This window comes from Emys orbicularis, chromosome 2, assembly GCF_028017835.1.
Source record: "Emys orbicularis isolate rEmyOrb1 chromosome 2, rEmyOrb1.hap1, whole genome shotgun sequence".
In the NCBI taxonomy this organism is placed as follows: Eukaryota; Metazoa; Chordata; order Testudines; family Emydidae; genus Emys; species Emys orbicularis.
Window position 1 is genome coordinate 203,826,846 of NC_088684.1, and position 72,089 is coordinate 203,898,934.

The 72,089-nt window shown below is 44.9% G+C and overlaps 1 protein-coding gene and 1 pseudogene across 1 annotated transcript; both read right to left on the minus strand.

The window, feature by feature from the left end:
- Window positions 1-11,312: 11,312 nt before the first annotated feature.
- NME8 (NME/NM23 family member 8) lies at window positions 11,313-36,995 on the minus strand. Its single transcript, XM_065399740.1, has 15 exons — window positions 36,963-36,995; window positions 36,811-36,868; window positions 35,303-35,409; window positions 33,060-33,131; window positions 30,341-30,457; window positions 29,078-29,144; window positions 25,342-25,418; window positions 23,911-24,003; window positions 21,899-22,059; window positions 20,724-20,902; window positions 16,045-16,189; window positions 14,945-15,052; window positions 13,389-13,540; window positions 12,427-12,571; window positions 11,313-11,550 (listed from the first exon to the last, which is right to left on the minus strand). The coding sequence occupies exons 1-15, from the start codon at window positions 36,993-36,995 to the stop codon at window positions 11,313-11,315; spliced, it is 1,752 nt and encodes a 583-aa protein (XP_065255812.1).
- A 20,674-nt stretch (window positions 36,996-57,669) lies between these two features.
- Window positions 57,670-64,444, minus strand: LOC135873645 (zinc finger MYM-type protein 6-like; annotated as a pseudogene).
- Between the last annotated feature and the right edge of the window lie 7,645 nt (window positions 64,445-72,089).

Here is a 72,089-nt window from a genome sequence, read left to right on the forward strand (position 1 = left end):
CTCTGAGAAGGTAGCAGGCCAAACTGAATGACCCAAGCTATCTTTTGTGGCAATGGTTGCCTGCCTACTATAGGGTCTGTTTTTGAGGGCGTGGGGGTAGTAAATTGGGAGTTGAGGACAGGGAAACTTACAGTTCTCACAGTCAAACCAGGGAGTTTTAAATGTAATTGAGATAGAACTTTTTTTTATTATTTGTAGTTTCACAAGGAAGCCCTGACAAGACTATTTGGTGTGCATTGCTAGTCCCATCTCCTTGTGTAGCTTTTCTTCCAGTAAAGTTATAGCACCACCTTGCCCATACCGCTAAAATGGGTATCCATTGGGTATAATCCTTTTTAAATACGTAACTTTGACAAATTGAGAGGAGAGCATTTGGCTGCATCACTAATGTAGTTAATGTGCCCAGATCCTAGGTGCTTTAGCTCCGACTCTTTTGTCACAACACAAACAAGTATCCAGTTTACTAAGAGACAGAAACTTATGGATCACAACTTTCTTATTAAGCACATAAAATATTTCAGTGCAGTCCCCTATAAAATAAACTAAATGCCCCAGTCACTATATTAACTCAATTCTTTGTTGTACTTCATTTGCTTATTTTTGTTATTCTGATCAAATCATTGCATTTAACTAAAAAGCATTCACTAAACAAAGAAAAATTTAAATCTAAAATAACCCAAAATTGCTATTAAATTATTTCACCCAACATTCTAACCCAAATTCAAATAATGAGACCTGAAAAAATATTTACTCTAAGTACAATAATTTACACTAAATCTGCTATGGTTGTGCTTAGCAGTTGAGTGTGTAATTGCAAATAAATCCTAAAATGTTTCCTCTACCAGATTTTCAGGAAAGTTATCTCATCTTCAGTTAATTTTCATGGCTGAATACGAATAAGAGCATAAGAACGGCCATACTGGGTCAGACCAAAGGTTCATCTAGCCCAGTATCCTGTCTTCCGATAGGGGCTAATGCCAGGTGCCCCAGAGGGAATGAACAGAACAAGTAATCATCAAGTGATCCATCCCGTTACCCATTCCCAGCTTCTGGACAACAGGGGCTAGGGACACCATCCCTGCCCATCCTGGCTAATAGCCATTGATGGACCTATCCTCCATGTATCTAGTTCTTTTTTGAACCCTGTTATAGTCTTGGCTTTCACATCCTCTGGCAAGGAGTTCCACAGGTTGACTGTGCATTTTGTGAAAAAATATTTCCTTTTGTTTGTTTTAAACCTGCTGCCTATTAATTTCATTTAGTGACCCCTAGTTCTTGTATTATGAGAAGGAGTAAATAACACTTCCTTATTTACTTTCTCCACACCAGTCATGATTTTATAGACCTCTATCATATCCCCCCTTAGTCGTCTTTTTTCCAAGCTGAAAAGTCCCAGTCTTACTAATCACCTCATATGGCAGACGCTCCATACCCCTAATCATTTTTGTTGCCCTTTTCTGAACCTTTTCCAATTCCAAATTTCGAGATGGAGATTTATATAGAGGTAATATGATATTTTCTGTCTTTTAATCTATCCCTTTCTTAATGATTCACAACATTCTGTTTGCTTTTTTGACTGCCACTGCACATTGAGTGGATGTTTTCAGAGGACTATCCACAATGGCTCAAAGATCTCTTTCTTGAGTGGTAACAGCAAATTTAGACCCCATCATTTTATATGAATAGATGGGATTATGTTTTCCAATGTGCATTACTTTGCATTTATCAACATTGAATTTCATCTACCATTTTGTTGCCCAGTCACCCAGTTTTGAAAGATCCTTTTTGTAGCTCTTCGCAGTCTGCCTGGGACTTAACTATCTTGAGTAGTTTTCTATCATCTGCAAATTTTGCCACTTCACTGTTTACCCCTTTTTCCAGATCATTTATGAATATGGGGTTGAATAGGATTGGGCCCAGTACAGACCCAGTACAGTCTCCAGGGGACCGGGGGGGGGGAGGGGGAAACACCACTATTTACCTCTCTCCATTCTGAAAACTGGCCATTTATTCCTACCCTTTGTTTCCTATTTTTTAACCAGTTACCAATCCATGAGAGGACTTTCCCTCTTATCCCATGACAGCTTACTTTGCTTAAGAGCCTTTGGTGAGGGACCTTGTCGAAGGCTTTCTGAAAATCTAAATACACTATATCTACTGGATCCCCTTTGTCCACATGCTTGTTAACCCCCTCAAAGAACTCTAGTAGATTAGTGAGGAATGATTTCCCTTTACAAAAAATATGTTGACTATTCCCCAACAAGTTATGTTCATCTATGTGTCTGACAATTTTGTTCTTTACTATAGTTTCACCAGTTTGCCTGGTACTGAAGTCAGGCTTAACGACCTGTAATTGCCGGGTGTCACCTCTGGAGCCCTTTTTAAAAATTGGCATCACATTAGCTATCCTCCAGTCATTTGGTACAGAAGCTGATTTAAATGATAGGTTACAGACTACAGTTAGTAGTCCTGTAATTTCACATTTGAGTTCCTTCAGAACTCTTGGGTGAATACCATTTGGTCCTGGTGACTTATTACTGTTTAGTTTATCAATTTGTTCCAAAACCTCCTCTAATGGCACCTCAATCTGGGACAGTTCTTCAGATTTGTCACCTAAAAAGAATGGCTCAGGCTTGGGAATCTCCCTCACATCCTCAACCATGAAGACCAATGCAAAGAATTCATTTAATTTCTCCACAATGACCTTATCATCCTTGAGTGCTCCTTTAGCATCTCAATTGTCCAGTGGTCCCACTGGTTGTTTAGCAGGCTTCCTGCTTCTGATGTACTTAAAAAATATTTGCTATTACTTTTTGAGTCTTTGGCTAGCTGTTCTTCAAATTCTTTTTTGGCCTTCGTAATTATATTTTTACACTTCATTTGCCAGAGTTTATGCTCCTTTCTATTTTCCCCACTAGGATTTAACTTCCACTTTGTAAAGGATGCCTTTTTGCCTCTCATTGCTTCTTTTACTTTGTTGTTTAGCCCCAATGGCAATTTTTTGGTTCTCTTACTCTGTTTTTTAATTTGGGGTATACATTTAAGTTGAGCCTCTATTATGGTGTCTATAAAAAGTTTCCATGCAGCTTGCAGGGATTTGACTTTTGGTGCTGTACCTTTTAATTTCTGTTTAACTAACCTCCTCATTTTTGTGTAGTTCCCCTTTCTGAAATTAAGTGCTACAGTCTTGGGCCACTGTGGTGTTTTCCCAGGGATGTTAAATTTAATTATATTATTGTCACTATTACCAAGTGGTCCAGCTATATTCACCTCTTGGACCTGATCCTGTCCACTTAGGACTAAATCAAGAATTGCCTCTCCTCTTGTGGGTTCCAGGACTAGCTTCTCCAAGAAGCAGTCATTTAAGGTGTAAAGAAACTTTATCTCTGCATCCTGTCCTGAGGTGATATGTACCCAGTCAATATGGGGATAGTTGAAATCCCCCATTATTATTGAGTTTTTTATTTTAATAGCCTCTCTAATCTTCCTGAGCATTTCATGGTCACTATCACTATCCTGGTCAGGTGGTTGGTAATATAGCCCTACTGCTATATTCTCATTATTAGAGCATGGAATTACTATCCATAGAGATTCTATGGTGCAGTTTGGTTCATTTAAGATTTTTACTTCATTTAATTCTATGCTTTCTTTCAGATATAGTGCCACTCCCCCACCAGCATGACCTGTTCTGTCCTTCCGATATATTTTGTACCCTGGTATTACTGTGTCCCATTTATTATCCTCATTCCACCAAGTTTCTGTGATGCCTATTATATCAATATCCTCATAATACGAGGAACTCTAGTTCACCCATCTTATTATTTAGACTTCTAACATTGGTATATAAGCCCTTTAAAAACTTGTCACTTTTTAGTTGTCTCCCATTACATGATGTAATTGAATGAGAGTTTTTTTCATTTGACTGTTTCTCATCAGATCCTACCTGTATTTTATCATCTTCCATATTCTCCTCCTTACTAGGACATAGTCAATCTCCATTAATAGATCCTCCCCTAAGGGATGTCTCTGTCCGAACCACATGCTCCTCCGCACCTGTCAGCTTTCCCCCAGCCCTTAGATTAAAAACTGCTCTACGACCTTTTTAATTTTAAGTGCCAGCAATCTGGTTCCATTTTGGTTTAGGTGGAGCCCATCCTTTCTGTATAGGCTCCTCCTTTCCCAAAAGTTTCCCAAGATCCTAATAAATTTTAACCTCTCTTCCCTACACATTCGTCTCATCCATGCATTGAGACTCTGCAGTTCTGCCTGTCTAACTGGTCCTGCGTGTGGAACTGGAAACATTTCAGAGAATGCTACCATGGAGGTCCTGGACTTCAATCTCTTACCTAGCAGCCTAAATTTGGCCTCAAGGACCTCTCTCCTATCCTTCCCTATGTCATTGGTACCTACATGTACCATGACCACTGGCTCCTCCCCAGTACTACACATAGGTCTATCTAGATGTCTTGAGAGATCTGCAACCTTCTCACCAGGCAGGCAAGTCACCATATAGTTCTCCCGGTCATCACAAACCCAGCTATCTATGTTTCTTATGATCAAATTGCCCATTACTAATACCTGTCTCTTCCTAATAACTGGAGTTCCCTCCCCCGGAGAGGTATCTTCAGTGCGAGAGGATACCACAACATCATCTGGAAGGAGGGTCCCAACTATGGGATCATTTCTCTCTGCTCCAGTTGGATGTTCTCCTTCCCTGAGACTTTCATCCTCTTCAACAACACAGAGGCTGTCAGACCGGGGGGGGGGCGGGGGGGACCGTTCTACTATGTCCCGGAAAGTCTCATCTATGTACCTCTCTATCTCCCTTAGCTCCTCTGGTTCAGCCACTCTGGTCTCCAAAGCCCGTACATGGTCTCTGAGGGCCAGGAGCTCCTTGAACCGAATGCACACATACGCCACCTGCCCATAGGGCAGGTAATCATACATGCTGCATTGGGTGCAATAAACTGGATAGTCCCCACTCTGTTGCTGGACTTCTGCCTGCATTCTGTTTTTACTCCTGAAGTTAGTTCCTTTGCTGAGGTTTCTTTTTTATCAGGAGGTGTTTTTGGCTTAAGTTTAAAGAAATTTAAGGAATGTTATGTGTATTTAGCCCCCAATCCCACTTCCCCTGTAAACTCCCTCGCAAAACTCCCATTAGCCACTCCTGTTTGCTAGTTCCTCTGGTCGCTTAGGAGTGGTCTTTTTAAAGCCCTGACCTTCCTGAGTAGCCCCGCTCCTTGGTTAAGGGTTGATGGGTGCTAAAGGGCTCAGGGATCAAAGCCTCGTTAAGAAGCTCTCAGCCTTGCCTAGCAGGTTGCTAGGCTCAGCACCCACACGGTCAGCACACAGTCCCCCAAACAAACAGACCACACGGTATATTTCAGTCCAGCAGTAAGCACACCACAACAAACACAATCACACAGACAACAGACAACAAACTTACCCCACGGGTCATGTAATCGCTCCTCCTTCACCTGGAGAAGTCCCTCGCAAAACTCCCATTAGCCACTCCTGTTCGCTAGCTAGAATCAAATCTAACTCAACACAAAACAGAAATTGCCTTTTCATGTATCTTAAAATCTATATTGCACAAGGACCCACAGCCTAGGATTTTCATAAAAAACACCCAAAAACAAACAAACACAACAAAAGAGCAGGATACATTGTAGAGGCTGTTGAAAAAAAGCAAATGCAATTTTGGGTCACATTAACAGAGGCATAGCATACAGGTCACGGGAGGTGATAGTACTGCTCTCCGTGGTGCTGATTAGGCCTCAGCTGGAGTAGTGTGTCTAATTTTGGTCACCAATGTATAAAAAGGATGTGGAGAAATTGGAAAAGGTCGAGGCGAATGACAAGGATAATCAGAGGAATGGAATGCAAGCCATATGAGCAAAGGCTGAAGGAACTGGGTATGTTTAGTTTGGAAAAGAAAAGATTGAGGGGGGACACGATAGCTGTCTTTAAATACTTGAAAGGCTGCCATAAAAAAGATGGAGAAAAGTTGTTCTCTCTTGACACAGAAGGCAGGACAAGAGGCAATGGGTTCAAATTGCAGCATAGCAGATTTAGATTAAATCTCAGGAAAAACTTCCTAACGGTAAGAACAGTAGGAAAATGGAACAAACTGTCTAGGGAGTTGTGAAAGCTCCTTCACTGGAGGCTTTCAAAAGGAGGCTGGATAGCCATCTGTCTTGGATGGTTTAGACACAACAAATCCTAGACTAGATGACCCTTGAGGTCCCTTCTAACCTATAACTGTATGATTCTAGATGTGCATCATAAATGTACATCACACCTGAATGTTTAACTGTGCTCTGAAAATGACAGAACAATGTGAATGCTAAAAGGTAGACAGTGTTTGGGTTGCAATCCTTAGAATATATTTTGATGTTTTCACGTAGGTTAGTATCTATAGAATATAGAATATAGAATGTATGAATAACATTCTGCCAGCAGGTTAAAGAGTATCTTTATGGCTTTGAATACAATTTTTCACCAAATCTCCTTCAGACTGTTCAAGTATCCACTGCTAAAAGAAGGTAAGTTCAAGAAGATAATTAAAAAGGGTAATTAAGCAGTAATAGATCACATGTTCTCATATTTTGCTTGCATGATATATGGGCAATATGCATAAATAAGTGTCACAGATCTAACTATAACATTTCAACATCAAGAGCAGTATAATCTGTTCCATGGAGCATGGTAAAATAAAACTGATCATTTTAATGAAGCTCACATGATGCTGTTCAAAAGAGATAAGGGACATTAACCAAAAAGTGCAATCCATCTACGGCTAAAGTTTAAAATCTCCTAACATACAAGAGTAACCATATTTTTGTTCAGAGCTGATTGGGTATATCTGAATTATGAGGCCTGGGGTGATGTAATGGTCTATAAAAAAAATCAAGGTTAAGCAAATAATAGCACAGTAAATAAAATTACATCACACTTAACCAGGCAGATCTATAATACAGCTAGAGCTAAATGAAACTTCTAAAATAGGTGCAATAAATATACTACAGCATTCAAAGCCTTTGTGTGGTACCTATCAAACATTCATTATTTTGTTGGCAGTCTTCCAATAGCTATTTTCTCACACATACTTGATAAGACATGTATCTAGTTCACAGCATCAAAAATTTTTACATTGTCATAAAATAATGCTGTCTGAAGTCATAACCACTTCATACTTTATTAGAGTGTAATCAAGGCAAACTACATTTGTTGAAAAACATAATGAGCTCCATTCACCCATGGTGGTGGTGAAGTGTTTGTGCATGTGTGTGTGTGTAAGCAAATTGCACCCCCTGCATCCCAAAAGGGAGGGCAGACAATGTATGTACCAACACATTCTCTCAGTGTTCTGTAGAGCACCTGTGACATGATCAGGGGTCTAGAAAAGGCCTTAAACAATCGCACTCCATCGATGCATCCCTCGCTGCCCTGATCATGCCGCTTTCTCAGAATTGTCTTCCTTCCACTTTAGTATGATGTAATATGCTCTGCATCCATCCAGCTCCACAGGTCCCAGATAATGTATGGTTTTAAAGAACATAACTAACAACTTGAATTGCATCCAAAAGCAAAAGAAAACCCAGACGAGAATATACAACAGCTGTGTATTGTGCTCTTGGGTACCCAATTCACTACACAGGATGACATTTAAATTTGCACAAACTAAAGCTTCCAAGTGGTCTTCCAAGGTTCCTGGCCAATGGGAGCTGCGAAGCCAGCGCTTTGGGAGGAGGCAGCATGCACAGCTGCCTGGCCACACCTCCACCTAGCAGCTGAGCGAGGGGGATGTCGCTACTTCTGGGGAGCCCCCCAGGTAAGTGCCGCCCAGAGCCCGCCTCACCCCGTCCCATGCCCCAACCCCCTGCCCCCTCCCACACCCAAACTCTGTTGCTGAGGGGGAGCACGGGGGGCGCAAGACTGCCCCAGCTGCTGCAGAAGTCACAGAGGTCATGGAAAATCACGGAATCCATGACTTCCGTGACCAACTTGCATCCCTAGCAATGAGATATGAAATTCAGCTTCTCATATATGTCTTACCTCTTCCAGGTCTGACAAAGCCTTAAAGAATTTTCATACATTTATTTGCAAGATGTCCTATACTACTAAACTTCTTAATAAAATCTTCTAATGGAGACAATTATTTTATTTTTCTTATATTGTTGTTGAATGCAAGTTCTGACTAAAGATATTAGATACTAGACTTAATGGCCTTTTCTCATAGAGATCAAATGAGGCTCACAAAAAGGAGACTTACACTAAACTACACTAGAAACATTGTTTATGTCATTCATCAAGCTCAAATGACAGATCACAATCGCAGTATAACTGCTCTATCAATGGGCACAAAACATGCATTCAGTGAAAGAAATCACCTTTGGTAAATATCAAATTGAAATTTTCAGACTCAAAGGGTACATTTCAGAAAGTTACAAGCTGACTGTGATCAGCTGTTGTCCATATCCACTGAAGGCAGTTATGAGGGATGTACCTATCCTCAGCATCTCCCTACAGGAGGTCCCATAATCCTACTATATCCTGCCCCAGGAAACAGTGAAGTAACAGGAAAGGAGCAGTGAAAGTGTGTCCTTCTGGCCTGCCTACAGAGATCTCATGGAACCAACCCATCAGAGCCAAGCAGAATGAGATAAAAGAAGCTGCAGGGCCTTAGCAGGTCAATTCCTGGCTGGGACAAAGGGCAAGGAAGGGTGGTCCTCTCTGGCCATAGGGGCTTGAGGGGTAGCCAGAGTTTATTTTTCTGTCTCCATTTGCTTAAGCTGGGTTTTCAGGGACAGAGGATCTAAGAGCCTTAACCCTTATCTAGGGGTGAAGTTAAAAGGAGCCAGGTAGGAAGAGACTCAGGGAAGAAACAGTAACAAACTGAAATTGAGCCGTGCATACTATTTGCAGAACTGGGACAGGCAGGTCTAGGCCCACCCAAGACTAAAGGCCTCCCCCCTCAACCACTAAGCCCAGGCTGCAGTTAAGTACTAGGGACAACAAAGGAAAAAACAGGAACAGGAATGAGGTCAAAGGTTGAAAACCAGGAAACCAGAAGGGGACGCTGAGCAGAGAAACCCAGACTGCACCCACCATTCCTCAATGGTGTCTTAAGGACTCAGTGGACACTGTCCAGAGGAACTCTGCCCGGAAATGTGATTGAACAAGGGAACGGAAATAGGCCCCACAGTTGCAGAGTACCTCCCCTACCCGTCCAGCTTCCTCCTCCTGGAGTGATGGATGGCCATCTTGGCCAGTACCAGGAGGTGGACAAGGAGGTCCCAGAACTTTGTGGGGCCATACATGGGGGGAGTAAGAATTAGGAGGTTGGGGAAAATTGCAGCCAGAACCTCAGTAAAAATTTCTGGATGAGCCAGAAGAGGGGCTGCAGCCTGATGCATTTTCTGTAGATGTGCGCTAGGGTCTCCCTCTTGCTGCAAAAGGGACAGTTTTCAGGGAGTTCATGAACCGCACCAACTACATGCCCTTGCTCATGGCTCCAAGGAGGAGCTATCAACTAATAACCCCAGCAGGCGGTGGAATCAGAATAGAATACATATTGGCCCACCAGGGTTCCTCAGCCTATGCAGGTTGCAACAAGTCCCACCACTTGGTGTTGGGATGGGACAAAACCATGAAGAAATGGATTGTATGAAGCATGAGCATGTACAGATGTTTTCAGGGCATGGTGTGGAGGCACACCAACTGGATGTCATTCAGCCAGCTCAGGTGGCATGTGCGAACTTGGCCAGGGAGGCTCACAGGGCAGAAGCCTGATGTTGAGTTCCAGAGGGCCAGAGATGAGAGGTGGGAAGTGAGCACCCTCCTGCAGGACCTTCACAAGGAAAATGAGAGAAGTAGGAGGCAAGGAGCACACGACAGGGGATGTGCACGGTGGCAGCCCCATGAACTGACCAAGCACTGTGGGGCCAAGAGGTCTCTGAGTCTGGTGATAACAGCCAGTGTCATCACTGAGTGCACCAACGGGGATTCACTACCTTCACACGAAGATGGGGGTTGTGTAGCTGGGGTTCTTGAGGAGGTTCTCCCCCTCAGACGCCACTGAAATGAGCTTCCAGGTCCTGAGGAGGTCCTGGTAAAGATTGCATGGAGAAAAAAGAGCTGCCTGTTGTATCGGAGCCCTTAGAGGCAGTGGAGGAAGGCGAACAACAGCATGCTCCATGCTGGACTACATGTACTGTAATGGAGTTTCTGCAGGGCCTGAAGGTGGAAGGTGTGGACCTGGCTGCAGATGCAGATCAGGCCTTGTCCACCCTCCCCCATGGGAAGGATCAGTACACCTGCAGAGACCCAGTGCAGCCCCAGCCAGAAAAATTCCAGGATCTTCTTCTGGAGGCTGGCCAGGTTCCTGGGGGTGAGGTCAAGGTGTTGAACTGGTGCCAGAGCATGGATGGGACAAGCTGGTTGATCATCAGCACCCTTCCCTGAAGGGAAATCAAGCAGTGCATAGCTGCTGTTTATAATGGGCCCAGGTTCCCCTACCGTCCACAGGTAAACTGGTGTAAAACCCAAGATGGGGACAGACCTTATTTTGGAGCCCAAACAAAGAGCCAAATTGAAAGGACCCAGAGCTGAGGCTGAAGACCCTAGCAAGGGCAAACAGAATGTTAGTTACTGGACTCTTTAATACCCCTTAATGCCAAGCCACTGAAGATCCACCAAGGTTTACAGGCAGCCTGCCGTGGGCACTTGGGGCAAGAAAAGAACTGCAGTACCACAGCCAGTCACTAGCAGGTGTTCTAGAGGTGAGTGACCCCCATTACAGTAGGACAAGAAGTAATGGGCTTAATCTGCAGAAAAGGAGATTTAGGTTAGATATTAGGAAAAACTTTCTCACTATAAAAGTAGTTAAGCTCTGGAAGAGGTTTCCAAGGGAGGTGCATTTTTGCAGGTTTTTAAGAACAGGTTGGACAACCATCTGTCAGAGATGGTCTAGGTTTACTTTGTCCTGCTTCAGCATAGGGGGCTAGACTTGATGACTTCTCAAGGTCCCTTCCAGCCCTATATGAGTCTGTGTTAATTAAGGGATCAGCTATAATGAAGACTACTTTGCGAATATAACTATAGTGGTCATTACCAGCACAAATGGTCTACTACACGTTAGTAAATTAATTGGTACATTCTACAGTAGTGTTACTAATTGGTAACAAAATATTTCATTAGGGAGAAAAAGTTTATTTTATTACTGCTTTTTATATATAGCATAAAACACAGATGGACAGATAGATGAATAACCATCTAATGACTTACATTTTAAATGTTATTGATAGATCTCAGTTGTGGCTTAGACTGTTCAGATCAATCTCTCCAAATACATATTCAATGCTCTTCAGTGCATGTTCCTTATTAGATGAGCCATGAACTGCATTACGCAAAATATCTTGTGCAAATTGAGCTCTAAGAGAATCAGGAGAAGATTTTTTTGCCACGTCTGGATCTGTTGGACCCATTAATTGCCTCCACTCCTCCACAGCATTTTCTTTAGTTAGGATCATTATCACTGATGGACCCCTGTAACATCAAGATATATAAATATCATATGTATTACTAGAGCTTTGCAACTATAGAACATACATTAACACTAAACTCTTTACTGAATAGTTAGCAAAATTTAACTCCTGGGGAAAAAGTGTTCCTTATTTATTTCAGGAAGAGAGTATGTCTGGCTTTAGAGATGGGTGAAAATTAGTTCTGAGGGTGAGGGGTTAGATACCGTCAAAAGTCTCCAAAGTATAATGTGATAGGTTTAACAAAACGGTCACATTTCCCTCATATACCCCTCTGGGTCTGCATTTGAAAGCCACCTGGAGAAATGTATGGTGAAAGATTGGGGATGCAGAAAGAGTGAAGATAGAGAAGTGGTTTTCTATTGGAAGAGGCACATATTTAAAATGAAATTTGGATTCTTAATACCCTTTGAACAGAAAAAGTCTCATTTATTGTTTATCCAAGTGGAAAACAATGGCCTTAAACAATTCATTCCTTAACAACTTCAGCGTTTAGACGGTTAGCCTATTTTCCCAATCTTTGTCGTTTGCAACAAAAAAAAAAAAGTGGGGAGACATAAGTAGTTGCCCAGGATTTTCTTTTTTTGAGGAACAAATCCAAAAAGGTGGTCATCATAATTCAGTTCAGTGTAGTTCACAGGTTCTGTAAGCGAAACCCACTGCCTAATAAAGGAAAGACACTGTATTCTAAAAAGGTCATAAATATTTAAGTATTTTTTATAAAAATTCTAAAAATCCCCTACACTTGACACAGAAAATGACAAAGTGCAGAATTCCAAGAGTCTTCCGATGTTCAACAAAAACGTTTTGCCTGCTCTATAAATTCAGAGTTATAACTGCTACATTTACATAGCACAATACTGTAAAATCAGACACTTACTCAGACATATAATTCACTAACTGGTCAAAAAAGGGTTTTCCTTCATGAGCCTTATAAAACTGTGTTGCCATTTCATGGGTGAAATTTGTTTCTTTCATCTGTGATACAATAAAGCCAGCATTTGTAACCTTCTGCATAATGTCATCTAGGAGAAAAAAAATACATTGGTCTTAATTTTTAACATTATTTTAAACACATGTAGAAATGATAATCTTGAAAAATCCCAGAAATTGCTAGATTTGTTTTCTGGCAAATTTATGTAATTATGTCTATTAACATGCTATTTATAATACAGAACAATCAGGAGTGAGACCTTGAACATAAAAAGTGACATAAAACGTATGAATTACTATTAACAATTAAAAAAAATTCATCCTATTATCTCTCATTGGATAGTTGGAATGTGACATCACACACCAGCTGGCCTGGTAAGATCAAACTGCATTGTTCCAAGAAAGGAAAATTGAGATTCACAGAAACGAATGGGGACATATAAAAATCAAAATAACCACTAGAGCTGTTACTATAAAACAGAGAATGTTTCTAATAATGGGGGGTCTAGATAAAGAGGTAAAAACAATGGCAGTAGCAAGTTTAGGAAGACAACTCCATTTTTTCATTCTATGACTAAAAGAGGTTTTATCTTTTCTTTGATACAGCTTCCTCTTTCTTTCTATATATCTCATAGTAAAACATTAATTCATCAGCACCTCCGTGGCCTGTGAGAGGAAGGAACCATAGGCAATTTCGCTAATGAAATGTTAGTAGTGGGGCGGCAGCAAGAATTACTTCATGCCTATAAGAAGGTTTTTAAATGTTGAAAATGCATTTAGGAAAGACAAAGAATTGATCTGATATCACTTATTGCAAATTTTATATTGCTAATATTTTGTAGGAATGAGGTCCACAGTTATTTTGGAATGAGATCCACAGGCTTGGTATGCATGTTCTAGAATGTTTACCTTTATGTTCCTTAACAGCAGTGGGTTTGATAACTGCCAAAGTGTGTTCCACAGGAAAGAAGAATTCTAGTTCCTTCTCAGCTTCACCAGGTGAAGCACTGCCATGCAGCTGATTGAGAGGTACACGGTCTACTGCATACTCTGAACGTAAACTAACAATTATTAAACAACAAGGTAGTTCAGTGACATGACATTTTCATGCATAAGTATCAGAATCCCTATGAATCTCCTAAATTAATGTTAATTCTGAGGGTCGAGATGGTGGACGCTGGAGACACAAACGATACTTACAAACCTTTTGAAATGAATAGATATATTCTAAATTAATCATTTTGGCTTTCAGTGGGATTTGTGAGCCTAAGTCACTTAAGTGCTTTTGAAAATTCCATTCTTGCCTGCTGCCACCAGTGAATGTTCAACTACTTCAGAATGTTCCTGTGTCCTGTTTATCTATGTGATACTAATGCTATGTCTAGATTATGAACTAGGGATTTGATTTTCTGCTCATGTACACATACTTGGGCTAGTTCTCATCAAGCTAGCATAAATATAAATAGCAGCATAGCATGGGTAGCATAGCAGAGCCATGCCAAGTACAAACCCTCCTGAAACTGGTGAGTATGTATTTGGCACAGTCAGCCATGCCTCTGCTGCTACTACCCATGTTACTACAGCTACGCTGCTATTTATACTCGTGCTAGCTTGAGGAGAACTAGTGTGAATATGTGAACACAAACAGGGAATCGCACCCCTAACTTGTAGCACAGATGTAACCTAAGACACTGGACTTGGAAGGTTAATTGCAGTTTTACCTACTTTTAGCTATAAATAATGCTTAGTGCAATTTTTAAACTATTCACTAATTCCCATTATGAATAGTAATAGGTCTTACTAAATGATAAACAGTACCACTGCTATAGATGACAGACCCTGTGAGTGAATGTCTTAATACCACAACAGTTACTGAAAACAATGTTACAAACACTATCTTAAGTACCTAACATAATTATTGATGAGATATTTACAAGAAATTATTAGATCAGAAAAGGAAATTGAGCCATAAATAAAACACTATACTTACACAAAGGCACCCAAATTTCATTTAGCTAGGACATAGGACACTTTTCAAAGAGGAGAATAAGTAGAACAGAAAACAATTTCAGGCAGATATATCATCCAGAGTAATATATAATCAATTAACAGTTGAAAATAGAAAATAATTAGCTGTCAGCTGTGTCAATCACAGAAATAAATCAAACTGATCATTATGACTCAAGGAGATCCCTCTCTTCTCTTCAAAATCTTGCAAACAATGTTCTTTTTTAATTTGAACTTTCAGCTATGTTTACTAGCCATGTGTTGTTTTTTATAAATCCAGTTGACGCTGTATGTGCTATACTATATAATCAAGAAAATCATAAAAACTTTCAGAAACATATATCACTTTTCAGATGACAGCATTATAGTTCATTGGTTACAATGTGGTCTAAATTTATATGTAGATTATGGACGTATATTGCAGATTATGAATCATGTATAGCTATTACAAATACTACCTGGCTGGACTTTTCTCTTTAGCCTCTTCAAGAGTCTTTGGGCCTAGTAAATCTCTCCAGTGTTGTACAGCATTTTCTCGTATTAAAGCAAGTGCAAGGGTTGGACCACTGTTAAATGAGATGACTAGTATTAAAAAAGCAATTGAAAAATACCCCTAAAATATCTCAAAATAAGTTGATTAAATTCAGTGTAGCCAGGGAAAAGGTGCCTTGATATTGGAGAGATTTAAAATCCAATATACATTTAAAAAGCTGAAGTTCCGGTGAATTTTTTATATTTTTGGGCAGGGGTGGGGGGTATTGGGTGAAGGTAATTTAAATGAAGAAACTACTGAACAGTGCCATTAGATGCAGGGGATATCATCAACTTATATATCAGGGGTGAAATCTTGGCCTCATTGAAGTCAATTGGAGTTTTGCCATTAACTTCTATGGAGCCAGGATTTTCCCCCAGATCACCAGACCAGGATCATAGAGAATGTTGTGAAGATGTTGGGGAGAAGCGTCTTGGACAAACTCTTTAGAAATTGTATTTGTTTCTGCCTGAAATGACTGTTGTCACTTTGCTTGAGGGAAAATTTTCACTGCAGTGACAGCCACACTCACTTACCATACTCTGTTGACAACAGAGGAGGATGAGTGATATTTGTCAGATGTTTGGGGGGGAAATAAAAGTGAGTAGAGGAGGGTTAATGTGCTGAATTACAACAATCATTATTATTGTTTTTATATACTGTTCATAAAAACACTTTTGATTTTTCAAATACTGTTTTTGCCATGACTTACTTTCTTGGGATCTAATTATTCCCCAGAGCTATAGTGAAATTCAGAAACCTAACTATTCTTAAAGTCTGGAGATAGTCAGCTACAGTGGGTGGGGCCATTCCTTGAGTGAATTCTATCACTAGGTAGCTAGCTTCTGGATAGTATGTCTGATGTACCTGTGAATGTTCTTATTATCCATAAAACTCATTTCACTCATACTGAACTCCTGGACTCAATTGTATCTTGTGGCAATGAGTTATACAGGTTAATTATGCATTGTGAAAAATATTGCTTCCATTTGTAAGTTCAAACTTGTTGCCTTTCAATTAATGTACCTTGTCATGTGTTCTAGAAGGGTTGGGAAAAAATCTTCATTTTCATGTTCCTTGTAAAACTGACGTGCTTGTTCTTCTGTCAGAACAATTTCTCTCTGCATTGCTATTGTAAAGCCATCATCCTTAATCCTTTTCAGAATAGAATCTACATAAAAAACATTGAAATAGTGCTGCATTGTCATAATTTAGTTCATTTTATATTTGTTATATTTCCATATTATAGTTTTTCCAGTCATTTCATTATAAAGTTTTCCAAAAGAGTTAACTTGTTCATTTTGGAATATGAAAACTATAATTCGTAACAACTGCTATAGGCGTCCAATAATCATTGCTTGGATGCTCAGCGAGAAGTTTTTTGCCTTTTTAAAATCAAGGAAGGAAGGAATGTCAGAGAAGTCACATTTAATTTGATTTAGCTCTCTGTCTTTGAAGGTTCTGAAGATGTCACTGACTAATATATAGGAAAGGTAGACTGCTTATGTATATGTAGCATGCAATTACACTTTCTTAAAAACCCTTCTACACACATTCCTTCTCGAGAGCAAAACCTAACCAACAAGCAGCATGACCCAATTCATCATGAGGTCATCAAAGTCATGAGTTTGAAGAATGTGGATTTAGGTACCTAACTTTAGACATTAAAGTTTGATAGCTGCTGCTAACTAGCTGTTTTTTTTTAAAAGCAAATAATATTTTGAAATCATGGATTTTGCAATTATAACTGATTTTCACTTATTGTTGTTGTTTGTTTTTCACTGAACCTCTTTTTTTTACCTGCAGCTGTTTTGGTGAATGGCAGAGATGGTAGGGCACAGCGTAGCTCAAAGTACGCCTGATAACACTGTCCTGGATCAGAATGATTGTTCACTGCTACAGTATTAAAAGTCATCCTTATCGGAGAGACACTCATATTGGGCTTCAAATTCTCAAATACCACTGGCTGATAACACTGCTCTACAGCCAAAATGCTTCTGAAATAAATGTAGTCAAACTTTACTAATTCTGGGTCACTGAGAACGAAAATGATGCTTAAAATTGTTGATTGGCTCTAGTTTTCAAGATATGCTATTGGGTCTGTATATACGACCCTTGACTTGGGAATGGCGGAGGATAAGTGAGTTATAAAGGGAAGGGATCTCAATTGAAACCAGAAATGACTAAAATACATCTTTGACTGGATCTAAGAATAAATCTATGACTGGGTTTGGACAGTACTTGCTTTTTAGGCAAAACAATGAATGATGCAATCTGAAGCTGGTATTACATCATACATGATATGAATTGCATCATGTTATTCCTAGAAGTCATGGATGATGCAATCATAACGAAGCTTACATCACTCTGCTGAACAAATTGCCCTATATCAGCTCTAGAAATCATACAGTGTCGTGCTCTCTTATTTGTCAGTGTTTGATTTTGCAAAGGGACACATTTCTGTTTAGCCAAAGTGAGAAGAGATGCCTCGTACTTGTGTGAACAGTGCAGATAATTTCTGCTATGTTTGTGGTGAAGTGACTTTTGCATCAGAAAAGCGCAGTATAACCACTATGGTTAAGAAAGCCTATCACCTTTATTTTGGCTGCAAAATTGGAGATCAGGACAAGAGGTGGGCCCCACACATATGCTGCAACACTTGTGCAACAAATCTTTGCCAGTGGTTGAACAGGAAAAGGAAATCTATGCCTTTTGCAGTGCCAATGATTTGGAGAGAGCCAAGAGATCATACCAGCAATTTTTACTTCTGCACGGTGCCTCCAGTTGGGAAAGGTGTGTCAAAGAAGAAAAAGTGGACTGTGCATTATCCAAACATTCCATCAGCTATACGCCCAGTACCCCACGGAGAAGGACTGCTGGTTCCTGATGCACCAGAATCATTCTCACTTGAGTCAGACGAGGAAGAGGAAGAGGATGAAACTTCTGGTCCTGAACCATCAATGTCACAGGACCCACATTTTCTCCCATCCTCCTCCTCTGAACCACACCTCATAACACAAGGTGAACTGAATGACCTTGTCAGGGATTTGGAACTACCCAAGAGTAAGGCAGAGCTGTTGGGCTCCAGACTACAGCAGTGGAATCTCCTGGCAGGTGATGTTAGGGTTTCCATGTTCCGTGACCGTCAAAAGGATCTTGTCCCATTCTTCTTCATGGAAGGTGATCTTGTAGCCTGCAACAACATCGATGGTGTGATGGCAGCCCTCAACATCGTTCACGATCCAGATGAGTGGAGACTGTTCATTGATTCATCGAAGACAAGTCTTAAAGCTGTTTTACTGCATAATGGCAATGTTTTGCCATCAATTCCAGTTGGTCATGCAGTCCATATGAAGGAAACCTATGACAACATGAAACAACTTTTGAGGTGCATAACCTATGACCAACATCAGTGGCAGCTTTGTGGCGATTTGAAGGTTGTTGCTCTCTTGCTTGGTCTGCAGACTGGATACACAAAGTACTGCTGTTTTCTCTGCGAATGGGATAGTCGTGCAAGAGATTCCCACTACATCAAGAAAGATTGGCCACTCCGACAGTCATTGGAGCCTGGGAGGAAAAGTGTTCAGCATCCACCACTTGTTGAATCAAGGAAGATTTTGTTACCACCCTTACACATCAAGCTGGGTCTGATGAAGAACTTTGTCAAGGCCATTGACAAAACACAAGCAGCTTTCAAGGACCTCCGTGGAAAATTTCCAAGGTTAAGTGAAGCTAAGATAAAGGAAGGTGTCTTTGTTGGTCCTCAGATTCGTGAACTTCTTCGAGATGATGCATTTGACCATGCACTGCGTGGCAAGGAAAAGACGGCATGGAAAGCCTTCCAGTTAGTGGCAATAAATTTTCTCGGAAACAACAAGGCAGACAACTACAGGTTGTTGGTGGAAAACCTCCTCAAGGCATACAAAAGCCTTGGTTACAACATGTCACTAAAGATACATTTTTTGCACTCTCATCTAGATTTTTTTCCACCGAACTGCGGAGCAGTGAGCGACGAGCACGGCGAGCGATTTCACCAGGACATTGCAACAATGGAGAAACGCTATCAGGGCAAATGGAGCCCATCAATGCTTGCAGACTATTGCTGGACAGTGACAAGAAATGCTCCATTTAATGAATACAAGAGACAAGCCAAGAAGTGCCGAGTAGACACTGAATAGGACTAAACTATGTACATAATAGTTTGCCTTTTGTTTCATAATACATTTTATTTATATAACCCTTTTGCTGATTTTTAAAGTGTTACAGAAACAGGACAGGTGAAATATTATCATGTAAAGCAACCATAAACACATGAAAAGACCTAGGTTTACAATTTATGATTAAAACTCTACTATCTACACAATATACATAGACATAAAATGTAAAAACTTAAATATCTTAGAAACAGTAGCCAATCAGTTGTTTTAATTGTCATATTTGAACTCAGCACATCAAAATACATAATAAATAGCACATTTTATCTCTGAAGCAGACGACTTCTCAAAAATTGTAGACCAGTGTAATATGTCCATAAGTAAGTTACAAATATCACTTATAGAAACTTTATCCAGTCAAATGAGCGTTAGTCACTTGGAGTTTCAATGAGTTTGTTGATGGAAATATAAATGTTAATACTATAGCACTGATCATTCCAGCTGACCTCCACTCAATCAGAAAATCACAAAAATACTCAGAATACATTGGGAAAAATTGGGTTGGGACTGTGGATCTGCCAAGTCAATAAACTTGAGGAACTATAATTCAGTGTCAAGTACCCATTTTTTCCACTCAAGAAACGTCAATACAGATTCTCATTCTGAAATATTAATGAGTATTACAGCCCCCATAACGGACGGCCCAGAAGTTCTAATAGAAGGCATAATTATGACTGCGTTCTGTGACTGGTCTTGCAAGTAAGCACTATTTGACATGAGCAAAGGTGGCAGAATCAGGCCCTATATAAGGACGGCAAAACTGCTTACCCAGTTGCATGAGAACTAGATGTCAAATCAAGAAAGTAATGCCATGTAAATGTCAGAAGAGTGCTCAAAGTAGTACTCTTTCAAATCTATGTAACAGACATTATTCAAGCTAGCCATAGAAGCTGCCTTGGACCTGGCAGAGAATGCTCAATCACTCAAAGACAGTAATACTAGCTAAACTGTTTTAGCAGAAAGCATTACTCATTTAAATATATTTTAAATGCAATTAGACTCTCTTACTGATTTTTCTAGAAACCACAATTATATCCCAGAAAGGGGATCTATAGAGGCAATTTTTGAAGAATTGATCTAGGAAATAAAATGATATTCACACAAAAGTATGTAAAGACAGAATAGAATGAACAAATTGTATTTTTCTGATATACAGTTCTGTCAACTTAATGCTGAGCACAGAAAATAATTTGAAGACAGCATGGTCTAGTGTGTAGAACACTGGACTGGAGGCCTGGATTCTGTTCCTGGCTCTACTACTGGCCTGCTGGGTGACCTGGGACAAAATCAGTTCAGCTCTCTCAGTTTCTCCATCTGCCAAATGGGGATAATTATATTGACCTACTTTGCAAAGTACTTTGACATTTATTGGAGAAAAGCGCTATATAAAAACTAGGTATTATTTATTAAAAGATACCAGGATTTTTGAAATCCAAAATATAAGGCCTTCTTTGTGTATTGCAGGTGAAAAATGTAGTTATGATCACTTACTTCGTCTTTCCTTTAATAGAGAAGGTCTAATTAAGGCCAATGTTTTTTCAGCATTTTGGCTGGTCTTCTTTTTACCAAAATCTGGGAAAAAGAAGGCAAGTTGCCTGCTAGCATCTTCTACACTGTCTTCCACATCACATAAATTTAACATATTCTCGGATTCCAAAACTTCTTGCAAGCTAATAAGAGACAAATAATACATCTAAATTAATGTATCCTTTATATTCATTTACTATTTTACACAAATGTATCAATTAATGACTTGCTGAAAAAATGTATTTTAATACTTTAGTAAAATATATAAGAATATAATGCCAGTTACTTTTATTATGATTCTCCATTCCAACGAAAAACAGCAGTTCTAAGGAATGAAGATATTGTCCATTCCTAACAGAGTATTAGTTAATTGCTGTATCATACATAAGTACTTTGAAAGAGAAATCTCAGTCATGCAATGTTTCTACTTGTCTACCTTTGAATAGCCTCTGTGCATTTCACTGAACAAAATTAACACTGACAATGACAGTTTCTAAAGAAGGATTGATGAGGGGATAATGCTTTATACACCTAAAGCATGATCTCTGAAAACACAGCACTATAGAAATTCTTTGAAAAAGAAATACTTTTTATCGTGGCATGTTTATAATTGTGAGGATCACCTATATATGATCACTCTAATATTATCATGTCAGACAAAATTTATCCAGGGAAGGCTACTGCAGCTGTAAATCAAAAAGACAAAAGAATAATGACTGGTTCTTTCTAACAATATCTTTACATTCATGTCAGTACAGGGTCATATAAATAGACTGAATTGGGTCAGTGCAGGTACATATAATTAGACTGTGATAGGACTGTGCAGGCTGCACCACCCTTTAGTGTGCCTAGCCCACTCTGCAGGGCAATTTGGGGGGGAAGGGGGCAATCTATGGCCCATTGTTGTCCTCTTCCTCAGGAATGCACTGATGGGACAGTTCCTGCACTTCCACAAGTGCTGGGACTGCAGTTGTGATGGGCGGTTGTGTGGCCCACACATGGTTAGGGAGACTTGCTTACTTTCTGCATCTACACAGCTGTGCATATAAGGGCATGTGACAATATGGCTCTCAATATTTTTTTATTATTTCTCATGTAAATTCATAAAACATAAGTGTCATTTGAATTTTTCCAGTTACCTGTTTGGCTTTTCAGGCTGAGGCTTTGCAGGTATACACTCATCTGATCTACCTAGTTCTTTCCATTGAGGAACAGTATCAGTTACTTCCTTTGGTTTAGAAACTATCAGAATATGGGATGGTCCACCAGTCATGAATGTAACAAAATCTTCAAAATCAGGCTAAAAAACACAATTTCTCACCTATATACTACAAAGAGAACTGTTTGATCTTATCACCAGAAATCAAACTATACATGTGCTGTATAACTTGCTCCCATCCCACTATTGTATTTACAATCACCATATAAAATTCTATATGAAATATATTATAAGATCTTGTGATAAGTCCATTTTAGTTCAAGTGAGAAAACAGTATTATAAAATATGCCCCAGCCTTTACAGTAAATATAAGATCTTGAGATAACTGACATGATAGTACTGCATACAACTTGTGTGCCACATGTTCTCCCAACCTAATATACCGGTAACTCAGAGATAAGATCAAATGTGATGCTTACAGTATATTGGACTTAGGCACATGATGTAAAGCAACAAAATATACTACATTTCCTGACATGATTTTTAAAGTTCTGTAAATTAGGCAAGTAGTCTATGACTGCATTCCTGATTTTCAGAATATTCTCAGGCACTTACTTCCTTGTCTGTTCTTTTCTCCCCTTTAGTCTTGGCCTTCATCCACACAGAGAGATGCATTCATGGGAAGCAACCTCCTTCTTCATAACTTGGAGTCACTTTTCCACCAGTGCTGGAATTCTCTTCATTCCCTCTAAGCCCCGCATTTACTTCATTGCAAATCTTTCTTTAAACCCTCTCTTTGTTTTAACATATGATTGAGTCTTTCCCCTGCCAACATCTCCCATCCCTTAACTTACATAATATATTTCTCCTTTCACTAACAGGATAGTAAACAAGAATATTTATTTGTATTTTACTGTTTTTAATGTGTAGTTTTTCTTTTTTCATATTCTGATTAATCTCTATACATTATTTTACCTTTCAGATTTTATGAACATATTGTAAGGACACTCAATTCTACAGTTATTCTTCTCTTGGTGTAAAGCATTTTGGAATATGGTAGTTTGCATGATAGACATATAAAAATAAATTAAATGAAAGTGAATAGAAAAATATATTTGGTACTGTACAATACATAAAGTGTGTCTCTACACTGAAAAGTGATTGCAAAAAAATCTCAGTGATTTCAAGAGTAAATTTGCTCCATCAACAAATAATAAGAAGTTTTATCTAACTGCCAGTCCTACAAACATAGCCTGGTATCTGAAAGTCAAGCTGTGTTCTTTCTGATTCATTCAAAATCCCCATTATAAAGGGCCAAAATGTGCTCTCAACTACACCGCAGCAACTCTATTGTCTTCAAATTCTGTCTTCAGTTGCACTTATGTAATCTCATCATTTTCAATAGGATTTCACAGTTGTAAATGAGGGCACTATTTGGCCTGTAGAATAGACAGAATTCTACATTCTGAAACAGTTTAAGTACACACAGTGTAAATAAGTGCTAATTTTACACACTCATTTTTCAGAGTAAAATCACACTTTGAGAATAACAAGGAAATAACTGATTTCCCACAGTTCACAGCCCCCTCTGAACTAATATATAAATACTCTAAAAACCAACAATGATACATATATATATGTATAGCTGTTGCTGTTTAGAGTATTTACCTTATGTTTTTCTGACTATTCCACTGTTGGCTAATGAGTTGGTTGTGTTAGGGAAAATGCCCCTCTATTGCTTCAGTATGTACCAAAGATTGTATGTTATTCCATTGTTATTTAAACGCAATGTTGGAACACCAACAACCATAGGCATTGTACAGGAGCTGGACTGGAAAACCAATCAAAGAAGATTTTATTTTATTTTATTTTCTCTCTGTGTCATAAATAATTTTAATTAACTGGAATCAATTACATTTTATACATGTTTTACAAGCCATACAGATGATATTATTATCAATATAGCCACCTATATTTGTGTAACCTTTTTACCTGTTCTATATTGCGACTGTAGAAATCTCTAACTTGCTCTTCAGTTAACGTCTTCTCCTCTTCTGCCGCAATGCCAAAGCCAGCTTCTGTAATCTTCAATTACAGAGCAGCCACCAGGTTCAGCAGCATTTGAGGGAGACATATAGCAAATCAGCAATATTAGTTTGTTTACATATTTTTGCCATGATTCTAAAAACTGACTGATTTTTGTGCAGAATCTTAAATGAGGTAATATGAAATATCACAAATATAGTAACTTGTTCATTCCGCCCAACTAAATTTCCAGCTTTTCGAAGTACTGCACTGTGTTCAAGTGTGACACCCATTAAAATAAAGAAGCCTTTTGTTACACATTATGTACCTCAATATACAGATTTTATTGAAAATCTCTACTATTTGTAAAACATATTTTACCATTATTGATTCCAGCAGTGCAAATAAAGCAAAGCTATGGGAAGGCAGCACATAATCATTCCTAATGACTGACAGTAAAATCTTTATTATGCAGCAGTCAGTCATGTACCTGTAAAGTATTTGTACATACCTAGGAGAGACTGGTCTACCGCCATTATAAAGTAGATATTAACTTTTTATTATAGTGTACTCGCTTTTTGGTTTTAGTATGCAGAAATAACATGAGTATCTATTTTTTTTTAATTTCCACTAGCATGGTAGAAATATGTATACGTGGAGTAGGCATGCATTGATATGATCTATATCACCATGTGTACTCACTGCACAGCATACGTGTGTATGTCCACAATTCAGCATTTATGGAACTGAAATGAGCATTCCTCCAGTACTATGTTCTGGAGGCAGAAATGATGTCTCCTTAACCAAATGTTGTGTCTGCCTATGCATCTAAATTGTTACCAGTGTATATCCTGTGACTTTACTTTCCCATAAGCATGAGTTTATGCATATCTGCAGACATTCACACACGTATGTAAAGGACTGGCTAATTTGAGCTGGTTTATTTGTATGTCTAGAATTTTGAAAGATACTGCTATGGCAAAGAAAATATTTTCCACACTTGTAAAATTATTTTCTGTGACTCATCTGCACTGTCCCAGCAATTGATGGTTAACTCTCACCCCTACCATCAAATGCAGAAAAAATAAGAAACTGTTGGGAGGTTATGTAAGCAATTTATCACGCTTCAGCTGGAATACTTGTGTGACAATCAATGATCTGCATAGTATACTTCAGTACATACCTCTTCTAGTAACATAAAATATGTTAAAGAGCATCAACTTGAAAATCATATTGCTCCAGCCACAACCATTTTACGTTTGTCAGTTTTACAGGATAAATATTAGCAGATCTGGCTGTACAGTTTTGTCCTAAATTAATATCCAATTATACTCCCATTTCCCTATCTTGGAACTTAACCAAACACGATGGTTGGGGGTTTTAAAAAATGTTGTTTACCTTTTGTTTAATTTCTTCTACTCTTCCATCTGCAATGGCATCAGGTTTTATAACTGCAACAGTGTATATGACTCCTTCTATAGGAAAAGGAAGAATACATATGCATATTTATAAATATATTTACTGAAATATATACACAGGCTAATTTACTTTCTGTACTTACAACCTGAGCTCTCCATAGTCTTCCTTTTAATAGATTACTAATTTTGGATTCTGCTCACCAAGACATAGGGTCCTGGGAACCAATAGCAGAAGAGGTTCAAATGTGGATTATAATCCTCTATACATGAATCACACACTGAGATGCAATTCCTTTTCCCAACTGCTCAGACTTTAATGCTACAACTTTGAAAGCAGAGATAAGGGAGGGTGAGTGTATATATATATGAAGTAGATCCATTAAGAGAAAGGAAAGCTACTTATTTATAAGTGGAGTTCTCCCTGTACATACAGATCTGCCTCAGCAGACTCACATACCTCAGTATTGCAAATCCTGGAATCATTTACAACTATAAATGCTGGGGCAGCACTAACACTTGCTTGTGGAGTTCAACATTCAAAACAAGATTATAAAGGGCTGAGTTTCATTCTGTTATCTGTAAGGGAAAAGACTCTGAAAAAAGCCAGGAAAGAGGGCAGGTAAGTGAGAATCTGCAGAGGAAAGATACTTGCATAACACCATTTAGAGGTAAATAGACTTAAAAAAAGTAAGTTTTAATTTTATGCTTGAGGTTAACAGCTGACCCACAGTTGGCACTTGGGAAAGTCTCTGACCATTGAACACTTGATCTCCAGCATTGCTATATCATGACATAGTCAATATGGTTCTGCATCATACTTTCAGGTGACTTCCATGCGTATAAACAGCAAGAGAACTATAAAGAGTAATAACATGAATGGTATATTCACAGTGGTCAGACTTCTTATTAAAAGGTTTTCCCCATGATCAAATATTATAAAAGATGATGATGGCAGAGTCCTCACTGAGGGTGATGATATTAAATGTAGGTGGAGAGATTAATGTGTCAATATGTAGTCTCAGCAGAGAGACTCATAATACAGGATGACAGAAAACGGTACAAAGCCGGAGCCAGAGCCATCAATCCTGCAAGAGGAAGTGGTGCATACTATTATGAAAATGAAGACTGTGAAAGCACCAGAGATAGATAACATGCTTGAAGAATTGTTAAAACAATTGGCAAATGTGGTACTGATCTTATGTGGAAAACTTATAATGATGTATGGATGACTAGAAATTGGCCGGAGGACTGAATGTAGGGAATCTTTCTGTCCTTACCAAATAAGGAAGACATAATAGAGTGTAGTAACTATCATATCATCTCCCTGACATAGCACACAAGCAAAGTTCTACTCTACATAATCTAGGATCGCATGAAAGGAAGGACAGAAGCAGAACGATCACCCCAACAAGCTGGTTTCAAAGAGGCACAAGTAACCAAATCATGAACATCCATCACATAATTGAAAAATGCATAGAGTACAATCACTTATAGATCACGTGCTTCACTGACGACTCAAAAGCTTTTGATATGGTCTGACATGACTATCTTTTGGAAGATATTAGCAGACAAGAGGATTCCAAAGCATCTTATTGAGCTAATTGCAGGTCTCTACCACCACCAATAGACCACGGTGCAAACAGTAGTAAGCAACAGTGAGTGGTTTTCCATTGGGCAGGGAGTTATTTTATCCCCAAGCCTCTTTAACGTATGCATAGAATTTATTATGAGACAAGGCTTGGAAGGTTTTAGCAAAGTGGAGGGGCTAGGATGTGCATTCGTGGACCTCTCTTAATCAACCTCAGATCTCGTGATGACACAACGCTCTTTGCTACATCCACCAATGCAGTGGAAAAAACATTTGGGTCTGCAAAAACAACTAATGAGGAATACAGATTATTCCTGCATACAATGAAAACAAAATGCATGAACGTTAAACACAGCTAATAAAACCAGGATGCAAGAGGGCATCACAATTAACAGACAAGTTGTAGAGGCAGCAGATGAATTTAATTATTTAGGATCATATATATCCAACCAAGGAGGCTGTTCCAGCGAAACTGGAAGAAAAACTAGGGATGACTTTGAGAAAAACTGTGGCATCTTGAAATGTACAAAGATGCAACTGGTGAAAAGCTTTTTTTTTTCCATAGTGGTTTATGGATGTGAATGGTGGGAAGATAATATCGCTGACAAGAAGAGAACTGAAGCTTTGGAAATGTGGTGCTGGTGAAGATTCTTGTACATCTCTTAGGCATTTGCCTTTTGTCCATGTTAGAAATATTAGTGAAGAGAAGCAGACCCTGATGTCAGAAATCAAGAGATGTAAACTTATGTACTTTGGTCACATTAGGCACAGTGATGTTATGAAAGTTGTTATGGAAGGAATGGTGGAGGGTCTTTATAGTATGGAATGACTAGCAAGGAGAGATGCAAGGATGGTGTGTGGCAGATCACTAAAGGTTACATGCTGAGTGCTCGAAGTTAGCGAGGGCAGAACGTGAAAGCTTCCAAAAATTCTGCTATGTTGTCACGGATATTCAGATATGAATAAATGGATTTACTTAGCCTTCTTTCTTCTTTGAGATTTGCCTTTGCAGAATCCTATTTTGGGGAGAATGACAAGCATTTACAGCCCGAGGAGCTAGGGCTAAGGAGTGATAAATTTAACAGAGATTGAAAAGAACTACCTTCTTGAAACAAGCAACTGCCCTAATTCTTGCATGAAAGCGCTGAAGTCGCATTTCAATAGTGTTGTTTCAATGAAGAAGAGCTGGATAGACATGCTAAAGGGCTGGAAATACTGTATCACTGTTACCCTGCAAATCGCCTTTTTCCCTGGGCCTGTTTTGCTTTTTGCTGATACTGCAGACCTCCCAGATAGTTGGCCTACAACTGCTTGGATTGTAGATGGTGTCTAATTTGACTTTCCTCCTTTCCTCTTTTAAATCTTGTAAATCCAGGGAGCTGGTAGTTTTACTCATCTCTTAATTTCTCCATTGGGTCACTAGTTCTACCAGGCGTTAAAACAAGCCTGTGTTCTAAAATGCATGAGCAGTCATTCTGGCTTGCACTTCTTGTGGTAGGCCAGATGTAAAAGGCCACATGTGAATATCTCAAAAAAAACAATGTAGCTACAGATCTTGCAATTGCTGCACTCATAGCATATTTGCTGACATTTTGTCCTTCACATGTACCACTAACAAAATTAGACTCGGTTCTGTGAGACTCTGGAGAATACTGTATGTGAAAGGGGGCTCTCATTTGTACCGCAACAAAATTCATACTCTTAGGCCTTTACAAGATGCACAGCTTTTAGGTGCCATGTTGTTCTTGGTCACCATTTTTTACCATAACTTTTCTGTCATGGATGCTATATTAAGTTAGAAGACAATTCAAAGTTCAAATTAAACCCTTTGCTACAGGCATTGAGAGCTCCATCATGTTAAATCTTCATAGAGTTGGATCCAGATCTCAGACATTATAGAAATAATAATTAATAATAACAACATAAGCATATCTGTTATTATTTTGACCATTTTACAACATTCAGATGCACCTGCGTGTGATAATTTGACTCCTTCCACAATAATCTCTCAAGTTACCAAATGAATCAAAGGAAAATTTTATCACTGGACATACAAAATAACTAACAAGATACCTGTTTGAGTTTTTCTTTGTACTAATAATTGTAAAATAATTAAAATATCATTTACCTTCAAGTTGGCTTTCTTCACTATATACGTCTGATGTTTTCTCTTCTAAAAACACAATCTCTGGTACCTAAGAAAATTGCAGTTTTCATGTTGTTGTTATTCTGATAAAATTATAGTGTCAGTATGAAGTTAATATTGAGGCAGTATGGGCCAGTGTATAGCCCACTGGGAATCATGAGACCTGGGTGCCATTCCTGGCTCTGCCAGCAATGTTGAGCAAGTCACTCCTTCGTTCTTTCTCTGCTTCCCCTCTCTGAAAAACTCCCTGCAACATTAACTTAGTGCAAGATAATACCAACATCAACATTTAAGCTGCTTCTTTTTCTGCTTCTGAACTTTTTTTTGCAGATTTTGTGGAACCTTGTGCCAGCCCAGACTTGCAAATCTTCTCTTAAATTAGGGGGAAACCCTAACACTTTTATACCTTACAATATGAGAGACTCCTCATTACATTAATTTTAAAGAAACATAAAGATGGACATAACTGGAAATTTCCAACCTATTTCTCTGCTAAATGTAGAATATAAAGTAAACACCAAAATTCTAGCAACACAACTAAATTATTTAATCTCAATTATTCACAAAGTTCAAGTGGGTTTTGAAACAGGCAGGCTTGCTGCTGCTAACACAAGAAAAATCATTTAAGTCACCAAGCTCAGCTACCAGTTATCTCTTCAGCAGTTTTATCCCGAGAAGCTAATAATATATTTGATAGGGTATAATGTTATCTCATACAGTACTATGAGAATTTAGGTTTGTTCTGATTTTTCTTAACTGAGTTGTAGTCCATTACAATTTCTCTTTTGCATCTATACATATAAATGGAATTCTTTCACCTGCATTTCAGTTGGAAAGAGGAATTAGGTAAGAACTGTCCCCTTTCCCGTATTCTCTCAAGCCCATAGTAAAATAGATAAGAAAAATGTCCAGCATTGAAAGTATAAAAATAAATAAAGAGATAAATACAAAGTTAGTTTTTATGCTGGTGATATTTTTGTTAGTGAAGAATCTCTCCTCTGCATACAGGTCAGTTTGTAAAATTACCAGTATCATTTGGATAAGTACCACTTAATGGAAGTTTCTAAAAGATGAGATACATGCCAGTTCATGGTAAAGATAGTGGTATCCACAAAAATAAAAATGAAATATGAACAGTAAAAGAAATAAAAACAGCACCACAAGCATAGAAAGAGACCATGCAAATGTAATAAAAATATTCATTTATATTTAAACTTGATAAGAAAACAGTTATCTAGTGAGTACCTCAAGGCGTTCTATTTCCCCTGCTAAAATTTTCCTCTCTTCTTCTAATAGCTTTATTACTGTCTTACTGAGAAGTGGTGCATTTGTGCCTCGCACCATTGCTATAATTTTGCCACCCTGTAAAAAATAAATGATAAAATAACACTCTCAGTAAGATCTACTAATTTAGTTTTGCACATTTAATTGACTTCTAACACAATCTATTTTTCACCAGCAATAGACAGTTACCATGATACTGTGTTCTAAAACTAAAAGTTGTAGCAATGTATCACTGCAGATAGACTGATTTGCAAAACAGGTGATGAATCAAAAACACAGGGCTAAAATCAGTGATATCAAAGAAAATTGACTGTTATTCCCCTTATTTGTTATTCTGTTATTGCTTAACATAGGTCTTATCTCAAAAGTTTCAGAGGGTTTACATTTTAGAACCTGGCATTTTCTAATGTCTAATTCAACGGATGCGTAATGGGCTACAGAGCATTTCATCATCAACATTTCAAATATAGCCTAGTTGGCCTAAAATTATCATCCAACTGCTCAACAGTGTCCTACATGAAATGAGTTGGTGGTCTCAGTCAAGTTCCTATTGAGCAGTTGTCTACTTAGCACAGACCATGGTCACAATTGGCAATGATTGGACTGTTACCTCTGTTGGCAGCTCTGCTGAAAGGCCAGCAGTTGAATGGGTATAGAGCAGTGGTCCCCAAACTGTGGGGCGCAGTGGAACGTTCAGGGGGGCACGCAGCAAAACCCGGGCTAGCCCCCAGCCGCAGCTCTACTCCACCCCCTGCTCTGCTCCCAGTTGCAGCTCCACTCCACCCCATATCGCAGCTCTGCTCTGTCCCCAGCCACATCTCCACCTCTAGCCACAGGTCCTCCCCCATCCCCAGTCCTGCCCCCAGCTTCTCCTCTGCAGAGCCAACTGTGTGGTAATGGGGAGAGGGCAGGCATGCAGACAGATTCCGTTACAGGTGTGTGGGGGGGTGCTACAGGAAAATGTTGGGCACCACGGGTATAGAGAATGAACTTCCTTCTGACTCAGTACTTAATTTGTGCCAGGACTTAGCCTTGCCACCTCTAGGCTTAGGTTCATAGCGCCGGCACCTCTGGGCTTGCTGCATCAGTTATGAATGTAAAAAAATTGCTTGAGCCCCGTCACCTCTTCCATTACAAATTAAGCCCTGCTTTCACCATTAGAAGTTCTTCCTCCAAGTTGGATATGTGGCAGGATAGGGATGCTACTACTATTGATGCCCAAGCTATATTTGTTCTGTAATGGCCAAAATTTGCTATCCTTATTTGAGCAAAATTCCTATTGGAGATAATAAGAGTTTTGCTCAATTAAGGGCTGCCAAATCTGGTCCTCAATAAATAGTGCAACAAAATTCAAAAGAAATTTGAAGGAAATAATTTAGAAAGCCTGATTCTCATTTACACTAAATTCCCTTTACACTGCTCTAGCTATATAAAGAGGCCTTAAGGCATGTGTAAACATAATTTATATCCACAATTAGGCCCGTTTGCATTGATAGAATGGTGTAAAGGGACATTAGTATTAATGAGAATCAGGCCTAAATTTTCCTTCTCTTGCTGTTCTCTGTCCTTGTTTCCATCTCTTCCCATTTTCCCCTCCCCATTTTTGACTATTCTTGCTTTTTTGGTTACTCTCTTCCTCCTTTGGGATCTGACCCTGTGCCCACTAAAGTTAATCACAAAGTTTCCATTTACTTCACTGGTACAGAATTAGACCTTTCTTGCTTTCACTTCCTATCCTCCTCGTTTCCAGGTTTCCTCCCTCCACTATTTGTCTCTCCTCATCTCAGTTCTAGTTCCTCCATTTCCCAACAGCTTCCTTCACTACTCTCCCTTCTGTGCTTCACTCTTCTGCTCATTGCTCCACCATATACACCTCTACTCCGATATAACACGACCCGATATAACACGAATTCGGATATAATGTGGTAGGGATAGCTCAGTGGTTTGAGCATTGGCCTACTAATCCCAGGGTTGTGAGTTCAATCCTTGAGGGGGCCACTTGGGGATCTGGGGCAAAATCAGTACTTGGTCCTGCTAGTGAAGGCAGGGGGCTGGACTTGATGACCTTTCAAGGTCCCTTCCAGTTCTAGGAGATGGGATATTTAAAGCAGTGCTCCGGGGGGGGCAGGGCTGCACACTCCAGCAGATCAAAGCAAGTTTGATATAACACAGTTTCACCTATAACACAGTAAGATTTTTTGGCTCCCAAGGACAGCGTTATATCGAGGTAGAGGTGTATATGCATGAGCAGCACAGTGAAACTGGCTAGCTTTTGGTGAGATCAGAGAAGCTGTTAATTTCACGTGGCTGCATTCATATAGAGTGGAGTATCCTTAATGCACCCTGGTTATTAGCCTCTAGCTGCTGGAATCCAAATCTCAAAACTTCCAAGTACAAAAAAACACTTGCCTACGGAGTTAGCAACCAGGCCTGTCATAATATACTATAGTATAATGGAGAATGTTCTTCTCCAGTTAGCAGAAGTACTATGCTAATACCCCTTCTTCTGTGCATGCCAAGAACATATAAAATATGATTTACTGTTAAAATGACTGGAATGTACAATATGCAACAATATCCTATACACTAAAATTGTAAAGATGTAATTCACATTTGTACAGCTTTACATTTATTTTCAATATACTGAAAAAAATAACAAAAATAGGCAGCACGAACTTACAACACAAAAGAGAAAAACAGGTTCACATTTGTCTCTAAATGTCTGCAGGGTCACAATGCTGTCAGCCTCTGCCTAAAATAAGGGCAAATAGATTATGATAGATAGATAGATAGATAGATAGATAGATAGATAGATAGATAGATAGATAGATAGATAGATAGATAGATAGATAGATATTTGAGAACTTTTACAGAATGATTCTCAAACCGTGGTTCTGTGGATCAATAGTCGTCCTTAAAACACTTGCTGGTGGTCAACCTTGCTGGTCACATGGGGCAGGCTTTCCTTCTTGTTTACAGCTGCTAAATCACATTAAAAGTACTGTGTCCTAATATTGCTTTTTGAGGTAAGTAATGGCTGTAATTGCCATTGGAATGTCATAGGATCACACATGGGAAAGTCCCATGACATTTCAATGGGAGGGAAAGTGGTCTATTGTATTAACTCTCTGTTAAGATGTGGTCCACACTATATAAAGATTTGAGAATCCCATGAATTACATTTATTAACAGTTACTTCTTGTTTTATAAATGTATTTTACATATACAAATACACACAAATCCAAAAACTGTTTGAACTAACACTGATGAATTATACTTGGCAAGGTTTTAACATAGTATTTATTTTAAAATAACTAGATCACAAGCACTATATAATATTGTTGTTCAATTTATCAATGATAGCGGTACTAATTGAAGGGAGACCTGAATGAAAATGAACGGTTTACACTTCTGGGCCACCAGAGTCCTGAATTAATACAGTCACTCTGGGTGAAAGGTATGATGTTAATGATACAGTATAACAACCCCAAATAATAATATTGCAGATGTAAACATTTACATATGCTGGCAGGAATAAATTACGGATGTAAAGTAAGTGCAGATGAAGGGACAGCAGCTAGATGTATGAAAACAGATGGAAAGAACAGGCTTGATATTTTCTTATTTTAAAAGCCACGCAGGGTTGCAAATAGCCTGGATAGTAGAGGTATGGCTGAAAACCTGGGGTCTGATTCTGATTTCACAATGGTTTTGCATTAGTATAACCTCACTGACTTCAGTGGTATGAGATTACAATTCGTTGTTTGGTGTTTTGGGCTTGTTGCTCTATGTTTTGTATGTACACATATACACACACCTATGTGTGTATGACTTTTTTTAAAAAGCTTTAAATATTTGATATATATAGGGTTGGATTTTTAGAATCTGAGTTTAATAGGAGGAGATCTGTGTAAAAGATCTGTAGGATAAAAACCTTGCGGACTTGTCTGTTAACTTAATGGTAGTGATCCACATTTGTGTGTCAGACCTACAATGATCTCCATTAAAAGAGCATTTGACAACAGTAATTACATAGTGGTATCTGCAATTAGACAGTTTTGCTCTGTGTTTACAACTGAAGATATCAGTGGTAACTCTTTTGGTAATGGTTAGCGCATGATGCTTTTTAATGGCTATTGCCATAGGCAAGACAGGTTGCTTCTGTCATCTTGCTCTCTGGGGCTTCAGAGAATGCAACAAAAACAATTTGCAGCCATACTGACAAGTATTATAAGCTTGATAGTTCAATATCTGGATGGGAACTCAGAATCAACCTGTGAAACACATATATCTTTAGTGCATTAGATTGTAGCTGCCATTTTATCTTGCTCTTCTGGTTGAACTTTTTCTCAAAAACATTTTTAATCTATTTGTTTTTCAGCTTCCCCCTCTTTGTTCCTTTTTAAATATAACATAGGAAATTATACGGAAAAGCAAGAAAAACAAAAGGAAGTTACTGACCTGATTTTCAGAAGTGATGAGCACCCACAACTTCTATGGTCTTCAGAGGAAGTTTCAGCACTTCTGAAAGTCAGGCTATATGGTTATGCAATGTTAAGACTTGGATTTTTAAACATGCAAGTCGGTATATTCAGAGATATGGTTCCCCCAGTAATCTCAACTCTATCTCATAGTATGTATGCATTATAAGAATGTTCTCCATTACACTACTGTCTAGTATGTCTTTTCCATAATTAACTTGTATGATTCTAGCTTATCCCTTCTCTTATTATAGATCCTTCCCTATCCATTATACACTTTGATCGTCCTCTTTTAAGAAGTCATTCAGAAAAAGAGACAAGCAAGCCAAATTCACCAATGACTCCACTGGTACTCAGATACAATGGTGATAGGTACTCTATAAATAGATAGATACAGAAATACATTTGATACTGAAGTTCTAAATAGAATTTACATCCTTACCACAGCAAAATGCAAAAGGTCATCTTCACCATGCTCATTTTTTAGTTTTCTGAATAAATTTACCACAGCTTTGCAAGGCCCACACCAAGCCTGATAAACATCTATTACTGAAAATATAAAAAATTAGAATGAAACTCATCTGTTTCATATAGTTTATAAAATAAAATGTTTTTGTAAATGTATAGGGTTAGTCCTGCAGTGGCATTGGCATACATGTATTTCTAAGTCTATTTCTGGTCTCTTTTTCTTCTGAAAAACATTAAGTTTTGGTATTATCTCTTACACAAAGTAGGTTTCAACTTAAATCTTAGTCTGTAAGAGTATTTATTTATTTATTTATTTATATATTTTGTGGTGGGAAATGCAGATATATTAATGTCTCCTTCCCCTATTCCTTTGTCTTGGTTGACCTTCCTTTCCTGTGCCCACTGTTAGTTGTCTCTCCCTCCTTCGGCCCTTTTATCAGTTGTCTCTTTCCATGCCCTGCCGCTCCATTTTGGGCTGTTTCCCTCCTTCCTAAGATCATGTATGCTGTGTGTCTCTCTCTCAACCTTACTCACAACCCATTGGTTTTCTCTCTTGCTCCCCTGATCACTTCACCCACGATCTGTTCTCCCTCTTTAGACAGCATTCCTAATAAATTTAACAGATATTGATGCTAAGCTTACATACAAACTGAGGGGAGTGAAGAAAATACATACTATGTACACTCTTGAAAGCACACAATTTATAACACAATTGCTTTTGTCTTATGCCAGATACAATTGTGCATGAATAGGCACATAAAACTCATTCTGCTGATTAGTTCGATTTTACTGAGTAATTGAAAATATTGATCTATCAGGGCTTTCACCTACCCCTTCCCAGACATGAAGTCTTTTCAGAACTTTTTTTTTTTTAAAAAAACACCCATGCATGATATCCAGTATGGTTTAAATTCACTGCTTTGCAAAGGAGTATGTGAAAGTCACTCATCACTATAGAACCCTTTTGTGTTTGAATTGCAGCCAGACACAATGCATTGGGTCTTTGTATCTTTCGTGTGATTGGATTGATATTGTGACAGTTCCAAAATGGCCAATGCGAGAGGCACAGTTGGGTGTTATATGGAGGAGCCATGAGATCTGAGTTCACATGGATTAATTTGCCAGGAACTCCTTTCATACTATAGGTGGTATGGAGATCCAGTGACCATACAGCCAGCCTTTAGGCTGGTGAAGCAGCTGTGGAGTGGCTGCAGTGCAGACCTGTGTTTTGCCCCCAGTTTAGGAGTGTGAATTTCAAATCCTTTGAGTCTTCATGTAAAACAGCTACAAAGAGCATATTTACTTAGGCTTTATGGAGGTTTCTAGAACTCTTTGCTTTGAGGGGCAAGCCACAGGAAGTGGCAGTTAGACAAAGTGTGTGCACAGTGAGAAGTAACTGGGCAGGAAGGGGTCACAAAAATAAAAAGATTGATAAAAATGCACAATTTCATTATGTGAGATTAATAGAAAAAATAATAGTACCTGTTACACCTTTAGTCAGCAACATTTCATCCCATTGACTTTGATTGGTTATTACTACCTGAGATAAAACAAACCCAGAATTTAATATCTCTAAAAATGTCAACAATTTTATTGAACTCTAGAATTATTCAAATAACAAACAAGATTTATACCTGTAGTTGAACTTCTTTCTTCTTTCCTGCCATTCTCCTGTGATTACATGAAACACAGCAAAACATAAAACACTTCTAAAATATACTGCTGTTGCTCCATAAGTTTAGCTCCATATAAATTGTGGCTTGGGGAACTGATTTACACAAAATGCCTTTTCCACACAGTAGTATTCTATGGGCGAGATCCTCAGCTGATTAAGATCAGCATAGCTCCACTAAAGTCAATGTGACTATGTCGATTTACACCAGCTGAGGATCTATCCCTAAATCTAGCTGACTTCACTAGAGCTAAACTGATTGGCACTAGCTAAGGATCTTATCTTGAAATTCACTATTTATTTACAGATTAAAACATAGCACAGGAAACCACATTACGAAGTTCACATTTTCAATATATTGTGGTCTTCAGGACATTTCAGTCCCCATGTCGTTCTATCTCCCATTGTGCTGATGAGACTGCCTACACGGGCACTGGGTGGAATGGAAGTTGATGTGACATGAACATATTTCCACAAAGTATTGGAGTAAGAGCTTCAATTCAAAGGGCATCAATTCAAACTTTGTCATTCATGATCTGAGATATATTTAGCCTAATGACCTGCACATAACTCATTATAAGGTTAAGATTTTTGTCATGGTTATTTTGAGTAAAAGTTACGGCCAGGTCACGGGCAATAAACAAAAATTCACAGAAGCCCACGATCTAAACTATCCAGACCAGGCCTTTCCCTCATTCTAATGTTAACATGTATCCTTGTTTTTTGTAGATGATTTTCTACAGATATCTGAATAGGGTTTGGTAGAAAAGCTAACTTGGTTTATTTATTGGTAAGTTTTTTAGTTAAGTTTCAGTTTATTTTCAATTAATAGATGAGATCCTTTCCCAGTCCATGATGTACTTATACCATTTTTGTTTCTTTTACAATTGAAATAAAATTTTTAGGTACAAAACCACTGATTTGCGAGGGAAAATACACATCTATCAATATTTGAACTCCAGTTTTAAAACTAAAGAGGAATGAATATCTCACTGGACAGGTAGTGGGATACAAAACATTTCACTTTCAGGCCACGGATTCAAATCAGTTGTTTCTGTCTAATGGCTGCTGGGAGACCAACATAAAATGAATTGGTGGCCTCAGTCCATTTCCTAGTGCACAAGAGTTCACTTAACAAAATCACCACCATGACTGTCATTCTTGTTGACAATATCACCAGAGAAGTCAAACAGTGAATGTATATGCACACTGAACTGTCCTGTCAATTCTATAGTTGGTCCCTTCAGACTAGGGTTGAGGCATATTGGCTGATGAGAGAAATCTTGTCCTGCTGCTTGCCTGTGTACCTGTTCTGTGGAAAAGAGAACTTCACTTTCTATGTGTGTCAGCCTTATTTCACCAACAAATAAAATAAAACTTAAAAGTACAAGTTTATTCAAAAAACTTCAATTCGGGCAGTGGGCCTGCACCATTGACATGTGGCAATATATTTGTATCTAGGCATTTTATCTCCCTCCTTACACTATCCCAAATAGCTTAGGGGAGATGGTGCATAAAAAACTGCCAGGTCATGACATGCTTTATGCATTTACCAATATTAGTGACTGGTATTCAACAGATTTGGTCTTTTCCTGCTTGTTAGCCACTATTACGGAGAGATCAGGAGAATCACACTCTTATAACATGATCATTAATAGCCCCATAACACATACAACATAGCACCAGGCATGCAAATACTTCCCAACTGACATGCACATAGTCCCCAACCTGCTGACACATATTCACAGATTGCAATGCACACACACAATATGCTACCACACACAAATACATACACACTGACTGGCACATTATGCACAGATACACAATGCTGAGATGACATGAATACACAATTTCCTTCACACATGCAGATGCACAAAATGCTAAGTCACAAACTGGCACACCAGGTTCCCACACTAACACATCCTGACAAAACATACAGTGTGACAAACAAATGCCCCCTCTGATTGAGACACGCCCAGCCTGGAGACCCACAATACCCTGAAATTCAATCATTCTCCTAGGTACATTGCTGCACACATCTTCTCACCAACACACACAGATAACACATCAGCACACACATATGCTCAATATCTCATGCATATTGACAAATTCACATGCAGACCACACTGACACATAATAATGCATACACATGCATGCGCTGACGGACAAATCACCACATACCCATACACATCCACCCACACACATCCAAGCACATGCATACACACAGGGGACTCTGACACACACAACTTTAACACATACCTGCACACAAACCACACATAAGCAGACTTAGGGCCCCAAGAAGCTCCAGGTGCTCCCAGTTTAATATTGCCCCCGGCCCCAAATACCACTCATCTTATTTAACATGGTCTCTTTAACAGTGTGTTAACATTGTTGGGATATTTTTTGGTTTGTGGAAATAATGCAATTAGTGTTGTAGAGGGTGGCTGATGGGTGGGGGGGGGGGTTCCAAAATATTCCTCCTTACAGTCCCCAATAGGGTAGCATTACCTGTGTGTGCACAAGACACCCTTTGCACACACCTAGTCCTCTGACACACATATGCACACACGTGACACTGGCACACACCTGTACACAGACAGAAACATGAAACTGACACCTGCACACACATGCGACAGACACACATTTGCGACAGTGGCGCATGGTTGCACACACACACACGTGTGACACTGGCACACATACATGCAACAGACACACACCAATGCACACACGGGCGGCACCGACACCCCGTGCACACACAGGGCTCACACTCATGCACCCACCCTGAGCGCTCTGGCACACACTACGCGCACGCCCCAGCCTGCACAGGGCTGTTACGGCGACGGCAGCAGCACTACGGAGCTCGCGGCGGATAACGGCTCCCCCACTCACCCCTCCCCCAGCCTTCGCCCGACAGGCCCAACCAGAGAAAGCGAGAACGTTCCAAAACCGTTGGTCCCGCCCCCTCGTCACTGCTCCGCCCACTTCTCCACCTGCCCTCGCTCATCAAGGGTGGGTGCGGCTCTCGGAGAGCAATGCGCATGCGCGACTCTGATAAATTCCGCGGGTGCGCCGCTCTTACAGGAAGGGGTGGGTAATTCGCTGCAGCGCATCCGCACGGGGTTGCAATATGGCGCGGTTTCCCGGCCTCCCTTCTTTCTGCCCACTGATGGAGGGGGAGGAGGAGGACGACTAATACGAATTCGTTCTCCTTCTCCTTGCTGAGTGTCTAGACTCTAGCTGGTGCCGCATTGCGGGCTGGAAGGGGGAAGGTTGGCGGTGCAAGGATTTTGGCGGGAAGGAGAGGTTTGAGGCAGTAGGACATTTCCCTCCGATTATTCCTTCCCTAATGCTCCTCAGAGGTGGGGGCAGGGGAGCACTTCCCTCTGTGGGGAGTGTTCGCTCTGGCTAAGTGCTGTCGGACATCAGTCACCCCTTCCTACCTCCACCTTTGCATTGTCTAGGATTTAGCAGAAATATGGCCCGTGTCTATTATTGGGGAAGGAAGCTCTAAGCCCCCTGAGTGGAACGTGCAGACTGCAGTCTGGTTTCTTCCTCTCGCTCTGTGGGTATGCATGGTGCTTGACACAGCTTTTACTTATGAAACAGGAAAATGGGCAGCACTGAACATTCAGTTGGGTTACTAAAAGGCATAGATTAAGGTTCTTGTTTAAGGTTTATAGAAAATGGCTTTTGCTTATGGGAGTGGAGTGCGTGGGGGAAAGCAGCCCACTCATTGGACACCTCCCAGGATGTTGGAAGCTTTAGATTAGTTATCAAGTCCTAGGCTGTGCAGAGATGTTAGATTTCTAGTTCTCCTTATGCAACCTATGGCATTAACAGGGATCCCAGTGTTATCTAGCAACTTGGAAAAATCTTTAGGTGTTGAGTTCACCTTGCTCTTATCCTTTTCTGTGATATCTGAGGTTTAATTGGGAAATACACCATTCCTATATCTGCTGTGCTAAGTAAAATACTTCTGGGAAAGGGTAGTAAGTGATGCAACTATGAAAAGCATATGTAGGTCCACATCTGAGTGACCACTAAACATGTGAAGAGTATTTTTCTTTTACACTTATTAATCACTTACATGGTAATTATGTGTGTAATATGTGATGTAAAGGAAATAGGCGGTCTAGATCATAGGCTGATCCTGATCCATAAGATGCTTTGGCTTAAGTTGGAGGAAAGTTGTTTGCATAGTATTTCAAAACAAAGAAATTAAAGCAAAACTTAATCCTCTTTCAGTAAAGCTGGAAGCTTTTAGGTTTAAGAGTGACTCTAATTTTGTTATGGAAAAGAAACAAGAATTGATGCACTAGAAATCAGTCTTACAGAACGCACAACCATGTAATGTAAAACTAGTTTAAAACAAAGGGATACCTACATCACAAATCTAATGATTTGAAAACAAGTATCCGACTGGAAGGGACTTTGAGTCATCTAGTCCAGTTCCCTGCAATCATTGCAGGACTAAATGTTATGTAGACCATCCCTGACCGGTGTCTGTCTAACCCAGGGGTTCTCAAACTGGAGGTTGGGACCCCTTGGGGTTGTGAGGTTATTACATGGCGGGTCATGAGCTGTCTACCTCCACCCCAAACCCTGCTTTTCCTCCAGCATTTATAATGTTGTTCAACATATAAAAAAGTGTTTTTAATTTATAATGGGTGGCACTCAGAGACTTGCTATATGAAAGGGGTCACCAGTAAAAAAGTTTGAGAGCCACTGTGTAACCTCCTCTTAAAAATTTCCAATGATGGAGAGTCCACAATCTCTTTAGGCAATTTATTCCAGTGCTTAACTACCCTGACAGGAAGTTTTTCCTCATGTCGGACCTTAACTGCCCTTCCTGCAATTTAAGTCCATTGCTTCTTGTCCTGTCCTCAGAGGTTAAGGAGAACAATTTACCTCCCTCTTCCTCATAACAACCTTTTATGTACTTGAAAACTGTTATCATGCCTCCCTCAGTCTTTGCTTCTCCAGACTAAACAAACCCAATTGTTTCAATCTTCCCTCATAGGTCATGTTTTCTAGACTTTTAATCATTTTTGTTGCTCTTTTCTGGAGTTTCCCTAATTTGTTCACATCTTTCCTGAAATGTGGTGCCCAGAACTGGACGCAATACTCAAGTTAAGGCCTAATCAGCACAGAGTAGAGCAGAAGAATTATTTCTTGTCTTGCTTACAACACTCCTCCTAATACATCCCAGAATGATGATTGCTTTTTTTGCAACCATGTTACACTGTTGACTCTCATTTAGCTTGTGATCCACTATGACTCCCAGATCCTTTCCTGCAGTACTCCTTCCTCGGCAGTCATTTTCCATTTTGTATGTGTACGACTGATTGTTCCTTCCTAAGTGGAGTATTTTACATTTGTTCTTATTGAATTTCATCCTATTTACCTCAGACCATTTCTCCAGTTTGTCCAGATCATTTTGAATTTTAATCCTATCCTCCAAAGCACTTGCAACCCCTCCCAGCTTGGTATCATCTGCAAACTTTAAATGTACTTTCTTTGCCATTACCAAAATCATTGATGAAGTTATTGAACAGAACTGGACCCAGTGTTACCCGCACAAAATTCTCTGTTACTTGCACACTCTAGGGGCACCCACCTTTATCCAGTTCCTAGGGCTTAGGGCATAACCCTCTTAATTTAGACACCCACCCTTACCCAATTCCTAGGGCTCAGGGTGTAACCTTCTGCGAGTTTGCAGAACCTTTTACCAGTGAAAAAGCCTTACACAGTAATATCTTTATTCTCTATTTATTAACAATTACCAAGCAGAATACACATGCTAATCATACAGTGCTATGTTCACCAATCCTGATCAGGCAGGTGGACTTTCCCTGTTGGCCTGGCGAGGTCAGTCTCATTTAGATTCTGGTTGCTGCACGTCACGGTCATGCAGAGGATTCTTAGCAGCTTTGATCTTAGGCTGTGTCTTAGAGGTGAGTTCTTCTTCCTCCAGGTCTTTCTTTCTTATTTTTCAGTTCTTTTCTGTTGGTCTCCTTGGTCAGCTTATATAGTGAAACTTGAGTCCTGCTTAGCTATACCTTAACCAATCATTTTGCTAAAATTTTACTAACCAATCCTAACATATTGTAACAAAATTCTCTAACCTAGTTATACCCCACCACCTTAATTTACACCTAGCAAAATTAATTATGTAACAGACAGAAACAGTAAAGAACCTGACAGTGATCATACAAACAAACAATAGAGAAGTGGGGACCATAAAGATAAAACAATAAAGAAATGAGGATTTCACAACCACAACTATTGATAAGCAGTTTCTTGCCAGAAAGAATGCTATCAGACTAAGTTTTCTTTAACCATGTTAAGATCTGTTTCTTTATCTGGTGATGCTATTAGGACAGGATTTCCTTTTTATCAGCCTGATATTACATTGTTTTAATGTAATTTAGATGGAATGTGAGGATGTGACTTCCTGCTTCTTAGCTAATGATGGCTGCTCTCCGAATATTGGTGCAGAAAAAGGCCTTAGGCCTTACAATATGGCTACAGGAAAAGGCCTTATCCTTACACCAGAACTGATCCCTGCAGGACCCCACTCAATATGCCCTTCCAGCTTGACTGAACCACTGATAACTACTCTCTGGGAATGGTTTTCCAATCAGTTATGCACCCACCTTATAGTAGCTCCATCTAGGTCAGGGGTTCTAGCAACAAATTTTTTGGTGGCCTCAGAGTGCGGCTACCAACTCTTGCTGGTGGCCGTACTGACACTTTTTCCTACAATTATTTAGTTTTCCTGAAGTTAATAAAGTAATATGCACATATATACATCCAAATCATTGTAATTTATTTATGTAAGTTTTTTTTTCAGACTCAATAATAAAAATAATGTACAGTTATCTCTATTGTTTATTGGACCTGGGTGTAGATGTGGTCGCCCCATCTCAAAAAAGATATATTGGACTCGGAAAAGGTTCAGAAAAGGGCAACAAAAATGATTAGGGATATGGAATTGTTGCCGGCCCAGAGGACCCGAGGGGGGCAACAGGGGTGCGTTGCCCGGTGTGCGTCGCACTGATAAACACACCAGTGTGGAGAAGCAAACCAAGTTTATTCGAGATCTCGAAAAGGCACTCAGGAGACCAGCATGTCTCAAATCAGAAGCGCAACAAATACAAGCAAGTTTCCCATTTTATATTCCAAGCTGTTTTGTGTAAGCCTTTTGTTCTGTTTCCCCTCTATCCCTCCCTTCCCAACAGCAGTTACAGTAGGCACTACATTGTGGCGTGTTAGAAAAGTTCTCGTCCGCATGTTTATCTTTGGCCTTGCAAGCTTAGACGCAGTAGACTTCCCCCCTTCCCCCCTCCCTTCTTTCTTATCACTACTGCTTTTGCTACTGTGAGCGAAACTGCAGCTGTCTGCTAAAAAAGCTGACTGTTACATATTCTGCTTTTAGGCTAGTTAACATTGAGGCTGGTTAAAGTTCACAAGATGGAGTTACTTTGGCTCACTTAGACCCAGAGCAGGGGGGTTTCATCGGCACTTATGGCCTTCCACCCCCCCGAGTTACCTGGTAGCTATGCCTAGTGACATCAACAGAATGGCTGCCATATGAGGAGAGATTAGTAAGACTGGGACTTTTCAGCTTGGAAAAAAGACGACTAAGGGGGGATATGATAGAGGTCTATAAAATCATGACTGGTATGGAGAAAGTAAATAAGGAAGTGTTATTTACTTCTCATAATACAAGAACTAGGGGCCACCAAATAAATTAATAGGCAGCAGGTTTAAAACAAACAAAAGGAAATATTTTTTCACACAACACACAGTCAGCCTGCCAGAGGATGTTGTGAAGGCCAAGACTATAACAGGGTTCAAAAAAGAAAGGACAGTTATCTGTTCCTTAACTGGCATTCTTCGAGATGTGTTGCTCCTGTCTATTCCACAGTAGGTGTGCGTGCTTGCCACGTGCACCGGTGCCAGAAGTTTTTCCCTTAGCAGTACCCGTACTGGGGGAGCTCCGCAGCGACCCCTGGAATGGCGCCTGTATATTGTGCTATAAGGGGAGCCACAGGCTCCCCCCACCCTCGGTTCCTTCTTGCTGGACAACTCCGACAGAGGGGAAGGAGGGTGGGGTGTGGAATAGACAGGAGCAACACATCTCGAAGAACGCCAGTTACGGAACAGGTAACTGCCCTTCCTTCTTTGAGTGATTGCTCCTGTGTATTCCACAGTAGGTGATTCCCAGCAATATCTGTTGGAGGTGGGTAGGAGTTCACAATAGTTCGGGACGAAGTACCGCCCTGCCGAACCCGGCGTCATCCCTAGACTGGAAGATGATCGCGTAATGCGAAGTAAATGTGTGAACTGAGGCCCACGTGGCCGCCCTACAGATGTCCTGGATGGGGGCATGGGCGATGTAGGCAGCTGATGAGGCTTGAGCCCTCATAGAGTGTGCCCTGATGATCGGTGGCGGGGGAATCCCTGCCAGGTCATAGCACGTGCGTGTGCACGAGGTGATCCAGCAGGAGAGCTGCTGGGTGGAGATAGGCTGCCCCTTTGCCCGCTTGGCCGATGCAATAAAGGGTTGGGAGGATTTCCGGAATGGCTTAGTCCGATCCAGATAAAAAGCCAACACCCTATGCACATCGAGCGTGTGGAGGTGGCGTTCCTCATTAGAGGAGTGGGGCTTAGGACAGAGCACGGGGAGAAAGATGCTCTGCTCCATATGGAAGGCGGAGACCACCTTCGGGAGGAACGCCGGGTGTGGGCGGAGCTGGACTTTATCCCTATGGAAAACCGTATAGGGGAGTTCTGAGGTGAAGGCCCTGAGTTCCGAGACACGTCGGGCCGACGTGATCGCCACGAGGAAGGCCACCTTCCATGAGAGGTGCGACTGGGAACACGTTGCCAGGGGTTAGAAGGGGGGCCCCCTGAGACGGGACAAGACCAGGTTGAGGTCCCATTGCGGCACGGGGGGCCTAGCGTAGAGGAACGAATGGTCAAGGCCCTTCAGGAAACGGAAGGTCATCGAGTGGGAGAAGACCGATTGCCCCGGCGGATGAAAGGCCGATATGGCCACGAGGTGCACCCTAACTGAGGCAGGTGCCAGACCCTGGGCCCTAAGGGATAAAAGGTAGTCCAGGACAAACTGGAGAGGTGCGGCGGAGGGGGAGACTCCCCGCTCACTCGCCCACCTGGCGAATCTGGACCACTTCGCCACGTACGTCCAACGCGTGGACGGCTTCCTGCTTTCCAGGAGGACTCGCCTTAACCTGCTCCGAACACCTGTTCTCCTCATTCAGCCATGGAGCAGCCACGCTGTCAGGTGGAGCGCGGCCAGATTGGGATGGAGGAGACACCGGCAGCACCCTTGGGGTGGCCACCAAGAGGCGTAGGAGGGGCCCATAACAGTGCTGGTGGGCCCACACCGGGTCTATGAGAATGACTCTCACCTTGTCCGCTTTCACTTTCTGAAGGACCTTGGCGATGAGGGGGAATGGGGGAAAGGCATAAAGGAGCTGGCCCGACCAGCTCAGGAGGAATGCGTCGGAGATCGCGCCTTCCCCCAACCCTCCCCTGGAGCAGAACCGGGGGCAACGCCGGTTCTGGCGGGTTTCAAACAGGTCGATCTGGGGAGCTCCCCACTCTCGGAAGAGCCGGTGAGCGACCTCCGAGTGGAGCGACCACTCGTACTGGGGGGAGAAGACCCTGCTGATGCGGTCCGCTTGCGTATTGTGGACGCCCGGGAGGTGAGCCGCCCTCAGGGAGATATCGTGGGCTATACAGAACTCCCATAGGTTCAGGGCTTCCTGGCAGAGGGCTAGGGAGCGAGTCCCGCCTTGCCTGTTGATATAGTACATGGCGGCGGTGTTGTCCGTGAGGACTCTAACCACCCTGCCATGGAGGTGCATGAGGAAAGCCACGCACACCAATCGTATCGCCCTGAGTTCCTTGCCATTTATGTGCAGGGACAAGTCCAGGGTCGATCACGTTCCCTGGGTTTGCACGTCTCCCATGTGGGCTCCCCAGCCGAGGTCCGAAGCATTGGACGTCAGGTCTGTGGACGGGTTGGCCTCCCTGAAGGGAACCCCTTGCAGCATATTGCTCAGGCAGGACCACCATAGAAGGGAACCCAGTATTGGGGACGGAACCGTGAGCACTTTGTCCAGACCGCTCCGAGCTTGGGAGAATTGGGAGGCCAGCCATATCTGGAGGGGCCTCATACGGAGTCTGGCATGGCGGACCACGTAAGTGCACGCCGCCATGTGTCCCAGAATCCGAAGACACACCCTCTGGCTAAAACAATGGCCTTCACACCTTATCTTTTCCTGATGCATACATTCCTCATTCACACAAACAGATTGAGAATACAAACAGTAGTATTTTATATTGAGCAAAATGGCATTGCAAATTAAACCTTGCTAAGTTTTACAATCAATAACCAAAACAATTTACATTGAGACCCAGGCCTTCAATGTTCCTCTAATCTACTTAACATAGACACAATAGAGAATCCTGTCTCTTACTTACTAAAACCTTAAAACAAAGAAATGTATATTTAACTAGAGTGCCTAATTTGTAATACATATAGGAAACCATAGTAGACATTATAACTTATCCTAAAACAAAAGGGTGACCATAATCAGTCATAAGGATTGTTCTGGTCTGTCATTCCTTTTTGCTATTCAAAAAGGGTGGCTGACAGGATGAAATCAAATCATACATTAATTCTCATAGTACATTATAAAATCCAGCTCCTACACCCCCCTGCAAATAGTCAAAACCGTCTCTTTCCCTGCCTCTTGCCCTTAGAGGGTCCAGGCTGCGGGGCAGAGTGGGACTGCCGCTGAGACCGACACTTCTGGTCTCTGGATCTTTTGTATGGGGGCTCATATCTGCTCCTCGCAGGTTGAACCGCCGGAAGCGATTTGGCCTTGTCCTTAGCTGGAGGGACGTAGAGGCCCAAGGTCTGCAAGGTGGTGTGGGAATCTTTCATCCCATGCAGCCTGACGTCCGTCTGGTCCACAAAGAGTGCCTTGCCATCAAACGGGAGGTCCTGCATCAGGGATTGGGCCTCCGTCGACAGTCCCGACAACAGGAGCCACGACGCCCTGCACATGGAGATCGCGGAAGCCATCGAGTGGGCTGCCGTGTCAGCAGCATCCGCCGCTGCTTGCAGGGCTGCGTTAGCCGCCGCCGCCCCCTCTTCCACCAGAGCCTTGAAGTCCTTCCTGTCCGGTCCAGGAGGAGGGGCTCAAACTTAGGCAGAGACTCCCACAGGTTAAAGTCATACCTACTCAGTAAGGCCTGGTGGTTGGCTACCTGAAGCTGGAAACTAGCCGACGAATAAAATTTTCTGCCAAAGGAGTCCAGTCTCCTGGCGTCTTTGTTTTTGGGGGTGGGCGCAGGCTGGCCCTGACACTCTCTGTGGTTTACTTATTCCACCACGAGCGAGTTGGGTGCCGGGTGGGAATAGAGGTATTCATGGTCCTTTGCCGGCACAAAGTACTTCCTCTCAGCCTTATGGAGATTGGGGCCAAGGAGGCAGGAGTTTGCCACAGGGAGTTCGAGATGTTGGCAATACCCTGGTGCAGAGGCAGGGCCACGCGGCCTGGTGCCGAGGGAGACAGGACGTTAAAGAGGGAATCAGACGGACCCTCCATCTCCTCAGCCTGCAGCTGGAGGTTGGATGCCACCCGCTTTAGCAGGTCTTGGTGCGCCTTGAAGTCCTTCTGTGGGACTGTGAGGGTTTACGCCCCTCCTTACAGGGCAGCACGGCCTAGTGGCCAGAGTCCATAGGATCAACCCTTGTCGCAGGGTAGCACGGCCTAGTGGCCAAACTCCATGTAAGCGCCCCTACCCTGTTTCCCCGAAAATAAGACAGTGTCTTATATTAATTTTTGCTCCCAAAGATGCGCTAGGTCTTATTTTCAGGGGAGGTCTTATTTTTCCATGAAGAAGAATACGGTACACATTTATTGTTGAACAAAAAAAAAGGAAATTTATTACCTGTATACGGTACGGTAGTAGTTGTCATCACAAACCAGCATAACCAGACAAACTGTGAATCCTACGGTATCAAGAATTTCTTGTTACTACCATTATTTCCATGTACAACAATCTATGGTACATTTACTGATACTGATATTTACCGGTATGAACACAAAGTAAGATTTATTCAATGACAGTCATGTCATAATCTTCTGGAACATCATCATAACAATCCAAACCCTGAATTTCCTGGTGAATTTCTTGTGACTCCATTTCTTTCAGAATCAGTGGACCAAATCTCTCATGTTTAGCAATAGCACTGTCCTTAAATGAGTACTTCTTGTCAAGGTAGCCTGCTCGTAGTGCATTTGCAATGCAACTGTCAGTGATTTTCTCCCATGAATTCTTCACCCAAGTCACAACCTCTTGCAGTTTAGGTTTCACAAAGTTTCCACGCTGATTTCTCTCCATTCTATTTTCAATTTATTCATTAATTTCCATGCGCAAATCGTCCTTGAATGGCTTGTTTATTGCAATATCAAGAGTCTGGAGATAGGCCGTCATTCCTGCGGGAATCATTATTTGATCTATTTTTCTTTCGTGAAGAAATTTCTTCATGTCTTTAGCGCGGTGAGTGCTGGCTGCATCCCAGACTAGCAGACCTCTTTGGTTCCCTCGCATAACAAACGGCAGCATTAAATCGACCCACTTCCTTATAACTGCTTGTGTGGCCCAGGCTTTTTCAGTTTCAAGAATAAAAATGCCCAAAACACGTTCAATCTTTTCCTTCTTGCCCTTAGAAATGATTAAAGGTGGGATTTTAGTGCCATCCAGACGAATTGCCAAAATACAGGTAACACGTGCACTTTCATAAGCAGTGGAGGGAATGTACACTGAGGAGACACCCCGCTGTTCAATTGTTGTTTGAGATGATTGGCCCATAAACACTGCAGTTTCATCCATAGCAATCATGTTGGAAAGATTGTATTTAGAGAAGTCAGCATCATCAATAAAGGACTTGAATGCAAGTGCTCGCTTAATAACTTGAGCATCTTCCAGCCTAAACAGTGTTGTGGATCTTCTTAAAGACAGTTCACTTCGCTGAAGGAAATTATCCAGCCAGTGTTGTGATGCTTTGAAGTCTTTGGGGGCTATGTCAAACTGTGGTGCCATTGCAAGGGCAAATTCTTGAATCTGAGCCCTATTCACAACTAAAGCCTTTGCTCTCCTGTCAACCCATTCACAGATCAGGTCTTCCAGTTCGGAAAATAATGGTTGCCGACCTGATCCACACTTGCGCTTTTTAGCATTTCCCCTGTCCACTTGTTCAATGAGGTTACCGTACTCTGCTCGCCATTTTCGGACCAATCGGATACTCAACATATTCTCTTTGCAGAAAGCAGTAAGATTTTGGCCCCAAGAGTCTTCCACGATTCCTTTCTTGTACTCCATGGAGTAGCTCTTCTTTTTGCGCTCATGTCTAGGGGTAAAAATATACCAGCACTGTTTACCAGTATTTCTTGTACTTTAGACCCTTCAGCAGAAAAGCAGTCACCCCCTAAAGTGACACACTGGATCAGAAGGTGGGGAATCAAAATGGCACAGGGGTATCAGGGTGGGGGGAGGGGGATCACTTAAAATGACACAGAGGGGATCAGAGGGGGGAATCAATAAAAATGGCACAGGAGGATCAGAGGGGGGGATTACCATTTTAGTACCCCCTTCTGATCCTCCTGTGCCATTTTGATCCCCCCCCTCAAATCCACCCTGTGTCATTTTAAGTGAGTCCCCCTCCCCCCACCCCTGTGCCAGTGGACAGTGGATTATTTAGTCTCTCCCCCCTCCCACCTTCACCAGACATTCCCCCCCCCCTTTACCAGACATCCCCCCACCTCAGTCACCCCTGTGTGTCTGTGACGGCCAGATTCCACACAATGTGCCCGACTCCTGCCCAGGGCCGGCTCTAGGCACCAGCAAAACAAGCTGGTGCTTGGGGCGGCACATTTTTAGGGGCGGCATGGCCGGCGCCAGAATGACGCCCCTAAAAATGTGCCCCGGCCGCCCTAGCTCACCTCCGCTGCTGCTGGCGCGCGAAACAGCTGTTTCGCGCGCCGCGGCCGCTCGGAGTCTCCCCCTCCCTCCCAGGCTCTCAAACCTGTTTGAGAAACACCTGTTTCGCGCGCCACTGCTCCCCCTCCCTCCTTCCCTCCCAGGCTTGAGAGCCTGGGAGGGAGGGAGGGGGAGACGCGGCGCCCGCGCCGCAGCCACTCGGAGTCTCCCCCAGGCTCTCAAACCTGGGAGGGAGGAGGAGACTCCGAGTGGCCGCGGCGCGGGCGCCGCTTTTCCCCCTCCCTCCTAGGCTTGAGAGCCTGGGGGGGAGGAGGCAGGAAAGGGGCAGAGTTGAGCCGGGGGTGGGATAATTAAAAAACGGCGGGGGGCCGCCAAAATTGTTTTTGCCTTGGGCGGCAAAAATCGTAGAGCCGGCCCTGCTCCTGCCCCGCGCGACTCACTCACTGTCTAATTGTGAGTCAGCCAGACTCCGTCAGGGCAGAGCAAGCAGCAGGCGGCAGCTTGTCCTGCCGGCGGCGCGGGCTCCTCGCACTGCCTGAACAGCTCCGGCTGCGCTGCAGCCAATCAGTGAGCTGCGCGGCAGCGCCCGCCGCTACAGTCCAGAGGAGTCAGACGCCTTACAGTAGCTTTGGGGCCTTATATTCCGGGGTGGCCTTATTATCGGGGAGGTCTTATTTTCGGGGGGATGCCTTATATTACAGCGAGAGGCAAAACTGGAAGTAGGTCTTATTTTCTGGGGATGTCTTACTTTCGGGGAAACACGGTAGTTGCAGGGCAGCACGGCCTAATGGCCAAAGTCCATGTAAGCGCCCCTAGTTGCAGGGCAGCACGGCCTAATGGCCAAAGTCCATGTAAGCGCCCCTGGTTGCAGGGCAGCACGGCCTAATGGCCAAAGTCCATGTAAGCGCCCCTGGTTGCAGGGCAGCACGGCCTAATGGCCAAAGTCCATGTAAGCGCCCCTGGTTGCAGGGCAGCACGGCCTAATGGCCAACGTCCATATAAGTGCCCCTGGTTGCGGGGCCGTAGGACCTTTACTACTGGCTCAGCGAGGGGGTCCCACCGAAACACGCTGAGGCTTACTGGGGTCAAGGTAGCAGTCCGTCACCTCCCCCGGGTTGCTCCCTACCGGCTGGGGAGTTGGTGTCTCCCACGGATCCCAGGGTTCTCTGTGAGTCTCCGGATCCGTCGCCTCCTCTGGTTCCTCCCGCAGTAGGGGTTCATGCCGGCCTATAAAAGCCTCTGTTCCTGGCAGCTTCAAGAGCGTCGGCTGGTCCTCTCCAGGAGCTTCCCAGTTAGGTCCTTCCCCTGCGGCTGCCAGCCCCGACTGAGCTGAGTTCCCTCCTTTTATACTCAGTGAGCATCTGGAGCATGCCCAGTACGGACGGGGCGGGACTTCCTCTGTCAGAGCTACTGGTCTGACGTCACTGGGGCTAGTGCGGGGCGGGGCTGCCCCGTCACAGGGACCAATGGCGGAGGTGCCGCTATGGTGTCGTCCGGTGCCAGGGAGAGGGCCTGCAGGGAGCCTGGCGCCTCGGCCGGTGCCGGGGCGTCGAGCCCCAGATCAGAGTCCGGGCACGGGTCCGCCGACTCGTGACCCACCGACTTGTCCCATGGACGGCCGGACGAGGCCGATCGAGCCTGGGACGCTCTGGCGACCGAACGAGCCCCCATCTGGGCTGGCACTGGTGCCCACGGTGCCCACTGGCACCACTGTCCTTGCCACTGGGTCCCCTGCCATTGGCCTGGCTGAGTGCCTGATGGCAGTATGTGTCCCGGCGGAACGGCATGGACTGAGGATGGGTGGACGGGTGCTGAGGCCGAGGTCGCCGAAGAACGCTCGGTGCCCCGGGAGCGGTAGGAACGGTGCCTTTGACGTCATCTCCTTTGGGACCTGGACCTCAACATCAAGAACCAGTACCCACGCGACAAACTGCTTCAGTACCCGTGATGGCGACGCGAAGCCCGGTGCCCTGACGCCGAGGTGCCCCGGGGGGAGCCTCTGGCGTGATGTCTAGTCGAGCAGGAGCTGGAACGGGAACGATGATGTCTGTCCCGTCGAGAGTGGCTTCGGTACCCACGCCTCGCAGGTGAGCGTTCCCGGTGCCTCTCTTGGTGCCTACGCTTGCTGGCAGGCGGCGTAGAAGGTCCCCGCAACTCCCGTCCCAATAGCAGCTCAGATGGTCTGGCCAGCGTCGAGGGTGGCCGGGAGCTGCCAGAAGAGCGGCAGCTGCACGCCAAGCGGTGTGGGCAGCGATCCTTGGAGCGGGAACTGCGGCTGGCCGGAGAGGTCTGGTGGACATCCAAAGGAGGCTTGCCTCGAGACCTGGGGCCCGTACCCGGTTGCGAGCTCGGGACGGGCAGGGACATGATGTCCTTCGCAGCCTGCACCGCCTCTGGCGTTGACGGCATCCATACCGGTGGGGATGCCTGGGCCGACGGTACCGGGCTGCTCCGCTCCACGCGACAGTCGGAGGTCTTGAGCCTGGGGCGGGACCGAGGGCTGCCCAGCGTGGGACCAGCCTCCCCCTTATCCTTATAGCGGCGGCGTTGCGAGGCCGGGCCCTTCTGTTGTATCCACCAGGCAAAGTATTAACAAACTTTAACAGAACTTTATTTACAGTGCAAGTCTCTTCTCCAAGCTGTAGCTGCACACCCTGTAACTCTCCCAGCCTCCTCAACTCCTCCCCCCTCCTTCCTGTTTCCTGTCCTTTCAGACTCCCAACAGCCAGTGCTCCCAGTTCTAATAATACAAGCAGCATCTAAACACCACATTTCCTCCTCTCTTAAGAAACTTTCCAAATTAAAATAAACATTGTTGTTCTAACCACAGGAACAAATATGAAACAAGACACTATACTGTTGGCAGGAATATTACACTGAAAACACTGTAGATACTACATAACATAGTCTTTAGTCCAGGCAGGTGGTCATCTGAGTCTGACAGGCCGTCTCTCAAGCCCCGGTTCCAGTGCAATGTCTTGTTGTGTTGGTTCTACAGTGAAGTCATCCAATGCAGACTGGGTGTTGGCATAATCTCCTCTTGGTGCATAGGCAGGTGCAAGATAAGAAGCATTCCATACCCGCCCATCAGAAAGTTGATAGGTGTAAGGTCCCTTCTTCTCTATGATTTTAAGAGGAGCTGTGAATTTATGGTCCCCTTCGCGTAAGATTCCAGGTTTTCTAACAAAGGAACCACACTCAAACTTTGGTTCCTTAGCACCCCGCCGTTTGTCTGTGAAAGCCTTAGACTTTGCTTGGTTCTGTTCAACTGTCTTTCTCACATCATCCCTGTTTGGGGCATCAGGTTTTAGTCCAGCCTGTGAAATTGTATGCCCCAGAAAGGAGAGTTCAGTTTGTCTAAATTTGCATTTGGACCTATTGAGCTTGAGGCCTGCTTTGCTGATGCAGTTTAGTACAGACTGCAGGTTATTGTCATGCTCCTCAGTAGTATTTCCAAACACAATAATATCATCCAAATAGCACTGAACTCCATGTTGATTCTTCAGAATCAATGACATCATTTTTTGAAAGGCACTTGGGGCGGATGCGAGACCGTATGGAACATGTTTAAAACAAAATAGTCCCTCATGTGTAATAAATGCTGTGAGGTCTCTGCTATCTTCATGCAACATAACCTGGTGGTATGCGCTCTGCAAATCAAGAGTAGAAAACATCTTTGCTCCACGGAGTTCTGCAAATACTTCCTCTATGTGAGGAAGAGGATGGCTGTCAATCACAATAGCTTTATTTGGCTCCCTTAAGTCCACACAAAGGCAAATGTCTCCACCCTCCTTCTGCGTCACTACTATAGGTGAAACCCATTCCGAGGAGTTAATCTCTTCAATAATGTCCTTTTGAACAAGTTTTCTAAGTTCCTCTGAAACAGCTTCCCTGACTGAAAATGGTACGCGCCGTAATTTCTGTCGTACAGGCAACACATTATTCCGCATTTTAACTTTATGCAGAAACCCATAAGCACAGCCGAGTTTCTCCTCAACCTGGAGTTGGGTCCCAGCTGAAACTGGTGTGTGTACCGCAAGAGTGCTTTGCTGAGGAAGATCAATTCGTCCATTAACTACCCTGAGATTTAAAGCAGCTAATAAATCTCTGCCAAGGATAGCAGGGCCTTTGTGGACAATGTAGAACTCCGCAGTTACACAGCGATCTCCAAAAGTAACTATTGCTGGCAGGCAGCCATGTACTGGAATATGGTTTTTCAAATAGCACACCAAGTGAAGTTTGGGTTCAGTAAGAGGCACATCTTTAAAGTAATGTAAATAGATGGAATCAGGTAGTATAGATACTGCTGAGCCAGTGTCCAACATTAGTTGAATAGAGTGTGATTTGCCTGAGGGTATGGCAGAAACATTTACAGTGCACTTTATCTGTTCTGGAATATGTGCAGTAGTGATTTTGTCTACACTCAGCACAGTAACATCTGGTATTGTAACTGCATGCACCTGTTGATTGAACTGGCTACTGCGACATACTTTAGCAAAATGCCCAATCTTTTTGCAATGATTGCACTGAGCTACTTTTGCTGGAGATCCTGTGTAGTTTGCAAGATGTTGTGGGGATCCACAGCGAAAGCATGCTTTTACTGTATTTTGCATTCGCTGATTCAGTGGCTTTTCGTTAGTTTTCCTTTTGCAATTGTTTGTCTGCAGTGATAGTGAACTTTTCTGGAAAGGAGTCACAGTCTGGACTGGGCCTCCTGTATCTTTGCTCATTATTTTGGCTTCAGCTATAGCTGACTCAATCTAAGTAGCAATGGTTATTGCTTTTTCTAGTGTAAGTTGTGGTTCTAGAAGTAAGCGTTCTCTTACACGAAGCATTGTTGTTTTCTCAATGAGCTGGTCTCTAATCATCTCATCTGCCATATTCCCAAAGTTACACGTTGCAATCAGACTCCTCAGGGAAGCCATATACTGCGTTATAGTCTCCCCTGGTTTCTGCTCACGCTGGCGAAATCTGTAGCGATTAGCTACTACATTCACTTTTGGCACAAAAAAGTTCTTTAATGCAGTGAGTGCAGTCTCATATTTATCATCTGCAAGGGGAAAAGTGTAAAATATACACTGCCCTTCTGCTCCAAGGCAGTGGATTAGCAGAGCACGCTTTCTTACTTCAGAAATCTCTGTAGCACTGATTGCAAGCAGATAAGTCTCAAACATACGGATCCAGGCAGTAAAAGCAATTGGAGGCTCACCTGGGCTTTGCAGAAAGGGTGCAGGTGGGTTCAGAGGCAGAAGATCCATCCTTGTCGCCAAAATGTTGTATCCACCAGGCAAAGTATTAACAAACTTTAACAGAACTTTATTTACAGTGCAAGTCTCTTCTCCAAGCTGTAACTGCACACCCTGTAACTCTCCCAGCCTCCTCAACTCCTCCCCCCCCTTCCTGTTTCCTGTCCTTTCAGACTCCCAACAGCCAGTGCTCCCAGTTCTAATAATACAAGCAGCATCTAAACACCACACCTTCCCTTGCTTTCTGGAGGGAGAGCGGCGCCAACTGGTCGAAGGGGCCTCGCTATGTACCGACGACGGAGCGGCCGGCGCCGAGTCCGATCTGTTTACCGGCATTGGGGCCAGCGCCGACTCCATCAGGAGAGCTCAAAGTCTAAAGTCTCTCTCCTTCTTGGTCCTTGGCTTGAACGACCTGCAGATCTTGCAACGGTCCCTAATGTGAGTCTCACCCAGGCAGCGAAGACACTCAGCGTGAGGGTCGCTCCTGGGCATAGAACGGCAACAAGAGTCGCACGACTTGAAGCCTGGGGCACGGGGCACGGCCCAAGCCACTCTAACAACTGAAGAACGATCCATGAAAGGTACCACTAAGGTCGAGAAGAAGAGCTGCAGCAGAGCTGGAGCACAAAGTTCCAACTACCTTCACTGGCAGCAAGAAGGAACTGAGGGTGGGGGGAGCCTGTGGCTCCCCTTATAGCGCGATATACAGGCGCCACTCCAGGGGTCGCCACAGTGCTCCCCCAGTACGGGTACTGCTAAGGGAAAAACTTCCGGCACCGGTGCACGTGGTAAGCACGCAAACCTACTGTGGAATACACAGGAGCAATCACTCAAAGAAGAACTAGATACATTCGTGGAGGATAGGTCCATCAATGGCTATTAGCCAGGATGGGCAGGGATGGTGTCCGTAGGCTCTGTTTGCCACTTGATGATTACCTGTTCTGTTCATTCCCTCCGGGGCACCTGGCATTGGCTTCTGTTGGAAAACAGGATATTGGGCTAGATGGACCTTTGGTCTGACCCAGTATGGCCATTCTTATGTTCTTATGACCTAACAGAATAGAAGCACAAATAGGTGCTTTGCACATTCTTGTCTTTTTTATGATTGTTTCTTTTACTTTTTTGATAAAAGTGGTTGTCTGTACAACAATGCTGAAGTAAATTTAAAAATGCTTTGACATAATAGAAGTCCAAATAATAATGAAAAAACATATCTGCAAATTGTTCCATTTTTTAAATTTCAGAAACAGACAAAAAAAATCAATCCAATCCAGTAATAATAATATTAACAACAAACAATCTTATTATTTTGTATGTTAGAAATACAGTATGATAATAAAAGTTCTGGGTTTTACCACATCCATTGTGTGGATCAGATTACTTGCAAAATCTCAGCAGCTTTTTGAAAGGAAAGTCTGCAGGATCTCGGGTCTCCTGTGACATTAGAAGAGAAGCTTCGAGGTTGGCATCAGTGAGGTGGTTTCGGTACTTGTTTTTCAGGAAATGAAGTGCACTGAATGCTCTGTCACACACACAGTAGTAGAAAACAGGGACAAGAAAAGCAAAGCAACTTTAGCTAGGGACTTGTAGGTGTCCTCAAACAGGTACACGTTACTCCAGAACTCCTGTACTGTAACAGCAGGCTGACAGAAATATGTTTTCATTCTTGAATCACTGCACATTTTCAGAATGAGTAATTTGAGATTCCTTAAATCCAAAGCGTCAAAGGAAGCTAATCTGTCTTTTTAAAAAAAATCTATTTATTAAAGGAGCTTAAATGAAAGGATTTTGCCTGGTTGGGAAAGATTCCTTTGCAGGACCAATTGCAGGACCAATGCCTACAGAAGTGTTTAGAGGAGAAGTTGGCGCCTATGGGCTGAATCATGGGTGCTGATGGAACTGTTGATGCGGGCATTGGAGGGATTAGAGAGTGTGTGTCTGTTGCAATGGATGGCAAGCTTACTGGAACAGCAGGAGGAACCTTCCTCTGCAATAATCCTATCAGCTCAAAAGTTGTAGTGTTAATAACTCGTAATTGTCATTGTTGCTTTGATTGCCATCATATCATTTTGAAGATCCTTTATAGCTCTTTCAAGTGAGCTATTATCTTTGGTTGGGAGATTTGCTAGACGATCATGGGTCCTTTGTAACAGGTCTTTACCTCCGTCAGGCCCGTCTCGTAACTTGGATCGTCTGCGGCGGTCTGAGCTGCCTCTACTGCTTCTGGATCCAGATTCTCCAATATCTCATCCATGGTGTGATCTGCTAGCTTGTCCATCGGTCGGTGCATTTGTGTCATCTGTAGTCTTGCTGCTTCCTGTTCCGATTGTCTCCTCCTCCGAGTTCCCTCCTGTATGGATGCTTGTGATGTGTGTTGCGACTTCGGACCCTTTGCTAATTGTAGTGCTTCTTGTTGTATGCTCGCCATGATTCAACCTATGAAGTAGTTCAACCAAACACTTGAAACTCGTGTCCTCTAGCTCAGTGTCCATCTGTGACGGGGTGGACTGGCCCCACACTGAGACTGAGAGGGTTAACCCTTCCCTGCTGGCAGAAGAAGCCATGTCCCTGAGGCTCTACTGGGCTTGCTCCAACCGGGAGTCAAGTATAAAAGCCTGCAGAGCAGCTGCTCAGTCAAGGCTGGCGGCTGAGGAAGGAGGACACCCAGCGGAGGCTCCAGCCCAGGAGCAGTTGCAACCCTTACTGGAGAAAGCTGAGGAGCCAGGGACCGGGACCGGAGGCCGGCAGCTGTTGGAACCCCAGGGAGCGCCAGGCGCTGAAGAACCTGGAGACCCTGATGCCACAGGGACTGCTATGTTTGGAGAACTGGTAGGAAGTGACCCAGGGAAAGGAAGGGAGTGGTATCTCCCACCACTCTGAGGGCAGCGTTCTGCGGTAGGATTCCCCGCTGACCCATGGTGGATCACACTGTCACTGACAGGGCCCTGGGTTGGAGCCCGGTGAAGGCGGGTGGGCCCGGGCTCCCCTACCGGGGGTCTCTAACCCCCCCCTTTTTTTTGGTGACGACATAGTTCACCGACCCCTCTTTTACCTCAAGGAGATAGATAAACTCTGGCCGCTGGGCCGCACTATCCTACGAGGGGAAGAGAGTTTAGAGAGACTCTGGCCATTGGGCCACGCTGCTTTAGGAGCACACTATATGGACTCTGGCTGCACTATCCCCCGGAGGGAAGAGAGTTTAGAGAGACTCTGGCCATTGGGCCCCACTGCTTTAGAAGTGCACTATAGGGACTCTGTCCACTAGGCCGTGCTATCCCACCAGGGGAAAAGCATTTAGAGGGACTCTGGCCATTGGGCCATACAGCCCTGACTACTGGGGAAGTAGTAGGACTGACGTAGACGCAGGGAGGCGGGGTTAACCTCGCCCCCCCTTGAATCGAAGGGGTTGACAAGGTACAAAACCCGCCACACCATCTAACATACTTTTTTTAACGTTTGTTTGCGGCTAACAAAGCTGAACCAGAATTGTTGAATGGGTCAGTCACAAAGGTGCACTGATGGAAAAAGTTTCCCTCACTGAAACAATTTTCAAGATCCTCCGAGAGGATACTCAGGTATTCGGTTACAGCTGAGCCAACTTTTTGCTGCACATTCTCATCCTGACAGCTGAGAAACTGACTAAGCTTGTAAAAAACTGAAAAGTCCTGTTCCTCTTGTAGGTGCTGGACTATGTCAGTGATTGTCATTCTAAATGTATTAATTATTTCAATGCTCTCAAATATTGTTAGCTGAGGTTTCTGAAGCTTCAGGTTCAAGGAAGCAAGCTTTGGTAAAAACTCTTTCAAAAAGATCAGGCAACCATGTATTTCTGGATCTTGTAGTTTTTGGGACAGTTCCGGTGAAACTTTATTCAGAACCTCAACAAGCTCTTTCCAGAGCTCAAACAGCCTCTGTACACTGTCATTAAAACTAAGCCAGCGGACTGGTTTGTAATTCAGCAGCACCTTTGTGTCTCACAGACCACTTCACATAGAGTTGTAAATTTCCCTTTATTGACACTGCTGGTATTGACAATATTGATGCATTTTTTCACTATGGATTTAACCTCATCCATACTTTTCATTGAAGCTTTGCTGGCAAGTACTTCTTGGTGGGCAAAACAGTGAAACAAAAGAAGTTTGAGTGCACCTTTCTTGGAAGCAGTTCAGCACTCCTATTCATGCACTTTGCATAGCTGCTGCCCCATCAGCTATCAAACCGCAGAGATTGTCAAAGCTAACATGGCACTCCTGCATTCTCGCCTGAACACATTCAAAAATGTATTTGCCAGTAGGCCTACGTCTAAGGCTTACCTGACATAAAACACCTTCAGAAAAACAATGGCAATCACAGTCCAAAAAGCGAACGTATATGATTACCTTCGGATTCATCGTGACATCAAGGCTCTCATCCAAGCACAGACTTTAGAAAGGGCTTGCTGTGACTTTTCCAGCTATTTCATTTTGTAGAAAATTCGCCAGATCTCTTGTGGTCCTCTGTAATGTGTCATTGCTCAGTAGTATCTCTCTGAAAAGCTTACTTTCTGGTTCTACAGCCAGAACAATTTTTTTCAGTTCTCCATCGCTGAATGGTTTCCTGGCTTGCCCCAAAAGTAGTGCAACTTTAAAAGTAGCCACTCGAATCTGATCCTCTTTACTGAAAAAATCTTTGAGCCTCCACTGTTGTCTTTCAGACTTGGTTTTTGCATCATGTAACAGCTTGCGCCTCTGAAACTCAATGTGGTAATTCTTTTCAAGTACCCTTGCATGAGGGCTATAGTGATGTTGCATTGCATAAATTTTGATTTGATGAATTTCTCTCTTACAAACAGCGCACACTGCAACTTGCTCAGAAATGGAATCAGATGGCTTCAGAAACACAAGAAACTGCATTTCCCACTGGTCTTGAAATGTTCATTTTTCTTCCTTCCATGTTCTGCTTTTCTTAGCAGAAGGTGGCTCCTGTGGGACCATCCCTGTATCACATTCACGGACATAGGCGTGCGCAGCACATTTCATTAGGGTGTGCACCCAGGGAGCCCCACCCTAGCCCCACCCCTGCCCTGCCCTAGCCCCGCCCCCATCCACTCCCTCCTACTTCCCGTCTCTGACTGCCCCCCTCAGAACCCCCAACCCTCCCTGCTCCTTGTCCCCTGACTGCCCCCTCCTGAGACCCCCCCACACTGTAACTGCCTTCCTAGGACCCTACCCCCTACCTGTCCCCTGACTGCCCCAACCCTTAACCACACCCCTGCCCCCAGACAGACCCCCAGGACTCCCATGCCTATCCAACCGCTCCCCGTCCCCTGACTGCCCCCAAGACCCTCTGGCCCATATCCAACCCACCCAGCCCAGCCCCCTTACCACGCCGCAGCTCAGAACAGAGTCCCCACCAAATCCCACCCCCTGGACATCCCCTTGACCAATGGCGTGATGGCACTTACAGGGCGGGCACAGAGAGCGCCAACCAAGCTGGAGCGCAGTGGTGGAAGAACGCTATGACTGATGTAAGTCAACAAAGGTCATGTGTAGCGCTGGGGAGGTGGTGATTGGCTGGGCGGGGGTAAGAGGGTTCTGTGTGGGGCAGTCTGGGTGCAGGCAGCTCAGTGGGGGATCTGGATGTACAGGGAGATTCCAGGTGCAGGGGTAATGGGAGTCTGCAGGGGGGACCAAGTGAAAGTGGTTGGAACTCAGCGGGCAGTGGTCTGGGTGCAGGGGAGGTGGGGTTCATTTGGGTGGGGGTCTGGGTGTAGGTGGTTGGGGCTCAGTGGGGAGGGTGTCTGGGGGGGCTCATCAGGGTGGTACAGATGCAGGGGAGGTGGGGCTTGTCAGAGTGATGGTTTGAGGGGCCTGCTTAACAGGGGAGCCCCAGCTGCTGCCAAGGGGATCTGCACGCTGGGCCCCCACTTCCCCTATCCCCTTCTCTTCCCCATCCCATGCCCCTTCCCCACCACTCCATCTCCTCCGCATCCCACCCCCTTCCTTCCCAAACTGCCTCTTTCCCCCTGTCCCCGCTTCTCCTATCCTCTTCCCCATCCCTTGCCCCTTCCCCACCGCTCCATCTCCTCTGCATCCCACCCCCTTCCTTCCCAAACTGCCTCTTTCCCCCGACCCCGCTTCCCCTATTCTCTTCTTTTCCCCATCCCATGCCTCTTTCCCACAGCTCCATCTCCCCATCCTACCACCTTCCTTCCCCCCTGCCCCCACTTCCCCCATCCCCTTCTCTTTCCCATCCCATGCCCCTTCCCCACCACTCCATCTCCTCCCCATCCCACCCCCTTCTTTCCCCCCTGCCTCTTTTCCCCTGCCCTGCCCCGCTCCACAACTCACTGTTGTACAAAATGAAGGATGGCTCCCAGCACACAGAAGGGAGCTCAACCAGCCCTAGGACGCAGAAGGTGGTGTCCAGCTGCAAAGTCCAGGAAGCTGAGCAGCACCTTCTTTTTTCAGCGGGGCTGCAGCAACTCTGTGTTCACAGAAATGGGGGGGGGCAGTGGCGTGACCTTGCATCCAATGTGGCCCCCCACCCCTCACCTCTATTTGGGGGGTAATGCCCCCAAACTATGCCATGAACATTCCCAATCACACACCCCTGTTCCTCCTTCATTTTCTGCAGGGAAGCAAAGAACGCTGCAGGAGGGGGACCTGGGCTGTTTTCATTCCCTCTGGGGCCCAGGAGTACCCCACACAGACCCCCACTGCCCAGCACCATCCCCAGAGACCCAGCGCCCCCGCCTGCCTGCCCCCCATCCACACTCACCGGCCTGCTGGGCGGGGGCTATTTGCCTTGCCTGGGCTGAGCCAGTGTCACAGCTGGGGTTGGTGGGGGAATCAGAGTGGGAGGGGGCCTGCCCCCCTCACAACCCCCTTGCCTGGGGCCCAGACGAGCCCTCCCCCCATGCTGGCTGAGAATGACCTGGCCCCTGCACTGGTCCCAGGCGGCTCAGCCCCAGGAGGCGGGGCAGGCTGAGCAAGAGGAGCTGGAGCAGCTCCCTCCCCCTCCCTGATGGGGAGGCGCGGTCAGGGAGCTCTAGCACCGCTCCCCCACAGCTCCCATTGGCCGGGGTTCTTGGCCAATGGGCTGGGAACCGGGTCAGCGCTGGGAGGGAGGCAGCGGGCAGCGTTGCCTCTACCGAGACTCTCCCTGCACACAAGGACGCTGGGGAGGGGGGAACTAGGGTGACCAGACGTCCCGATTTTATCGGGACTGTCCTGATATTTGCTTGTTTGTCCCGCGTCCCGACCGATGTTAGGTCGGGACACTGGACAAACAAGCAAATACTCCGGAGCCTGGAAGTGCTCGTGCCCCCCACCCGCCCCAACTCCACCCCCTCCTTCCCCCATTGGCTCCCTCCCCAAATCCCCGCCTCTTCCCCAGGCTCACCATTCCTCCTCCCGCCACAAGAGCTGGAGGGAGGCCCTGGAGACGCAGGGGGAGCGGGGTGCCATGAGTGAGAGTCCGTCCTGGCCCCGAGCAGGCAGGACTCAGTCAGGCGGTAGGGAGAGTAGGAGGGTGGCCCACGGGGCCAGGCGGCGGCTGTTCTCCCCCCCTGGGCAGCGGGACTCGGGAGCAGCTGCTGCTACAGCTCCCACTGCCGCGGGGGGAGGAAGTGGCCATGGTGCTCGGCGGCTGCGGCTCCGGTGCCCGGGCCCGAACCCCCCGGGCCCGGGCCTGTTGCGGGGACCCAGCAGCACGCACGCTGCGCCCAGCCCCCGGCCAGTCGCGCCTGGGCTGCTGCCCAGCTGGTGCAATCCCAATTTTATTTTATTTTTGCTCTGCCACCTTTTTTTTTTTTTTGCCCCCCCCCCGCCCCCCCCGCCACCCGCATGCCGATATTTGACCTGGGTGATCTGGTCACCCTAGGGGGAGCTGCCCCAGAGGTGAGAGCGCCCCACCCCCCCGGCCCAACCCACCCTGCTCCCTGTCCCCCGACTGCCCCCGCCCCTTGTCCAACTCCCCTCAGGCTCCTAGCAGCGTCTGGCTCAGCGCGGAGCGATACACACAGCCCCGAGGGAGCACGCAGCCCCGCCCCCACAGCTCTGACTGCCCTGCATTAGAGTGTGTACGGGCACACGTGGCACACCCCGTGCGCACGCCTATGTTCACGGGCACTATCTGGCACTGATTATTTGAAATACTTTCTGATATCCATTTGTGTGTCTTTAATTCTTTTGCCTTCTGCCACAAACAGTCTCAGCCTGCTCAAAAACCACACAGTGATTTTTGCCGACGATGAGGTTGACCAATAGCTGCTTGCGGAGCTACAGTAGTGGGAGATGTAAAAACACAGTGTGGATATGTTTTGTGATTTGAAAGGAAACCACATCTATGTAATTCAGCTCTGCCTGCACTGTAGCAATATTTAGAAGGGAATGAGTCTGCATTATAATTTATGGTGTTTACAAGGCAACTTTAAAACTTTACATCTCAGCGATTGTTGGGGTGCTTTGGTCTGGTGCATAGGAGTATTTCGTCTTCTATATTTGGGGGAGCAGGGGTATATGGATTTAACCAGGACTGAGCAGGGCCTTATGGGTGGGCGATGTGAACAACCGCCCATGGTGCCATGTTCGGGGGAGCACCAGGGACAAGAGGCAAGGAGTGGGGCAGGCCTGAGGTGCGAGGCTGTGGAAGGGAGATTGAGACAATGTGTGGGAGGCAGCAGGGCCCATGGGTGATGGGGTGGTGGGTGGGGAGCTTGGGAGGCAGCGGGAACTAGGGGCAATGGAGGCAGTGCTTAATTTGTAATGAAGGAGGTGTCAAGGCTCAAGCTGGGTGGCTGCTGGCAGGCACCCAGCTCTGAAGGAAGGGTGGCATTGGGGTGCTAACTCTGCTGTGGAAAGTGATATTTGTATCTTTTTAAATATCACTTTTCACAGTAAATCATGGCAAATTGAGACCTGGATGGAGGGGTGGGAGATGAGGCACCAGAGCCGGGGGCGATGGATGGAGGGGGCACCACTGTCACATGGTCAGGGCTGATGGGCGGCGCCCTGGGTCAGCACCTGCAGGATTCCACGGTTGGCACCCACTGGTTGAGGAGGGGGGCACTCCGGGCTTCGGCCAGCCCAGGGGTCCTCCAGGCAGGGGTGTGAGTCTCAGGGGTGGGAGGGTCTCGGGGCTTCGGCTGGCCCGGGGCTTCGCCAGCCGAGGGGGGGCAGGTGCACTCAGGGCTTCTCCAGGAAGAGGTCTTGTGGCTCCAGCCACAGAGTGTGTCAGGGGGTTTGGGGGCTCCGGCTGCCAGGAGGGGGGCGCAAGGGGTGGAGTCGGGAGCTAGACTTCCCTAAGGGGGGCTCCACCTGCCACCTATGTGCCCGCCTCTTCACCCCCCCACACCTACAGCTGGCTTGCTGCATCCCCCTGCACCCACTGCTCACCTCCTCACTCCCCTGCCACAGACACCCCCCTTACCCGCCATGAGAAATCCTGCTTGCTGCTGGCTCACTCTCACCTCCTCACTCCACTGCTCGCAGCCAGACCCCTCGCCCGCTCCCCTCCTCACCCCGCAGCTGGCTCGCCACTTGCCTCCTTACTCCCCTACCAGACCCCCACCCCTACTTTTGCAATATTGTGTGACCTGCAGCTTCCAATGGCGGAGTGACTCTTACTTATTCAAAATAGAGGTCAGGAATGCCAAATGGAGTCTCAGGAATTTCTCTGGTATCAAATACTGAGATATACTCGTCTGGGCATGGTGGGGGAGGTACCCCTCGGGCCCGAGCGGGAGCAGTGGTGGACTGAGAAGGAGAAGGGGCGGCTCCAGGTACTGGGCAGCCAGGGGCGCCGGCGATGACGGGGCTGGCGCCCTGCCGGGGCTCGGGGGTCCCGGATGCTCCTCCGTGCCGGGCCAAGGGGCAGTCACTCCGGATGTGCCCTATCACCCTGCAGAGGTAGCACCGGGTCTCCCCCGTAGAGTAGTGCACCCGGTAATGGGCCCCCTGATAGGGGACCAGGAAAGACCCCTCGAACGCCTCTCCGCCACACGCCGCCGGCGGCAGTTGGAGCTGCACGTGCCGGCGGAACGAGAGGACGTGACGGAGGGCGGGGTCTTTGCAGCCCAGCGAGAGAGGGCTGATGATGGAGATTGGTTCCCCCAGGGTAGAAAGGGCAGGTAGCAGGGCGACATTGGGGAGGAAAGGAGGAATGGAGGTGAGGACCACACGGACACCCAAGTCCTCCAGCGGCTCCAGGGGGACGAATACGCCCCCCACCACCAGGCCCGTCTCCACCGCCTCCTGGGCGGCGGCCTCCGAGGCAAGGAAGAAGACAACCTTACCATACATTTTGGAGGCCGCCACGATGGCCGTGGGCCCCACCCCTCTCGCCAACGCCCGCACGTAGGTCTCCACGTGGGGCAAAGCAGGCACCAGGAGGCAACGGACGCCGTGCTTCCTAGTCAAGGTGGGGAAGGGGCCCCGGCCGCTATAGATGGAAGCAGAGGCGGTGGATGGACGAGATGACATATCGGCAGGCAGGGGGGCCGCCGCCACCTGGGCATACGCCCTGGGGGCCGGGGGAGGGGCACCCGCAGAGCTGGTGGAGGGAGCAGCGGGAAGGGACGCCGCGGCTGGTGGCGGGGCCGCGGCAGTGGGGGCAGCCCCTGCCATGGAGGGCCCAGTCTTCTTAGCGGGGCTCTTTCCTTTCTTTTTGCCCTGGCCTTTCCTGCCGGCTGGGGCGGCTCCCCCAGAATCGGAGGGGGCGAGGGACGTGGCAGCAGCGGAGGTCACCCTGTCGCCCGCCGCTGCCGATGCCGCAGCGGGGGCGGTGGCAGGTGGTTTGGCAGCGGCGGTTGAGGTAGAGGCTAAGGGGGCAGGCGGGGGAGGGGTGGCAGGGCCTACTTGGGGGGGTTCGCCCGCCGTGTTCCCCTTCATAATGAGCAGGGAGGGAGGGAAAAACACACCGGAGAAGGGGGGGTGGGTAAAGGGGAAGCAGGTCAACCACTCTTCCCCGCTAGGCTGCAGGCAGGGGAGGAGGGTGCCGAAACGGGGGGGATATAGGGGGGCTAGCAAGGGCTTGGGGAGGGGGGGTGTCAGGCACCGATCTAATATGGAAACCGGCTCCTCTAGCTGCACTAGGGGAGGGAAGGTCACAATAACATCAGGGGGTGCAGTGATTAACCAAAACGGGGTGGGGGGCACAAGCGCATGGGAGGGGGCACGGGCACACGAGGGGAGGGGTCAATCAGGGCAAGGGGGCGCAAAAGGAAGGGGAGCAACCAGGCTGGGAATGGGGCAAGGGAACCAAGGGGCTAACTGTAGGGCTGGGACGGGACAAACGAACCAAACTGCAGAGGGAAAAGGGCGGGGCAGGCAAACAAACTGAAGCTGGGGAGGGGCAAAAAGCTACAGAGGGCAAATGGGGTAGGCAGCAAGGGGCAAAGCTGGGGGACCTGTTGCAAAGGGGAAGGGGTCAGTCCAGGGGGGGAAGGTGCGCCCACGAGCACTTGTGCAAAGTCAATGTGTGGGCTGCCTGCTGCTGCAGGCCCAAATGATGGCAATAGGGCGCGGCAGGCCAGGAGAGCAGCTGAGTCCCAGAGGCAGGAGTGGAGGCAGATGGTAAATGGCTGTGGGGGTGGTGGAGGGGGCAACGGTGGTGGTGGGGGTTTGGGGGGGACACAGATGGACCAGGGGGCAGGCTCCACGCCACACCCCCTGTGTCCCCACAGACACAGTCTAGACCCCCTCCACTAGAGCACAGTTCGAAAATTACTCAGTCCTGAATGGCCCCCTCCACAGTGGTCTCCAGAGTCCTGTGCGCTCCCCCAGCAGCCAATGGTCCACTCAGTCCTTTTCCTCCTCCTCCTCCAGGCTCCAGCAGCTCCCCAGGAAAAAATGCAGTAACAGCAGCAGCAGCTCCAGCAACCCTGGCAGCCAGGCAGGAAGGACCCCTCACAGGTAGTAGCAATGGTGGTGAAGGTGGGGTCCCGACTTCTCCCTCCAGGGATGGTGGGGAGGGGGAGCTGGCCGGCAAGGCCCCCCCACCCCTTGCTCAGCAGCAGTGGTAGCAGCAGCAGTCTAGGGAGAGAACACTCTAGCCAGCAGCAGCAGTCCAGGGAGTAAGGGAGAAGGAGCTCCAGCCAGCAGGGCAGCTAGAGAGGAGGAGGAGGGAGAGCTCCAGCCAGCAGGGCAGCCAGAGGACATTGAGAACGCTCTGTAGAGGGGTGGACACCCGCTCCTGCCCTGCAGGGCTTGAAATCAGCCCTGGGAGAGGGCTGAGACTGTGAGAGGGCTGCTGCTAGGAAAGCAGCAAGCCTAGGCTGATTGGGGAAAGCAGCCTCAGCTGGGGGCCACACCCCAATCAGGCCGAAGCTGGCTTAATAAGGGCCCAACTGACCCTTATAAGAGGGCAGTGAGCCAGAAGCACACACAGTCTCTCTCTGCGTTCAGGGAGAGAGGGGCCTGGTTGCTGGGAAGCTCAGGGTACCTAGAATAAGGCAGGGCCGGGGAAAGGCCAGAGGGGCTGGGGAGCTCCAGGCTGGCAACTCCTCAGGCTGCAGGGCCTTGTCCAAGGCCCCATAGAGATACTGGGAGGCAGAGGAAGGCAGCAGGTCCGAACCCCCTTACCTATGATGAGTGGCTTTTACACTGCAGTCTGCCCCAGGGAGCGGGGGCTTGGTGATGACTGGCAGTAACCCAGACTGAGGCAAGGTGGGGATTAGAGAGTTGGGGGTTCCCTGGGGAGGGGAGACCCTGAGAGTGAGGGGTTACTGCCAGGGGGCAGCCTCCCAGATAATGGGGCACCGGAGTCCAGGGAGGGACACAGGGGCCCAGCGGCAGTGGGACACCGGCCTGCAGGGGGTGCTCCGGAGGCTGGATGAGGTAATTCCTGAGACGACCAGCGGGAGGCGCCACAGGGGTGAGTCGCCGCACCGCTACATGTCCAAAGGCTGGATTCTCTACATATAAATATATTACTAAAGAATTGCAGTATTCATAGCTTTGAATGAGCTAGCTGAATAGCAGTATTCATAGCTCTTCTTTACAATAGCATGTCAGATTGCAGGGGTGAATTTGCCTTTCAACAACCCCAAAAAGTCATAGATGAAGATTGCAGAGCAAGAAAAGGTGAAATAGGTCAGAGCAATGGGAAAGTACTTTAGATGTCCCTTGTTTGATGCGTCAAGAGAGTGAAAAAGGTTTTCCATCCCATATCTTGGTTACAACTGATTCTACTGCATACGGGCAAAACATGTTGTGCACAAATGCTTCACTTTGTTTTTTTTACAGTGTAGTTTCTTTGCAATTTTGCCATCTGGAAAGATCTTTGTATTTAGCTTATTTTTACAATCCTAAAATAAAAATAGTAAATGTTAACAGCATGCATGCTTTGACATTATAGTATACACTCTCTTTTCTAAATCTGAATATATTAAACTTTTGTGCCCCGTACAGGATTACTTTACAATAGCCTTTAACAGTAACTTAATGATGTTTGCAGACAAAATGATAGTGCTGTATGCTTAATCATGCTATGGTAAATTGCAGTATATATTTGTACACTCTAGTATACCAATTTGCCATCCCCCCACAACTTAGAAGTTCAGAAACTGACTGGTCATCTCTGCTAATAAAACTATCAACAACAACAACAAAAAATACCTGGTTACTAACCTTCTGTAACTGTTACTAACCTTCCGTAATTTAAGGATGTGTTGCTCATGTCCACTGTATGCTAGGTGTGCATGTGCACAGCTGCTGAAGATTTTCCTCTTGGTGGTATCCATAGGACCAGTCCTAGTGCCCCCTGGAGCCCTGTGCACATGCGCCGGTATAAGGGGTGCTGCCGGCTCCGCACCCTCTCAGTTCCTTCTTGCCAGTGGCTCTGACAGAGGGTAGGAGGGGACAGATCATGAAATGGACATGAGCAACAAAACTGGGTGACTGGGCAACAAAATGGCAGATGAAATTCAATGTTGATAAATGCAAAGTAATGCACATTGGAAAACATAATCCCAACTATATATAAAATGATGGGGTCTAAATTAGCTGTTACCACTCGAGAGAGATCTTGTGTCATTGTGGATAGTTCTCTGAAAACATCCACTCAATGTGCAATCAAAAAAGCTAACAATGTTGGGAATCATTAAGAAAGGGATAGATAACAAGACAGAAAATATCATGTTGCCTCTATATAAATTCATGGTACGTTGTAATGAGGCTGAGTGGCCTCTCTCCAAGTGGGAGAGCGAGGGAGCATCACATGCCCCTTGGAGGGCGGAGCCTAGATCGCCCCGCCCCCCTTGCCGGAAGTACCAGGGCGGGGCCGGAAGTATAAAAGGCTGGCCTCCAGCACAGTTATGAGAGAGCCTGTGGAGGAGAAGGACGCTCTGCCTGTTCTCTCATGTCCACGAGAGGAACTTATGCCTGGCTGTTCCCGATGCCCAGACACTGACGAGTGGCCCAGGGGCAGCCCCGGAGCAACTGGCGGCAGAGCCAGAGGGGGCCCAGTCTTTTTGGGGTTGTTGAAAGGCAAATTCACCTCTGCAATTTGACATGCTATTGATTCTGCTTCAGGGCCAGAACATGGCCCTGGTAGGCCGACAGGCACGAGGAACTGAAGAAGAAACCCCTGGAGGCGAGGAGGAGGAAGCAGCGTCTGGTCCCAACCCCAATGCCACTGAACTGACTGAGGAGGTGGAGGCCAGTTCCTCGGAGTTTGGGTCGATAGGTCCCGGAAGAGAGACTTTTGGGCGAGACCAGGCAGAAGACCCCAGATATGATAATGTCAGAAAAGAGGTGGCCGATATAGATGGGGTGCCTGTGGAGGGAAAGGCCCGAGGGCCGGCACCCTATTTCATCATTAAGAAAAACCTCCTGTACCGGGTCGTACAAATGCAGGACCAAGTGGTAAACCAGCTCCTGGCACCCCAAAAACATCAGAGGGCAATATTAAGTCTTGCCCACAGTCACTTCTTTGGGGGACACTTGGGGGTAGAGAAGACCCAAGCACGGATCTTGCGCAGATTCTTCTGGCTGGGAGTACATGAGGATGTCTGGCGGTACTGCGCCTCCTGCCCAGAGTGTCAGTTGCACAGCCCTCGCCCACATCTAAGGGCCCCTTTGATACCACTACCAATCATCGAGATCCCTTTTGAGCGAATAGCCATGGACCTGGTGGGACCTCTAGAGAAGACAGCTCGAGGTCACCAATATGTGCTTGTTGTCTTGGACTATGCAACCAGGTATCCAGAGGCCATTCCCCTACGAAATATGGCCTCCAAGTCCATAGGCACTGGTCGAAATTTTTGCCCGAGTAGGGCTACCTAAAGAGATTCTAACAGACCAAGGAACGCCTTTCATGTCTAAACTGATGAAGAACCTCTGCTCTATGCTCCATGTCCAGACTCTGCGAACCTCAGTTTACCACCCGCAGACCGACGGCCTGGTAGAGAGATTCAACCAAACCCTCAAGGCCATGATAAAAAAGGTGGTAATTAGGGATGGAAAAGACTGGGATACCCTGTTGCCCTACCTTATGTTCGCCATCCATGAAGTTCCCCAAGCCTCCACTGGATTCTCTCCCTTTGAGTTATTATATGGCCGCCACCCCCGGGGCATACTAGATATAGCCATGGAGATTTGGGAAGAAGAACCCAATAATGGGAAGAATATAGTGGAGCATGTATTGCAAATGAGAGACCGTATAAACCGGGTCACCCCCATAGTGCGGGAACACCTGGAGAAGGCCCAAAAAGCCCAGCAAACTCACTACAACCACCAAGCAAAAGTACGGCAGTTCCAACCAGGAGACCGAGTAATGGTGTTAGTACCCACGGCAGAGAGTAAACTCTTGGCCCA

What these genes read in the sequence shown, in the direction of transcription:
- NME8 (XM_065399740.1), bottom strand. Translation starts at nt 36,995, where the DNA reads ATGGCAGGAAAGAAGAAAGAAGTTCAACTACAG. An exon ending in CAGCCTGAAAAGCCAAACAG is followed by an intron (nt 20,903 to 21,898) that starts GTAACTGGAAAA and finishes GTCTCTTATTAG; the next exon opens with CTTGCAAGAAGTTTTGGAAT. An exon ending in AAAGAGAAAAGTCCAGCCAG is followed by an intron (nt 13,541 to 14,944) that starts GTAGTATTTGTA and finishes AATAATTGTTAG; the next exon opens with TTTACGTTCAGAGTATGCAG.